Genomic DNA, 72,089 nt, shown 5'->3' on the forward strand with positions numbered 1-72,089 from the left:
GTGGAGAACCTCTGAGCCCTGGTTAGCAGGGTTGGTGTCTGTGCGAGTTGTTGGTGATAGTGGGAGCCAAGCGTCAGGCTATAATTTATATAGGTTACACCAGGAGAGAACAGTAGTATATGTGCCTGGGTTACACTAGGAGAGAACAGAAGTATATGCGCCTGGGTTACACCAGGAGAGAACAGTAGAATATGCGCCTGGGTTACACCAGGAGAGAACAGTAGTATATGTGCCTGGGTTACACCAGGAGAGAACAGTAGTATATGTGCCTGGGTTACACCAGGAGAGAGCAGTAGTATATGTGCCTGGGTTACACTAGGAGAGAACAGTAGTATATGTGCCTGGGTTACACCAGGAGAGAACAGTAGTATATGATTGTGCCTGAGTTATACCAGGAGAGAACAGTAGTATATGTGCCTGGGTTACACCAGGAGAGAACAGTAGTATATGCGCCTGGTTTACACCAGGAGAGAACAGTAGTATATGCACCTGGGTTACACCAGTAGAGAACAGTAGTATATGAGCCAGGTTACACAGAGAGAACAGTAGTATATGTGCCTGGGTTACACAAGGACAGAACAGTAGTATATGTGCCTGGGTTACACTAGGAGAGAACAGTAGTATATGTGCCTGGGTTACACTAGGAGAGAACAGTAATATATGTATCTGGGTTACACCAGGAGAGAACAGTATGGATGTGCCTGGGTTACACCAGGAGAGAACAGTATGGATGTGTCTGGGTTACACCAGGAGAGAACAGTATTATATGTGCCTGGGTTACACCAGGAGAGAACAGTAGTATATGTTCCTGGGTTACACCAGGAGAGAACAGTAGTATATGTGCCTGGGTTACACCAGGAGAGAACAGTAGTATATGTGGTGGGTTACACCAGGAGAGAACAGTAGTATATGTGCCTGGGTTACACCAGGAGAGAACAGTAGTATATGTGCCTGGGTTACACTAGGAGAGAACAGTAGTATATGTGCCTGGGTTACACCAGAAGAGAACAGTAGTATATGCGCCTGGGTTACACCAGGAGAGAACAGTAGTATATGTGCCTGGGTTACACCAGGAGAGAACTGTAGTATATGTGCCTGGGTTACACCAGGAGAGAGCAGTAGTATATGTGCCTGGGTTACACTAGGAGAGAACAGTAGTATATGTGCCTGGGTTACACCAGGAGAGAACAGTAGTATATGATTGTGCCTGAGTTACACCAGGAGAGAACAGTAGTATATGCGCCTGGTTTACACCAGGAGAGAACAGTAGTATATGCACCTGGGTTACACCAGTAGAGAATAGTAGTATATGAGCCAGGTTACACAAGAGAGAACAGTAGTATATGTGCCTGGGTTACACAAGGACAGAACAGTAGTATATGTGCCTGGGTTACACAAGGAGAGAACAGTAGTATATGTACCTGGGTTACACCAGGAGAGAACAGTAGTAAATGGAGACTGCCATGACACGCGGAGTGGAGAACCTCTGAGCCCTGGTTAGCATGGTTGGTGACTGTTGCATTGAAGACTGCCATAACACGCGGAGTGAAGTACCTCTGAGCCCTGGTTAGCAGGGCTGGTGTCTGTTACATTGGAGACTGACATGACAGGCGGAGTGGAGAACCTCTGAGCCCTGGATAGCAGGGTTGGTGTCAGTTGTATTGGAGACTGCCATAACACGCGGAGTGGAGAACCTCTGAGCCCTGGTTAGCAGGGTTGGTGTCTGTTGCATTGGAGACTGCCATAACACGCGGAGTGGAGAACCTCAGAGACCTGGTAAGCAGGGTTGGTGTCTGTTGCATTGGAGACTGCCATAACACGCGGAGTGGAGAACCTCTGAGCCCTGGTTAGCAGGGTTGGTGTCTGTGCGAGTTGTTGGTGATAGTGGGAGCCAAGCGTCAGGCTATAATTTGTATAGGTTACACCAGGAGAGAACAGTAGTATAGGTGCCTGGGTTACACCAGGAGAGAACAGTAGTATATGCGCCTGGGTTACACCAGGAGAGAATAGTAGTATATGTGCCTGGGTTACACCAGGAGAGAACAGTAGTTTATGTTCCTGGGGTACACCAGGAGAGAACAGTAGTATATGTGCCTGGGTTACACCAGGAGAGAACTGTAGTATATGTGGTGGGTTACACCAGGAGAGAACAGTAGTATATGTGCCTGGGTTACACCAGGAGAGAACAGTAGTATATGTGCCTGGGTTACACCAGGAGAGAACAGTAGTATATGCGCCTGGGTTACACCAGGAGAGAACAGTAGTATATGTGCCTGGGTTACACCAGGAGAGAACAGTAGTATATGTGCCTGGGTTACACCAGGAGAGAGCAGTAGTATATGTGCCTCGGTTACACTAGGAGAGAACAGTAGTATATGTGCCTGGGTTACACCAGGAGAGAACAGTAGTATATGTGCCCAGGGCCGCAACTAGGGGGGGGGCTGGAGGTGCACGTGCACCGGGTGAGCCGCTGTACCTGGTGCCAGTAACCTCCAGCCCGGCGCTGCTGAGAGGCTCCAAGCCGGACGTCCGCTGGTAATATTTATTACCAGCGGGCACCCGGCTCCTTCTCTGCAGCGACGCGGTGTAGCCGGAGCCGGAGGCTGGAGTTCTCTCTCGAACTCCAGCTTCCGGCTCTCCCCACGGGCACTATGGGGGAGACGTCATGACATCTCCCCCATAGTTCCAAGGAGCAGTCGGCGGACCGGACACGACGCTGGATGCAGGAGCGGGGTTCAAGGTAAGTATTTTTTTTTTTAATAAGCTGCACTACAGGGGCATTATTATGGGGGCAGGGGCATTACCACAGGGGCATTACTATGGGGGCATAGGCAATAAGGGGCATTACTAATGGGGCATGAGCACTACAGGGGCATTACTATTGGGGCATGGGCACTACAGGGGCATTACCACAGGGGCATTACTGTGGGGCATGAGCACTACAGGGGCATTACTGTAAGGGCACTACAGGAATATTACTATGGGGCATGGGCAATACAGGGGCATTACTATGAGAGCATGGGCACTACAGGGGCATTACTATGAAAGCATGGGCACTACAGGGGCATTAATATGGGAGCATGGGCACTACAGGGGCATTACTGTATGGTGGGCACTACAGGGGCATTACTATGGGGGTATTAACATATGGGCATTACTATGGGGGAATTACAATATGGGCACTACTGCACGGGGAATTACATGGGGGGCGCCAAATTACTGTCTTGCCCCTGGTGACAAAAATCCTAGTTTCGGCCCTGATGTGCCTGAGTTACACCAGGAGAGAACAGTAGTATATGTGCCTGGGTTACACCAGGAGAGAACAGTAGTATATGCGCCTGGTTTACACCAGGAGAGAACAGTAGTATATGCACCTGGGTTACACCAGTAGAGAACAGTAGTATATGAGCCAGGTTACACAAGAGAGAACAGTAGTATATGTGCCTGGGTTACACAAGGACAGAACAGTAGTATATGTGCCTGGGTTACACAAGGAGAGAACAGTAGTATATGTACCTGGGTTACACCAGGAGAGAACAGTAGTAAATGGAGACTGCCATGACACGCGGAGTGGAGAACCTCTGAGCCCTGGTTAGCATGGTTGGTGACTGTTGCATTGAAGACTGCCATAACACACGGAGTGGAGTACCTCTGAGCCCTGGTTAGCAGGGCAGGTGTCTGTTACATTGTAGACTGACATGACAGGCGGAGTGGAGAACCTCTGAGCCCTGGATAGCAGGGTTGGTGTCAGTTGTATTGGAGACTGCCATAACACGCGGAGTGGAGAACCTCTGAGCCCTGGTTAGCAGGGTTGGTGTCTGTTGCATTGGAGACTGCCATAACACGCGGAGTGGAGAACCTCAGAGACCTGGTAAGCAGGGTTGGTGTCTGTTGCATTGGAGACTGCCATAACACGCAGAGTGGAGAACCTCTGAGCCCTGGTTAGCAGGGTTGGTGTCTGTGCGAGTTGTTGGTGATAGTGGGAGCCAAGCGTCAGGCTATAATTTATATAGGTTACACCAGGAGAGAACAGTAGTATAGGTGCCTGGGTTACACCAGGAGAGAACAGTAGTATATGCGCCTGGATTACACCAGGAGAGAATAGTAGTATATGTGCCTGGGTTACACCAGGAGAGAACAGTAGTATATGTGCTTGGGTTAAACCAGGAGAGAACAGTAGTATATGCACCTAGGTTACACCGGGAGAGAATAGTAGTATATGTTACACCAGGAGAGAACAGTAGTATATGCACCTGAGTTACACCAGGAGGGAACCGTAGTGGGTTTCACCAGAAGAGAACAGTAGTTTATGTATCTGGGTTACACCAGGAGAGAACAGTAGTATATGCGCCTGGAATACAGCAGGAGGGAACAGTAGTATAAGCGCCTGGGTTACACCAGAAGAGAACAGTAGTTTATGTATCTGGGTTACAGCAGGAGAGAACAGTAGTATAAGCGCCTGGAATACAGCAGGAGGGAACAGTAGTATAAGCACCTGGGCTAAACCAGAAGAGTTCAGTAGTATACGTGCCTGGGTTACACCAGGAGAGAACAGTAGTATAGGTGCCTGGGTTACACCAGGAGAGAACAGTAATATATGTGCCTGGGTTACACCAGGAGAGAACAGTAGTATAGGTGCCTGGGTAACACCAGGAGAAAACAGTAGTATATGTGCCTGGGTTACACCAGGAGAGAACAATAGTGGTTTACACTAGGAGGGAACAATATTTTATGTATCTGGGTTACACCGAGAAAGGGAACAGTAGTAAAGGTGCCTGGGTTACATCATGAAAGAACAGTAGTATATGTTACACCAGGAGAGAACAGTAGTATAGGTGCCTGGGTTACACCAGGAGAGAACAGTAGTATATGTATCTGGGTTACATCAGGAGAGAACAGTAGTATATTTGCCTGGGTTACACCAGGAGAGAACAGTAGTATATGCGCCTGGTTACACCAGGAAAGAACAGTAGTGGGTTACACCAGGAGAGAACAGTAGTATATGTACCTAGGTTACACCAGGAGAGAACAGTAGTATATGTGCCTGGGTTACACCAGGAGAGAACAGTAGTATATGTGCCTGGGTTACACCAGGAGAACAGTAGTACTTGTGCCTGGGTTACACCAGGAGAGAACAGTATGGATGTGTCTGGGTTACACCAGGAGAGAACAGTAGTATATGTGCCTGGGTTACAACAGGAGAGAACAGTATTATATGTGCCTGGGTTACACCAGGAGAGAACAGTAGCATATGTGCCTGAGTTACACCAGGAGAGAACAGTAGCATATGTGCCTGAGTTACACCAGGAGAGAACAGTAGCATATGTGCCTGGGTTACACCAGGAGAGAACAGTAGTATATGTGCCTGGGTTACACCTGGAGATAACAGTAGTATATGTGCCTGGGTTACACCAGGAGAGAACAGTAGTATATGTGCCTGGGTTACACCAGAAGAGAACAGTAGTATATGTGCCTGGGTTACACCAGGAGAGAACAGTAGTATATGTGCCTTGTTTACACCAGGAGATGACAGTAGTACTTGTGCCTGGGTTACACCAGGAGAGAACAGTATGGATGTGTCTGGGTTACACCAGGAGAGAACAGTAATAAATGTGCCTGGGTTACACCAGGAGAGAACAGTATTATATGTGCCTGGGTTACACCAGGAGAGAACAGTAGTATGTGTATCTGGGTTACATCAGGAGAGAATAGTATTATATGTGCCTGGGTTTCACCAGGAGAGAACAGTAGTATATGCGCCTGGTTACACCAGGAAAGAACAGTAGTGGGTTACACCAGGAGAGAACAGTAGTATATGTACCTAGGTTACACCAGGAGAGAACAGTAGTATATGTGCCTGGGTTACACCAGGAGAGAACAGTAGTATATGTGCCTGGGTTACACCAGGAGAACAGTAGTACTTGTGCCTGGGTTACACCAGGAGAGAACAGTATGGATGTGTCTGGGTTACAGCAGGAGAGAACAGTAGTATATGTGCCTGGGTTACACCAGGAGAGAACAGTATTATATGTGCCTGGGTTACACCAGGAGAGAACAGTAGCATATGTGCCTAGGTTACACCAGGAGATAACAGTAGTACTTGTGCCTGGGTTACACCAGGAGAACAGTAGTACTTGTGCCTGGGTTACACCAGGAGAGAACAGTATGGATGTGTCTGGGTTACACCAGGAGAGAACAGTAGTATATGTGCCTGGGTTACACCAGGAGAGAACAGTATTATATGTGCCTGGGTTACACCAGGAGAGAACAGTAGCATATGTGCCTGAGTTACACCAGGAGAGAACAGTAGTATATGTACCTGGGTTACACCAGGAGAGAACAGTAGTATATGCGCCTGGGTTACACCAGGAGAGAACAGTAGTATATGCGGCTGGGTTACACCAGGAGAGAACTGTAGTATATGTGCCTGGGATACTCCAGGAGAGAACAGTAGTATATGTGCCTGGGTTACACCAGGAGAGAACAGTAGCATATGTGCCTGGGTTACACCAGGAGAGAACAGTAGTATATGTACCTGGGTTACACCAGGAGAGAACAGTAGTATATGCGCCTCGGTTACACCAGGAGAGAACAGTAGTATATGTGGCTGGGTTACACCAGGAGAGAACAGTAGTATATGTGCCTGGGATACACCAGGAGAGAACAGTAGTATATGTGCCTGGGTTACATCGGGAGAGAACAATAGTTTATGTGCCTAAGTTACACCAGGATAGAACAGTAGTATAGGTTCCTGGGTTACACCAGGAGAGAACAGTAGTATATGGTCCTTGGTTACACCAGGAGAGAACAGTAGTATATGTGCCTGGGTTACACCAGGAGAGAACAATAGTATATGTGCTTGGGTTACACCAGGAGAGAACAGTAGTATATGCACCTGGGTTACACCAGGAGAGAATAGTAGTATATGATACAACAGGAGAGAACAGTAGTATATGCACCTGAGTTACACCAGGAGAGAACCGTAGTATATGTGCCTGGGTTACACCAGAAGAGAACAGTAGTTTATGTATCTGGGTTACACCAGGAGAGAACAGTAGTATATGCGCCTGGAATACAGCAGGAGGGAACAGTAGTATAAGCGCCTGGGTTACACCAGGAGAGAACAGTAGTACATGCGCCTGGGCTAAACCAGAAGAGTTCAGTAGTATACGTGCCTGGGTTACACCAGGGGAGAACAGTAGTATTTCTACCTTGGTTAGACCAGGTGAGAACAGTAGTATATGTACCTGGGTTAGACCAGGAGAGAACAGTAGTATAGGTGCCTGGGTTACACCAGGAGAGAACAGTAATATATGTGCCTGGGTTACACCAGGAGAGAACAGTAGTATAGGTGCCTGGGTAACACCAGGAGAAAACAGGAGTATATGTGCCTGGGTTACACCAGGAGAGAACAATAGTGGTTTAAACTAGGAGAGAACAGTATTTTATGTTTCTGGGTTACACCAGGAGAGAACAGTAGTATAGGTGCCTGGGTTACACCAGGAGAGAACAGTAGTATATGTGCCTGGGTTACACCATGAAAGAACAGTAGTATATGTGCCTGGGTTACACCAGGAGAGAAGAGTAGTATATGTGCCTGGGTTACACCAGGAGAGAACAGTAGTATAGGTGCCTGGGTTACACTAGGAGAGAACAGTAGTATATGTATCTGGGTTACATCAGGAGAGAACAGTAGTATATTTGCCTGGGTTACACCAGGAGAGAACAGTAGTATATGTGCCTGGTTACACCAGGAGAGAACAGTAGTGGGTTACACCAGGAGAGAACAGTAGTATATGTGCCTGGGTTACACCAGGAGAGAACAGTAGTATATATGTACCTGGGTTACACCAGGAGAGAACAGTAGTAAATGTGCCTGGGTTACACCAGGAGAGAACAGTAGTATATGTTACACCAGGAGAGAACAGTAGTATATGCGCCTGGGTTACACCAGGAGAGAACAGTAATGGGTTTCACAAGGAGAGAACAGTAGTATATGTGCCTGGGTTACACCAGGAGAGAACAGTAGTATATGTGCCTGAATTATACTAGGAGAGAACAGTAGTATATGTGTCTGGGTTACACAAGGACAGAACAGTAGTATATGTGCCTGGGTTACACTAGGAGAGAACAGTAGTATATGTACCTGGGTTACACCAGGAGAGAATAGTAGTAAATGTGCCTGGGTTACACCAGGAGAGAACAGTAGTATATGCGCCTGGTTTACACCAGGAGAGAACAGTAGTATATGCACCTGGGTTACACCAGTAGAGAACAGTAGTATATGAGCCAGGTTACACAAGAGAGAACAGTAGTATATGTGCCTGGGTTACACAAGGACAGAACAGTAGTATATGCACCTGGGTTACACCAGGAGAGAACAGTAGTATATGTGCCTGGGTTACACTAGGAGAGAACAGTAGTATATGCGCCTGGGTTACACCAGGAGAGAACAGTAGTATATGCGCCTGGGTTACACCAGGAGAGAACAGTAGTATATGTGCCTGGGTTACACCAGGAGAGAACAGTAGTATATGTGCCTGGGTTACACTAGGAGAGAACAGTAGTATATGTGCCTGGGTTACACCAGGAGAGAACAGTAGTATATGTGCCTGGGTTACACCAGGAGAACAGTAGTACTTGTGCCTGGGTTACACCAGGAGAGAACAGTATGGATGTGTCTGGGTTACACCAGGAGAGAACAGTAGTATATGTGCTTGGGTTACAACAGGAGAGAACAGTATTATATGTGCCTGGGTTACACCAGGAGAGAACAGTAGCATATGTGCCTGAGTTACACCAGGAGAGAACAGTAGCATATGTGCCTGAGTTACACCAGGAGAGAACAGTAGCATATGTGCCTGGGTTACACCAGGAGAGAACAGTAGTATATGTGCCTGGGTTACACCAGGAGATAACAGTAGTATATGTGCCTGGGTTACACCAGGAGAGAACAGTAGTATATGTGCCTGGGTTACACCAGAAGAGAACAGTAGTATATGTGCCTGGGTTACACCAGGAGAGAACAGTAGTATATGTGCCTTGTTTACACCAGGAGATGACAGTAGTACTTGTGCCTGGGTTACACCAGGAGAGAACAGTATGGATGTGTCTGGGTTACACCAGGAGAGAACAGTAATAAATGTGCCTGGGTTACACCAGGAGAGAACAGTATTATATGTGCCTGGGTTACACCAGGAGAGAACAGTAGTATGTGTATCTGGGTTACATCAGGAGAGAACAGTATTATATGTGCCTGGGTTTCACCAGGAGAGAACAGTAGTATATGCGCCTGGTTACACCAGGAAAGAACAGTAGTGGGTTACACCAGGAGAGAACAGTAGTATATGTACCTAGGTTACACCAGGAGAGAACAGTAGTATATGTGCCTGGGTTACACCAGGAGAGAACAGTAGTATATGTGCCTGGGTTACACCAGGAGAACAGTAGTACTTGTGCCTGGGTTACACCAGGAGAGAACAGTATGGATGTGTCTGGGTTACAGCAGGAGAGAACAGTAGTATATGTGCCTGGGTTACACCAGGAGAGAACAGTATTATATGTGCCTGGGTTACACCAGGAGAGAACAGTAGCATATGTGCCTAGGTTACACCAGGAGATAACAGTAGTACTTGTGCCTGGGTTACACCAGGAGAGAACAGTAGTATATGTGCCTGGGTTACACCAGGAGAGAACAGTATTATATGTGCCTGGGTTACACCAGGAGAGAACAGTAGCATATGTGCCTGGGTTACACCAGGAGAGAACAGTAGCATATGTGCCTGGGTTACACCAGGAGAGAACAGTAGTATATGTACCTGGGTTACACCAGGAGAGAACAGTAGTATATGCGCCTCGGTTACACCAGGAGAGAACAGTAGTATATGTGGCTGGGTTACACCAGGAGAGAACAGTAGTATATGTGCCTGGGATACACCAGGAGAGAACAGTAGTATATGTGCCTGGGTTACATCGGGAGAGAACAATAGTTTATGTGCCTAAGTTACACCAGGATAGAACAGTAGTATAGGTTCCTGGGTTACACCAGGAGAGAACAGTAGTATATGGTCCTTGGTTACACCAGGAGAGAACAGTAGTATATGTGCCTGGGTTACACCAGGAGAGAACAATAGTATATGTGCTTGGGTTACACCAGGAGAGAACAGTAGTATATGCACCTGGGTTACACCAGGAGAGAATAGTAGTATATGTTACACCAGGAGAGAACAGTAGTATATGCACCTGAGTTACACCAGGAGAGAACCGTAGTATATGTGCCTGGGTTACACCAGAAGAGAACAGTAGTTTATGTATCTGGGTTACACCAGGAGAGAACAGTAGTATATGCGCCTGGAATACAGCAGGAGGGAACAGTAGTATAAGCGCCTGGGTTACACCAGGAGAGAACAGTAGTACATGCGCCTGGGCTAAACCAGAAGAGTTCAGTAGTATACGTGCCTGGGTTACACCAGGGGAGAACAGTAGTATTTCTACCTTGGTTAGACCAGGTGAGAACAGTAGTATATGTACCTGGGTTAGACCAGGAGAGAACAGTAGTATAGGTGCCTGGGTTACACCAGGAGAGAACAGTAATATATGTGCCTGGGTTACACCAGGAGAGAACAGTAGTATAGGTGCCTGGGTAACACCAGGAGAAAACAGGAGTATATGTGCCTGGGTTACACCAGGAGAGAACAATAGTGGTTTAAACTAGGAGAGAACAGTATTTTATGTTTCTGGGTTACACCAGGAGAGAACAGTAGTATAGGTGCCTGGGTTACACCAGGAGAGAACAGTAGTATATGTGCCTGGGTTACACCATGAAAGAACAGTAGTATATGTGCCTGGGTTACACCAGGAGAGAAGAGTAGTATATGTGCCTGGGTTACACCAGGAGAGAACAGTAGTATAGGTGCCTGGGTTACACTAGGAGAGAACAGTAGTATATGTATCTGGGTTACATAAGGAGAGAACAGTAGTATATTTGCCTGGGTTACACCAGGAGAGAACAGTAGTATATGTGCCTGGTTACACCAGGAGAGAACAGTAGTGGGTTACACCAGGAGAGAACAGTATTATATGTGCCTGGGTTACACCAGGAGAGAACAGTAGTATATATGTACCTGGGTTACACCAGGAGAGAACAGTAGTAAATGTGCCTGGGTTACACCAGGAGAGAACAGTAGTATATGTTACACCAGGAGAGAACAGTAGTATATGCGCCTGGGTTACACCAGGAGAGAACAGTAATGGGTTTCACAAGGAGAGAACAGTAGTATATGTGCCTGGGTTACACCAGGAGAGAACAGTAGTATATGTGCCTGAATTATACTAGGAGAGAACAGTAGTATATGTGTCTGGGTTACACAAGGACAGAACAGTAGTATATGTGCCTGGGTTACACTAGGAGAGAACAGTAGTATATGTACCTGGGTTACACCAGGAGAGAATAGTAGTAAATGTGCCTGGTTTACACCAGGAGAGAACAGTAGTATATGCGCCTGGTTTACACCAGGAGAGAACAGTAGTATATGCACCTGGGTTACACCAGTAGAGAACAGTAGTATATGAGCCAGGTTACACAAGAGAGAACAGTAGTATATGTGCCTGGGTTACACAAGGACAGAACAGTAGTATATGCACCTGGGTTACACCAGGAGAGAACAGTAGTATATGTGCCTGGGTTACACTAGGAGAGAACAGTAGTATATGTGCCTGGGTTACACCAGGAGAGAACAGTAGTATATGCGCCTGGGTTACACCAGGAGAGAACAGTAGTATATGTGCCTGGGTTACACCAGGAGAGAACAGTAGTATATGTGCCTGGGTTACACTAGGAGAGAACAGTAGTATATGTGCCTGGGTTACACCAGGAGAGAACAGTAGTATATGTGCCCAGGGCCGCAACTAGAGGGGGGCTGGAAGTGCACGTGCACCGGGTGAGCCGCTGTACCTGGTGCCAGTGACCTCCAGCCCGGCGCTGCTGAGAGGCTCCAAGCCGGACGTCCGCTGGTAATATTTATTACCAGCGGGCACCCGGCTCCTTCTCTGCAGCGACGCGGTGTAGCCGCAGCCGGAGGCTGGAGTTCTCTCTCGAACTCCAGCTTCCGGCTCTCCCCACGGGCACTATGGGGGAGACGTCATGACATCTCCCCCATAGTTCCAAGGAGCAGTCGGCGGACCGGACGCGACGCTGGATGCAGGAGCGGGGTTCAAGGTAAGTATTTTTTTTTTTAAAAAGCTGCACTACAGGGGCATTACTATGGGGCATGGACAATACAGGGGCATTACTATGAGAGCATGGGCACTACAGGGGCATTACTATGAAAGCATGGGCACTACAGGGTCATTAATATGGGAGCATGGGCACTACAGGGGCATTACTGTATGGTGGGCACTACAGGGGCATTACTATGGGGGTATTAACATATGGGCATTACTATGGGGGCATTACAATATGGGCACTACTGCAGGGGGAATTACATGGGGGGCGCCAAATTACTGTCTTGCCCCTGGTGACAAAAATCCTAGTTTAGGCCCTGATGTGCCTGAGTTACACCAGGAGAGAACAGTAGTATATGTGCCTGGGTTACACCAGGAGAGAACAGTAGTATATGCGCCTGGTTTACACCAGGAGAGAACAGTAGTATATGCACCTGGGTTACACCAGTAGAGAACAGTAGTATATGAGCCAGGTTACACAAGAGAGAACTGTAGTATATGTGCCTGGGTTACACAAGGACAGAACAGTAGTATATGTGCCTGGGTTACACAAGGAGAGAACAGTAGTAAATGGAGACTGCCATGACACGCTGAGTGGAGAACCTCTGAGCCCTGGTTAGCATGGTTGGTGACTGTTGCATTGAAGACTGCCATAACACGCGGAGTGGAGTACCTCTGAGCCCTGGTTAGCAGGGCTGGTGTCTGTTACATTGGAGACTGACATGACAGGCGGAGTGGAGAACCTCTGAGCCCTGGATAGCAGGGTTGGTGTCAGTTGTATTGGAGACTGCCATAACACGCAGAGTGGAGAACCTCTGAGCCCTGGTTAGCAGGGTTGGTGTCTGTTGCATTGGAGACTGCCATAACACGCGGAGTGGAGAACCTCAGAGACCTGGTAAGCAGGGTTGGTGTCTGTTGCATTGGAGACTGCCATAACACGCGGAGTGGAGAACCTCTGAGCCCTGGTTAGCAGGGTTGGTGTCTGTGCGAGTTGTTGGTGATAGTGGGAGCCAAGCCTCAGGCTATAATTTATATAGGTTACACCAGGAGAGAACAGTAGTATAGGTGCCTGGGTTACACCAGGAGAGAACAGTAGTATATGCGCCTGGGTTACACCAGTAGAGAATAGTAGTATATGTGCCTGGGTTACACCAGGAGAGAACAGTAGTATATGTGCTTGGGTTACACCAGGAGAGAACAGTAGTATATGCACCTAGGTTACACCGGGAGAGAATAGTAGTATATGTTACACCAGGAGAGAACAGTAGTATATGCACCTGAGTTACACCAGGAGAGAACCGTAGTGGGTTACACTAGGAGAGAACAGTAGTATATGTGCCTGGGTTACACCAGGAGGGAACAGTAGTATAAGCGCCTGGGTTACACCAGAAGAGAACAGTAGTTTATGTATCTGGGTTACACCAGGAGAGAACAGTAGTATAAGCGCCTGGAATACAGCAGGAGGGAACAGTAGTATAAGCGCCAGGGCTAAACCAGAAGAGTTCAGTAGTATACGTGCCTGGGTTACACAAGGAGAGAATAGTAGTATATCTACCTTGGTTAGACCAGTTGAGAACAGTAGTATATGTACCTGGGTTACACCAGGAGAGAACAGTAGTATAGGTGCCTGGGTTACACCAGGAGAGAACAGTAATATATGTGCCTGGGTTACACCAGGAGAGAACAGTAGTATAGGTGCCTGGGTAACACCGGGAGAAAACAGTAGTATATGTGCCTGGGTTACACCAGGAGAGAACAATAGTGGTTTACACTAGGAGGGAACAGTATTTTATGTATCTGGGTTACACCGAGAAAGGGAACAGTAGTAAAGGTGCCTGGGTTACATCATGAAAGAACAGTAGTATATGTTACACCAGGAGAGAACAGTAGTATAGGTGCCTGGGTTACACCAGGAGAGAACAGTAGTACATGTATCTGGGTTACATGAGGAGAGAACAGTAGTATATTTGCCTGGGTTACACCAGGAGAGAACAGTAGTATATGCGCCTGGTTACACCAGGAAAGAACAGTAGTGGGTTACACCAGGAGAGAACAGTAGTATATGTACCTAGGTTACACCAGGAGAGAACAGTAGTATATGTGCCTGGGTTACACCAGGAGAGAACAGTAGTATATGTGCCTGGGTTACACCAGGAGAACAGTAGTACTTGTGCCTGGGTTACACCAGGAGAGAACAGTATGGATGTGTCTGGGTTACACCAGGAGAGAACAGTAGTATATGTGCCTGGGTTACACCAGGAGAGAACAGTATTATATGTGCCTGGGTTACACCAGGAGAGAACAGTAGCATATGTGCCTGAGTTACACCAGGAGAGAACAGTAGCATATGTGCCTGGATTACACCAGGAGAGAACAGTAGTATATGTACCTGGGTTACACCAGGAGAGAACAGTAGTATATGTTACACCTGGAGAGAACAGTAGTATATGCGCCTGGGTTACACCAGGAGAGAACAGTAATGGGTTTCACAAGGAGAGAACAGTAGTATATGTGCCTGGGTTACACCAGGAGAGAACAGTAGTATATGTGCCTGAATTATTCTATGAGAGAACAGTAGTATATGTGTCTGGGTTACACCATGAGAGAATAGTAGTAAATGTGCCTGGGTTACACCAGGAGAGAACAGTAGTATATGCGCCTGGTTTACACCAGGAGAGAACAGTAGTATATGCACCTGGGTTACACCAGTAGAGAACAGTAGTATATGAGCCAGGTTACACAAGAGAGAACAGTAGTATATGTGCCTGGGTTACACTAGGAGAGAACAGTAGTATATGTATCTGTGTTACATCAGGAGAGAACAGTAGTATATTTGCCTGGGTTACACAAGGAGAGAACAGTAGTATATGTGCCTGGTTACACCAGGAAAGAACAGTAGTGGGTTACACCAGGAGAGAACAGTAGTATATGTACCTAGGTTACACCAGGAGAGAACAGTAGTATATGTGCCTGGGTTACACCAGGAGAGAACAGTAGTATATGTGCCTGGGTTACACCAGGAGAACAGTAGTACTTGTGCCTGGGTTACACCAGTAGAGAACAGTATGGATGTGTCTGGGTTACACCAGGAGAGAACAGTAGTATATGTGCCTGGGTTACACCAGGAGAGAACAGTATTATATGTGCCTGGGTTACACCAGGAGAGAACAGTAGCATATGTGCCTGAGTTACACCAGGAGAGAACAGTAGCATATGTGCCTGGGTTACACCAGGAGAGAACAGTAGTATATGTACCTGGGTTACACCAGGAGATAACAGTTGTATATGTGCCTGGGTTCCACCAGGAGAGAACAGTAGTATATGTGCCTGGGTTACACCAGAAGAGAACAGTAGTATATGTGCCTGGGTTACACCAGGAGAGAACAGTAGTATATGTGCCTAGGTTACACCAGGAGATAACAGTAGTACTTGTGCCTGGGTTACACCACGAGAGAACAGTATGGATGTGACTGGGTTACACCAGGAGAGAACAGTAGTATATGTGCCTGGGTTACACCAGGAGAGAACAGTATTATATGTGCCTGGGTTACACCAGGAGAGAACAGTAGCATATGTGCCTGAGTTACACCAGGAGAGAACAGTAGTATATGTACCTGGGTTACACCAGGAGAGAACAGTAGTATATGCGCCTGGGTTACACCAGGAGAGAACAGTAGTATATGCGGCTGGGTTACACCAGGAGAGAACTGTAGTATATGTGCCTGGGATACACCAGGAGAGAACAGTAGTATATGTGCCTGGGTTACACCAGGAGAGAACAGTAGCATATGTGCCTGGGTTACACCAGGAGAGAACAGTAGTATATGTACCTGGGTTACACCAGGAGAGAACAGTAGTATATGCGCCTGGGTTACACCAGGAGAGAACAGTAGTATATGTGGCTGGGTTACACCAGGAGAGAACAGTAGTATATGTGCCTGGGATACACCAGGAGAGAACAGTAGTATATGTGCCTGGGTTACATCGGGAGAGAACAATAGTTTATGTGCCTAAGTTACACCAGGATAGAACAGTAGTATAGGTTCCTGGGTTACACCAGGAGAGAACAGTAGTATATGCTCCTTGGTTACACCAGGAGAGAACAGTAGTATATGTGCCTGGGTTACACCAGGAGAGAACAATAGTATATGTGCTTGGGTTACACCAGGAGAGAACAGTAGTATATGCACCTGGGTTACACCAGGATAGAATAATAGTATATGTTACACCAGGAGAGAACAGTAGTATATGCACCTGAGTTACACCAGGAGAGAACCGTAGTATATGTGCCTGGGTTACACCAGAAGAGAACAGTAGTTTGTGTATCTGGGTTACACCAGGAGAGAACAGTAGTATATGCGCCTGGAATACAGCAGGAGGGAACAGTAGTATAAGCGCCTGGGTTACACCAGGAGAGAACAGTAGTACATGCGCCTGGGCTAAACCAGAAGAGTTCAGTAGTATACGTGCCTGGGTTACACCAGGGGAGAACAGTAGTATTTCTACCTTGGTTAGACCAGGTGAGAACAGTAGTATATGTACCTGGGTTAGACCAGGAGAGAACAGTAGTATAGGTGCCTGGGTTACACCAGGAGAGAACAGTAATATATGTGCCTGGGTTACACCAGGAGAGAACAGTAGTATAGGTGCCTGGGTAACACCAGGAGAAAACAGGAGTATATGTGCCTGGGTTACACCAGGAGAGAACAATAGTGGTTTAAACTAGGAGAGAACAGTATTTTATGTATCTGGGTTACACCAGGAGAGAACAGTAGTATAGGTGCCTGGGTTACACCAGGAGAGAACAGTAGTATATGTGCCTGGGTTACACCATGAAAGAACAGTAGTATATGTGCCTGGGTTACACCAGGAGAGAAGAGTAGTATATGTGCCTGGGTTACACCAGGAGAGAACAGTAGTATAGGTGCCTGGGTTACACTAGGAGAGAACAGTAGTATATGTATCTGGGTTACATCAGGAGAGAACAGTAGTATATTTGCCTGGGTTACACCAGGAGAGAACAGTAGTATATGTGCCTGGTTACACCAGGAGAGAACAGTAGTGGTTACACCAGGAGAGAACAGTAGTATATGTGGCTGGGTTACACCAGGAGAGAACAGTAGTATATATGTACCTGGGTTACACCAGGAGAGAACAGTAGTAAATGTGCCTGGGTTACACCAGGAGAGAACAGTAGTATATGTTACACCAGGAGAGAACAGTAGTATATGCGCCTGGGTTACACCAGGAGAGAACAGTAATGGGTTTCACAAGGAGAGAACAGTAGTATATGTGCCTGGGTTACACCAGGAGAGAACAGTAGTATATGTGCCTGAATTATACTAGGAGAGAACAGTAGTATATGTGTCTGGGTTACACAAGGACAGAACAGTAGTATATGTGCCTGGGTTACACTAGGAGAGAACAGTAGTATATGTACCTGGGTTACACCAGGAGAGAATAGTAGTAAATGTGCCTGGGTTACACCAGGAGAGAACAGTAGTATATGCGCCTGGTTTACACCAGGAGAGAACAGTAGTATATGCACCTGGGTTACACCAGTAGAGAACAGTAGTATATGAGCCAGGTTACACAAGAGAGAACAGTAGTATATGTGCCTGGGTTACACAAGGACAGAACAGTAGTATATGCACCTGGGTTACACCAGGAGAGAACAGTAGTATATGTGCCTGGGTTACACTAGGAGAGAACAGTAGTATATGTGCCTGGGTTACACCAGGAGAGAACAGTAGTATATGCGCCTGGGTTACACCAGGAGAGAACAGTAGTATATGTGCCTGGGTTACACCAGGAGAGAACAGTAGTATATGTGACTGGGTTACACCAGGAGAGAGCAGTAGTATATGTGCCTGGGTTACACTAGGAGAGAACAGTAGTATATGTGCCTGGGTTACACCAGGAGAGAACAGTAGTATATGTGCCCAGGGCCGCAACTAGAGGGGGGCTGGAGGTGCACGTGCACCGGGTGAGCCGCTGTACCTGGTGCCAGTGACCTCCAGCCCGGCGCTGCTGAGAGGCTCCAAGCCGGACGTCCGCTGGTAATATTTATTACCAGCGGGCACCCGGCTCCTTCTCTGCAGCGACGCGGTGTAGCCGCAGCCGGAGGCTGGAGTTCTCTCTCGAACTCCAGCTTCCGGCTCTCCCCACGGGCACTATGGGGGAGACGTCATGACATCTCCCCCATAGTTCCAAGGAGCAGTCGGCGGACCGGACGCGACGCTGGATGCAGGAGCGGGGTTCAAGGTAAGTATTTTTTTTTTTAAAAAGCTGCACTACAGGGGCATTACTATGGGGCATGGACAATACAGGGGCATTACTATGAGAGCATGGGCACTACAGGGGCATTACTATGAAAGCATGGGCACTACAGGGGCATTAATATGGGAGCATGGGCACTACAGGGGCATTACTGTATGGTGGGCACTACAGGGGCATTACTATGGGGGTATTAACATATGGGCATTACAATATGGGCACTACTGCAGGGGGAATTACATGGGGGGCGCCAAATTACTGTCTTGCCCCTGGTGACAAAAATCCTAGTTTAGGCCCTGATGTGCCTGAGTTACACCAGGAGAGAACAGTAGTATATGTGCCTGGGTTACACCAGGAGAGAACAGTAGTATATGCGCCTGGTTTACACCAGGAGAGAACAGTAGTATATGCACCTGGGTTACACCAGTAGAGAACAGTAGTATATGAGCCAGGTTACACAAGAGAGAACTGTAGTATATGTGCCTGGGTTACACAAGGACAGAACAGTAGTATATGTGCCTGGGTTACACAAGGAGAGAACAGTAGTAAATGGAGACTGCCATGACACGCGGAGTGGAGAACCTCTGAGCCCTGGTTAGCATGGTTGGTGACTGTTGCATTGAAGACTGCCATAACACGCGGAGTGGAGTACCTCTGAGCCCTGGTTAGCAGGGCTGGTGTCTGTTACATTGGAGACTGACATGACAGGCGGAGTGTAGAACCTCTGAGCCCTGGATAGCAGGGTTGGTGTCAGTTGTATTGGAGACTGCCATAACACGCGGAGTGGAGAACCTCTGAGCCCTGGTTAGCAGGGTTGGTGTCTGTTGCATTGGAGACTGCCATAACACGCGGAGTGGAGAACCTCAGAGACCTGGTAAGCAGGGTTGGTGTCTGTTGCATTGGAGACTGCCATAACACGCGGAGTGGAGAACCTCTGAGCCCTGGTTAGCAGGGTTGGTGTCTGTGCGAGTTGTTGGTGATAGTGGGAGCCAAGCCTCAGGCTATAATTTATATAGGTTACACCAGGAGAGAACAGTAGTATAGGTGCCTGGGTTACACCAGGAGAGAACAGTAGTATATGCGCCTGGGTTACACCAGTAGAGAATAGTAGTATATGTGCCTGGGTTACACCAGGAGAGAACAGTAGAATATGTGCTTGGGTTACACCAGGAGAGAACAGTAGTATATGCACCTAGGTTACACCGGGAGAGAATAGTAGTATATGTTACACCAGGAGAGAACAGTAGTATATGCTCCTGAGTTACACCAGGAGAGAACCGTAGTGGGTTACACTAGGAGAGAACAGTAGTATATGTGCCTGGGTTACACCAGGAGGGAACAGTAGTATAAGCGCCTGGGTTACACCAGAAGAGAACAGTAGTTTATGTATCTGGGTTACACCAGGAGAGAACAGTAGTATAAGCGCCTGGAATACAGCAGGAGGGAACAGTAGTATAAGCGCCAGGGCTAAACCAGAAGAGTTCAGTAGTATACGTGCCTGGGTTACACAAGGAGAGAATAGTAGTATATCTACCTTGGTTAGACCAGTTGAGAACAGTAGTATATGTACCTGGGTTACACCAGGAGAGAACAGTAGTATAGGTGCCTGGGTTACACCAGGAGAGAACAGTAATATATGTGCCTGGGTTACACCAGGAGAGAACAGTAGTATAGGTGCCTGGGTAACACCGGGAGAAAACAGTAGTATATGTGCCTGGGTTACACCAGGAGAACAGTAGTACTTGTGCCTGGGTTACACCAGGAGAGAACAGTATGGATGTGTCTGGGTTACACCAGGAGAGAACAGTAGTATAGGTGCCTGGGTAACACCAGGAGAAAACAGTAGTATATGTGCCTGGGTTACACCAGGAGAGAACAATAGTGGTTTACACTAGGAGGGAACAGTATTTTATGTATCTGGGTTACACCGAGAAAGGGAACAGTAGTAAAGGTGCCTGGGTTACATCATGAAAGAACAGTAGTATATGTTACACCAGGAGAGAACAGTAGTATAGGTGCCTGGGTTACACCAGGAGAGAACAGTAGTACATGTATCTGGGTTACATGAGGAGAGAACAGTAGTATATTTGCCTGGGTTACACCAGGAGAGAACAGTAGTATATGCGCCTGGTTACACCAGGAAAGAACAGTAGTGGGTTACACCAGGAGAGAACAGTAGTATATGTACCTAGGTTACACCAGGAGAGAACAGTAGTATATGTGCCTGGGTTACACCAGGAGAGAACAGTAGTATATGTGCCTGGGTTACACCAGGAGAACAGTAGTACTTGTGCCTGGGTTACACCAGGAGAGAACAGTATGGATGTGTCTGGGTTACACCAGGAGAGAACAGTAGTATATGTGCCTGGGTTACACCAGGAGAGAACAGTATTATATGTGCCTGGGTTACACCAGGAGAGAACAGTAGCATATGTGCCTGAGTTACACCAGGAGAGAACAGTAGCATATGTGCCTGGATTACACCAGGAGAGAACAGTAGGATATGTACCTGGGTTACACCAGGAGATAACAGTAGTATATGTGCCTGGGTTACACCAGGAGAGAACAGTAGTATATGTGCCTGGGTTACACCAGAAGAGAACAGTAGTATATGTGCCTGGGTTACACCAGGAGAGAACAGTAGTATATGTGCCTGGGTTACACCAGGAGAGAACAGTAGTATATGTGCCTGGGTTACACCAGGAGAACAGTAGTACTTGTGCCTGGGTTACACCAGGAGAGAACAGTATGGATGTGTCTGGGTTACACCAGGAGAGAACAGTAATATATGTGCCTGGGTTACACCAGGAGAGAACAGTATTATATGTGCCTGGGTTACACCAGGAGAGAACAGTAGTATGTGTATCTGGGATACATCAGGAGAGAACAGTAGTATATTTGCCTGGGTTACACCAGGAGAGAACAGTAGTATATGCACCTGGTTACACCAGGAAAGAACAGTAGTGGGTTACACCAGGAGAGAACAGTAGTATATGTACCTAGGTTACACCAGGAGAGAACAGTAGTATATGTGCCTGGGTTACACCAGGAGAGAACAGTATTATATGTGCCTGGGTTACACCAGGAGAGAACAGTAGCATATGTGCCTGAGTTACACCAGGAGAGAACAGTAGCATATGTGCCTGGGTTACACCAGGAGAGAACAGTAGTATATGTGCCTGGGTTACACCAGGAGAGAACAGTAGTATATGTGCCTGGGTTACACCAGGAGAGAACAGTAGTATATGTGCCTGGGTTACACCAGAAGAGAACAGTAGTATATGTGCCTGGGTTACACCAGGAGAGAATAGTAGTATATGTGCAAGGGTTACACCAGAAGAGAACAGTAGTATATGTGCCTGGGTTACACCAGGAGAGAACAGTAGTGGGTTACACCAGGAGAGAACAGTAGTATATGTGCCTGGGTTACACCAGGAGAGAACAGTAGTATATATGTGCCTGGGTTACACCAGGAGAGAACAGTAGTAAATGTGCCTGGGTTACACCAGGAGAGAACAGTAGTATATGTTACACCAGGAGAGAACAGTAGTATATGCGCCTGGGTTACACCAGGAGAGAACAGTAATGGGTTTCACAAGGAGAGAACAGTAGTATATGTGCCTGGGTTACACCAGGAGAGAACAGTAGTATATGTGCCTGAATTATACTAGGAGAGAACAGTAGTTTATGTGTCTGGGTTACACAAGGACAGAACAGTAGTATATGTGCCTGGGTTACACTAGGAGAGAACAGTAGTATATGTACCTGGGTTACACCAGGAGAGAATAGTAGTAAATGTGCCTGGGTTACACCAGGAGAGAACAGTAGTATATGCGCCTGGTTTACACCAGGAGAGAACAGTAGTATATGCACCTGGGTTACACCAGTAGAGAACAGTAGTATATGAGCCAGGTTACACAAGAGAGAACAGTAGTATATGTGCCTGGGTTACACAAGGACAGAACAGTAGTATATGTGCCTGGGTTACACCAGGAGAGAACAGTATGGATGTGCCTTGGTTACACCAGGAGAGAACAGTAGTATATGTGCCTGGGTTACACCAGGAGAGAACAGTAGTATATGCGCCTGGGTTACACCAGGAGAGAACAGTAGAATATGTGACTGGGTTACACCAGGAGAGAGCAGTAGTATATGTGCCTGGGTTACACTAGGAGAGAACAGTAGTATATGTGCCTGGGTTACACCAGGAGAGAACAGTAGTATATGTGCCCAGGGCCGCAACTAGAGGGGGGCTGGAGGTGCACGTGCACCGGGTGAGCCGCTGTACCTGGTGCGAGTGACCTCCAGCCCGGCGCTGCTGAGAGGCTCCAAGCCGGACGTCCGCTGGTAATATTTATTACCAGCGGGCACCCGGCTCCTTCTCTGCAGCGACGCGGTGTAGCCGCAGCCGGAGGCTGGAGTTCTCTCTCGAACTCCAGCTTCCGGCTCTCCCCACAGGCACTATGGGGGAGACGTCATGACATCTCCCCCATAGTTCCAAGGAGCAGTCGGCGGACCGGACGCTACGCTGGATGCAGGAGCGGGGTTCAAGGTAAGTATTTTTTTTTTTAAAAAGCTGCACTACAGGGGCATTACTATGGGGCATGGACAATACAGGGGCATTACTATGAGAGCATGGGCACTACAGGGGCATTACTATGAAAGCATGGGCACTACAGGGGCATTAATATGGGAGCATGGGCACTACATGGGCATTACTGTATGGTGGGCACTACAGGGGCATTACTGTGGGGGTATTAACATATGGGCATTACTATGGGGGCATTACAATATGGGCACTACTGCAGGGGGAATTACATGGGGGGCGCCAAATTACTGTCTTGCCCCTGGTGACAAAAATCCTAGTTTCGGCCCTGATGTGCCTGAGTTACACCAGGAGAGAACAGTAGTATATGTGCCTGGGTTACACCAGGAGAGAACAGTAGTATATGCGCCTGGTTTACACCAGGAGAGAACAGTAGTATATGCACCTGGGTTACACCAGTAGAGAACAGTAGTATATGAGCCAGGTTACACAAGAGAGAACAGTAGTATATGTGCCTGGGTTACACAAGGACAGAACAGTAGTATATGTGCCTGGGTTACACAAGGAGAGAACAGTAGTAAATGGAGACTGAAATGACACGCGGAGTGGAGAACCTCTGAGCCCTGGTTAGCATGGTTGGTGACTGTTGCATTGAAGACTGCCATAACACGCGGAGTGGAGTACCTCTGAGCCCTGGTTAGCAGGGCTGGTGTCTGTTACATTGGAGACTGACATGACAGGCGGAGTGGAGAACCTCTGAGCCCTGGATAGCAGGGTTGGTGTCAGTTGTATTGGAGACTGCCATAACACGCGGAGTGGAGAACCTCTGAGCCCTGGTTAGCAGGGTTGGTGTCTGTTGCATTGGAGACTGCCATAACACGCGGAGTGGAGAACCTCAGAGACCTGGTAAGCAGGGTTGGTGTCTGTTGCATTGGAGACTGCCATAACACGCGGAGTGGAGAACCTCTGAGCCCTGGTTAGCAGGGTTGGTGTCTGTGCGAGTTGTTGGTGATAGTGGGAGCCAAGCCTCAGGCTATAATTTATATAGGTTACACCAGGAGAGAACAGTAGTATAGGTGCCTGGATAACACCAGGAGAGAACAGTAGTATATGCGCCTGGGTTACACCAGGAGAGAATAGTAGTATATGTGCCTGGGTTACACCAGGAGAGAACAGTAGTATATGTGCTTGGGTTACACCAGGAGAGAACAGTAGTATATGCATCTAGGTTACACCGGGAGAGAATAGTAGTATATGTTACACCAGGAGAGAACAGTAGTATATGCACCTGAGTTACACCAGGAGAGAACCGTAGTGGGTTACACTAGGAGAGAACAGTAGTATATGTGCCTGGGTTACACCAGGAGGGAACAGTAGTATATGTGCCTGGGTTACACCAGGAGAGAACAATAGTGGTTTACACTAGGAGGGAACAGTATTTTATGTATCTGGGTTACACCGAGAAAGGGAACAGTAGTAAAGGTGCCTGGGTTACATCATGAAAGAACAGTAGTATATGTTACACCAGGAGAGAACAGTAGTATAGGTGCCTGGGTTACACCAGGAGAGAACAGTAGTATATGTATCTAGGTTACATGAGGAGAGAACAGTAGTATATTTGCCTGGGTTACACCAGGAGAGAACAGTAGTATATGCGCCTGGTTACACCAGGAAAGAACAGTAGTGGGTTACACCAGGAGAGAACAGTAGTATATGTACCTAGGTTACACCAGGAGAGAACAGTAGTATATGTGCCTGGGTTATCCCAGGAGAGAACAGTAGTATATGTGCCTGGGTTACACCAGGAGAACAGTAGTACTTGTGCCTGGGTTACACCAGGAGAGAACAGTATGGATGTGTCTGGGTTACACCAGGAGAGAACAGTAGTATATGTGCCTGGGTTACACCAGGAGAGAACAGTATTATATGTGCCTGGGTTACACCAGGAGAGAACAGTAGCATATGTGCCTGAGTTACACCAGGAGAGAACAGTAGCATATGTGCCTGGGTTACACCAGGAGAGAACAGTAGTATATGTACCTGGGTTACACCAGGAGATAACAGTAGTATATGTGCCTGGGTTACACCAGGAGAGAACAGTAGTATATGTGCCTGGGTTACACCAGAAGAGAACAGTAGTATATGTGCCTGGGTTACACCAGGAGAGAACAGTAGTATATGTGCCTGGGTTACACCAGGAGATAACAGTAGTATATGTGCCTGGGTTACACCAGGAGAGAACAGTATGGATGTGTCTGGGTTACACCAGGAGAGAACAGTAATATATGTGCCTGGGTTACACCAGGAGAGAACAGTATTATATGTGCCTGGGTTACACCAGGAGAGAACAGTAGTATGTGTATCTGGGTTACATCAGGAGAGAACAGTAGTATATTTGCCTGGGTTACACCAGGAGAGAACAGTAGTATATGCGCCTGGTTACACCAGGAAAGAACAGTAGTGGGTTACACCAGGAGAGAACAGTAGTATATGTACCTAGGTTACACCAGGAGAGAACAGTAGTATATGTGCCTGGGTTACACCAGGAGAGAACAGTAGTATATGTGCCTGGGTTACACCAGGAGAACAGTATTACTTGTGCCTGGGTTACACCAGGAGAGAACAGTATGGATGTGTCTGGGTTACACCAGGAGAGAACAGTAGTATATGTGCCTGGGTTACACCAGGAGAGAATAGTATTATATGTGCCTGGGTTACACCAGGAGAGAACAGTAGCATATGTGCCTGAGTTACACCAGGAGAGAACAGTAGCATATGTGCCTGGGTTACACCAGGAGAGAACAGTAGTATATGTGCCTGGGTTACACCAGGAGAGAACAGTAGTATATGTGCCTGGGTTACACCAGGAGAGAACAGTAGTATATGTGCCTGGGTTACACCAGAAGAGAACAGTAGTATATGTGCCTGGGTTACACCAGGAGAGAACAGTAGTATATGTGCCTGGGTTACACCTGGAGATAACAGTAGTATATGTGCCTGGGTTACACCAGGAGAGAACAGTATGGATGTGTCTGGGTTACACCAGGAGAGAACAGTAATATATGTGCCTGGGTTACACCAGGAGAGAACAGTAGTATATGTGCCTGAGTTACACCAGGAGAGAACAGTATGGATGTGCTTGGGTTACACCAGGAGAGAACAGTAGTATATGTACCTGGGATACACCAGGAGAGAACAGCAGTATATGTGCCTGGGTTACACCAGGAGAGAACAGTAGTATATGTGCCTGGGTTACGCCAGAAGAGAACAGTAGTATATGTGCCTGGGTTACACCAGGAGAGAGCAGTAGTATATGTGCCTGGGTTACACTAGGAGAGAACAGTAGTATATGTGCCTGGGTTACACTAGGAGAGAACAGTAGTATATGTGCCTGGGTTACACTAGGAGAGAACTGTAATATATGTATCTGGGTTACACCAGGAGAGAACAGTAGTATATGTGGTGGGTTACACCAGGAGAGAACAGTAGTATATGTGCCTGGGTTACACCAGGAGATAACAGTAGTACTTGTGCCTGGGTTACACCAGGAGAGAACAGTATGGATGTGTCTGGGTTACACCAGGAGAGAACAGTAATATATGTGCCTGGGTTACGCCAGGAGAGAACAGTATTATATGTGCCTGGGTTACACCAGGAGAGAACAGTAGTATGTGTATCTGGGATACATCAGGAGAGAACAGTAGTATATTTGCCTGGGTTACACCAGGAGAGAACAGTAGTATATGCGCCTGGTTACACCAGGAAAGAACAGTAGTGGGTTACACCAGGAGAGAACAGTAGTATATGTACCTAGGTTACACCAGGAGAGAACAGTAGTATATGTGCCTGGGTTACACCAGGAGAGAACAGTAGTATATGTGCCTGGGTTACACCAGGAGAACAGTATTACTTGTGCCTGGGTTACACCAGGAGAGAACAGTATGGATGTGTCTGGGTTACACCAGGAGAGAACAGTAGTATATGTGCCTGGGTTACACCAGGAGAGAACAGTATTATATGTGCCTGGGTTACACCAGGAGAGAACAGTAGCATATGTGCCTGAGTTACACCAGGAGAGAACAGTAGCATATGTGCCTGGGTTACACCAGGAGAGAACAGTAGTATATGTGCCTGGGTTACACCAGGAGAGAACAGTAGTATATGTGCCTGGGTTACACCAGGAGAGAACAGTAGTATATGTGCCTGGGTTACACCAGAAGAGAACAGTAGTATATGTGCCTGGGTTACACCAGGAGAGAACAGTAGTATATGTGCCTGGGTTACACCAGGAGAGAACAGTAATATATGTGCCTGGGTTACACCAGGAGAGAACAGTAGTATATGTGCCTGGGTTACACCAGGAGAGAACAGTAGTATATGTGCCTGAGTTACACCAGGAGAGAACAGTATGGATGTGCTTGGGTTACACCAGGAGAGAACAGTAGTATATGTACCTGGGATACACCAGGAGAGAACAGTAGTATATGTGTCTGGGTTACACCAGGAGTGAACAGTAGTATATGTGCCTGGGTTACACCAGGAGAGAACAGTAGTATATGTGCCTGGGTTATGCCAGAAGAGAACAGTAGTATATGTGCCTGGGTTACACCAGGAGAGAGCAGTAGTATATGTGCCTGGGATACACCAGGAGAGAACAGTAGTATATGTGCCTGGGTTACACCAGGAGAACAGTATTACTTGTGCCTGGGTTACACCAGGAGAGAACAGTATGGATGTGTCTGGGTTACACCAGGAGAGAACAGTAGTATATGTGCCTGGGTTACACCAGGAGAGAACAGTAGTATATGTGCCTGGGTTACACCAGGAGAACAGTATTACTTGTGCCTGGGTTACACCAGGAGAGAACAGTATGGATGTGTCTGGGTTACACCAGGAGAGAACAGTAGTATATGTGCCTGGGTTACACCAGGAGAGAATAGTATTATATGTGCCTGGGTTACACCAGGAGAGAACAGTAGCATATGTGCCTGAGTTACACCAGGAGAGAACAGTAGCATATGTGCCTGGGTTACACCAGGAGAGAACAGTAGTATATGTGCCTGGGTTACACCAGGAGAGAACAGTAGTATATGTGCCTGGGTTACACCAGGAGAGAACAGTAGTATATGTGCCTGGGTTACACCAGAAGAGAACAGTAGTATATGTGCCTGGGTTACACCAGGAGAGAACAGTAGTATATGTGCCTGGGTTACACCTGGAGATAACAGTAGTATATGTGCCTGGGTTACACCAGGAGAGAACAGTATGGATGTGTCTGGGTTACACCAGGAGAGAACAGTAATATATGTGCCTGGGTTACACCAGGAGAGAACAGTAGTATATGTGCCTGAGTTACACCAGGAGAGAACAGTATGGATGTGCTTGGGTTACACCAGGAGAGAACAGTAGTATATGTACCTGGGATACACCAGGAGAGAACAGCAGTATATGTGCCTGGGTTACACCAGGAGAGAACAGTAGTATATGTGCCTGGGTTACGCCAGAAGAGAACAGTAGTATATGTGCCTGGGTTACACCAGGAGAGAGCAGTAGTATATGTGCCTGGGTTACACTAGGAGAGAACAGTAGTATATGTGCCTGGGTTACACTAGGAGAGAACAGTAGTATATGTGCCTGGGTTACACTAGGAGAGAACTGTAATATATGTATCTGGGTTACACCAGGAGAGAACAGTAGTATATGTGGTGGGTTACACCAGGAGAGAACAGTAGTATATGTGCCTGGGTTACACCAGGAGATAACAGTAGTACTTGTGCCTGGGTTACACCAGGAGAGAACAGTATGGATGTGTCTGGGTTACACCAGGAGAGAACAGTAATATATGTGCCTGGGTTACGCCAGGAGAGAACAGTATTATATGTGCCTGGGTTACACCAGGAGAGAACAGTAGTATGTGTATCTGGGATACATCAGGAGAGAACAGTAGTATATTTGCCTGGGTTACACCAGGAGAGAACAGTAGTATATGCGCCTGGTTACACCAGGAAAGAACAGTAGTGGGTTACACCAGGAGAGAACAGTAGTATATGTACCTAGGTTACACCAGGAGAGAACAGTAGTATATGTGCCTGGGTTACACCAGGAGAGAACAGTAGTATATGTGCCTGGGTTACACCAGGAGAACAGTATTACTTGTGCCTGGGTTACACCAGGAGAGAACAGTATGGATGTGTCTGGGTTACACCAGGAGAGAACAGTAGTATATGTGCCTGGGTTACACCAGGAGAGAACAGTATTATATGTGCCTGGGTTACACCAGGAGAGAACAGTAGCATATGTGCCTGAGTTACACCAGGAGAGAACAGTAGCATATGTGCCTGGGTTACACCAGGAGAGAACAGTAGTATATGTGCCTGGGTTACACCAGGAGAGAACAGTAGTATATGTGCCTGGGTTACACCAGGAGAGAACAGTAGTATATGTGCCTGGGTTACACCAGAAGAGAACAGTAGTATATGTGCCTGGGTTACACCAGGAGAGAACAGTAGTATATGTGCCTGGGTTACACCAGGAGAGAACAGTAATATATGTGCCTGGGTTACACCAGGAGAGAACAGTAGTATATGTGCCTGGGTTACACCAGGAGAGAACAGTAGTATATGTGCCTGAGTTACACCAGGAGAGAACAGTATGGATGTGCTTGGGTTACACCAGGAGAGAACAGTAGTATATGTACCTGGGATACACCAGGAGAGAACAGTAGTATATGTGTCTGGGTTACACCAGGAGTGAACAGTAGTATATGTGCCTGGGTTACACCAGGAGAGAACAGTAGTATATGTGCCTGGGTTACGCCAGAAGAGAACAGTAGTATATGTGCCTGGGTTACACCAGGAGAGAGCAGTAGTATATGTGCCTGGGATACACCAGGAGAGAACAGTAGTATTTGTGCCTGGGTTACACTAGGAGAGAACAGTAGTATATGTGCCTGGGTTACACTAGGAGAGAACAGTAGTATATGTGCCTGGGTTACACTAGGAGAGAACAGTAGTATATGTGCCTGGGTTACACTAGGAGAGAACTGTAATATATGTATCTGGGTTACACCAGGACAGAACAGTATGGATGTGCCTGGGTTACACCAGGAGAGAATAGTAGTATATGTGCCTGGGTTACACCAGAAGAGAACAGTAGTATATGTGCCTGGGTTACACCAGGAGAGAACAGTAGTGGGTTACACCAGGAGAGAACAGTAGTATATGTGCCTGAGTTACACCAGGAGAGAACAGTAGTATATATGTGCCTGGGTTACACCAGGAGAGAACAGTAGTAAATGTGCCTGGGTTACACCAGGAGAGAACAGTAGTATATGTTACACCAGAAGAGAACAGTAGTATATGCGCCTGGGTTACACCAGGAGAGAACAGTAATGGGTTTCACAAGGAGAGAACAGTAGTATATGTGCCTGGGTTACACCAGGAGAGAACAGTAGTATATGTGCCTGAATTATACTAGGAGAGAACAGTAGTATATGTGTCTGGGTTACACAAGGACAGAACAGTAGTATATGTGCCTGGGTTACACTAGGAGAGAACAGTAGTATATGTACCTGGGTTACACCAGGAGAGAACAGTAGTATAAGCGCCTGGAATACAGCAGGAGGGAACAGTAGTATAAGCGCCTGGGCTAAACCAGAAGAGTTCAGTAGTATACGTGCCTGGGTTACACCAGGAGAGAACAGTAGTATATGTGCCTGGGTTATGCCAGAAGAGAACAGTAGTATATGTGCCTGGGTTACACCAGGAGAGAGCAGTAGTATATGTGCCTGGGATACACCAGGAGAGAACAGTAGTATTTGTGCCTGGGTTACACTAGGAGAGAACAGTAGTATATGTGCCTGGGTTACACTAGGAGAGAACAGTAGTATATGTGCCTGGGTTACACTAGGAGAGAACAGTAGTATATGTGCCTGGGTTACACTAGGAGAGAACTGTAATATATGTATCTGGGTTACACCAGGAGAGAACAGTATGGATGTGCCTGGGTTACACCAGGAGAGAATAGTAGTATATGTGCCTGGGTTACACCAGAAGAGAACAGTAGTATATGTGCCTGGGTTACACCAGGAGAGAACAGTAGTGGGTTACACCAGGAGAGAACAGTAGTATATGTGCCTGGGTTACACCAGGAGAGAACAGTAGTATATATGTGCCTGGGTTACACCAGGAGAGAACAGTAGTAAATGTGCCTGGGTTACACCAGGAGAGAACAGTAGTATATGTTACACCAGAAGAGAACAGTAGTATATGCGCCTGGGTTACACCAGGAGAGAACAGTAATGGGTTTCACAAGGAGAGAACAGTAGTATATGTGCCTGGGTTACACCAGGAGAGAACAGTAGTATATGTGCCTGAATTATACTAGGAGAGAACAGTAGTATATGTGTCTGGGTTACACAAGGACAGAACAGTAGTATATGTGCCTGGGTTACACTAGGAGAGAACAGTAGTATATGTACCTGGGTTACACCAGGAGAGAATAGTAGTAAATGTGCCTGGGTTACACCAGGAGAGAACAGTAGTATATGCGCCTGGTTTACACCAGGAGAGAACAGTAGTATATGCACCTGGGTTACACCAGTAGAGAACAGTAGTATATGAGCCAGGTTACACAAGAGAGAACAGTAGTATATGTGCCTGGGTTACACAAGGACAGAACAGTAGTATATGTGCCTGGGTTACACTAGGAGAGAACAGTAGTATATGTGCCTGGGTTACACTAGGAGAGAACAGTAATATATGTATCTGGGTTAAACCAGGAGAGAACAGTATGGATGTGCCTTGGTTACACCAGGAGAGAACAGTAGTATATGTGCCTGGGTTACACCAGGAGAGAACAGTAGTATATGCGCCTGGGTTACACCAGGAGAGAACAGTAGAATATGTGACTGGGTTACACCAGGAGAGAGCAGTAGTATATGTGCCTGGGTTACACTAGGAGAGAACAGTAGTATATGTGCCTGGGTTACACCAGGAGAGAACAGTAGTATATGTGCCCAGGGCCGCAACTAGAGGGGGGCTGGAGGTGCACGTGCACCGGGTGAGCCGCTGTACCTGGTGCCAGTGACCTCCAGCCCGGCGCTGCTGAGAGGCTCCAAGCCGGACGTCCGCTGGTAATATTTATTACCAGCGGGCACCCGGCTCCTTCTCTGCAGCGACGCGGTGTAGCCGCAGCCGGAGGCTGGAGTTCTCTCTCGAACTCCAGCTTCCGGCTCTCCCCACAGGCACTATGGGGGAGACGTCATGACATCTCCCCCATAGTTCCAAGGAGCAGTCGGCGGACCGGACGCGACGCTGGATGCAGGAGCGGGGTTCAAGGTAAGTATTTTTTTTTTTAAAAAGCTGCACTACAGGGGCATTACTATGGGGCATGGACAATACAGGGGCATTACTATGAGAGCATGGGCACTACAGGGGCATTACTATGAAAGCATGGGCACTACAGGGGCATTAATATGGGAGCATGGGCACTACAGGGGCATTACTGTATGGTGGGCACTACAGGGGCATTACTGTGGGGGTATTAACATATGGGCATTACTATGGGGGCATTACAATATGGGCACTACTGCAGGGGGAATTACATGGGGGGCGCCAAATTACTGTCTTGCCCCTGGTGACAAAAATCCTAGTTTCGGCCCTGATGTGCCTGAGTTACACCAGGAGAGAACAGTAGTATATGTGCCTGGGTTACACCAGGAGAGAACAGTAGTATATGCGCCTGGTTTACACCAGGAGAGAACAGTAGTATATGCACCTGGGTTACACCAGTAGAGAACAGTAGTATATGAGCCAGGTTACACAAGAGAGAACAGTAGTATATGTGCCTGGGTTACACAAGGAGAGAACAGTAGTAAATGAAGACTGCCATAACACGCGGAGTGGAGTACCTCTGAGCCCTGGTTAGCAGGGCTGGTGTCTGTTACATTGGAGACTGACATGACAGGCGGAGTGGAGAACCTCTGAGCCCTGGATAACAGGGTTGGTGTCAGTTGTATTGGAGACTGCCATAACACGCGGAGTGGAGAACCTCTGAGCCCTGGTTAGCAGGGTTGGTGTCTGTTGCATTGGAGACTGCCATAACACGCGGAGTGGAGAACCTCAGAGACCTGGTAAGCAGGGTTGGTGTCTGTTGCATTGGAGACTGCCATAACACGCGGAGTGGAGAACCTCTGAGCCCTGGTTAGCAGGGTTGGTGTCTGTGCGAGTTGTTGGTGATAGTGGGAGCCAAGCCTCAGGCTATAATTTATATAGGTTACACCAGGAGAGAACAGTAGTATAGGTGCCTGGGTTACACCAGGAGAGAACAGTAGTATATGCGCCTGGATTACACCAGGAGAGAATAGTAGTATATGTGCTTGGGTTACACCAGGAGAGAACAGTAGTATATGCACCTAGGTTACACCGGGAGAGAATAGTAGTATATGTTACACCAGGAGAGAACAGTAGTATATGCACCTGAGTTACACCAGGAGAGAACCGTAGTGGGTTACACTAGGAGAGAACAGTAGTATATGTGCCTGGGTTACACCAGGAGGGAACAGTAGTATAAGCGCCTGGGTTACACCAGAAGAGAACAGTAGTTTATGTATCTGGGTTACACCAGGAGAGAACAGTAGTATAAGCGCCTGGAATACAGCAGGAGGGAACAGTAGTATAAGCGCCTGGGCTAAACCAGAAGAGTTCAGTAGTATACGTGCCTGGGTTACACAAGGAGAGAACAGTAGTATATCTACCTTGGTTAGACCAGTTGAGAACAGTAGTATATGTACCTGGGTTACACCAGGAGAGAACAGTAGTATAGGTGCCTGGGTTACACCCGGAGAGAACAGTAATATATGTGCCTGGGTTACACCAGGAGAGAATAGTATTATATGTGCCTGGGTTACACCAGGAGAGAACAGTAGCATATGTGCCTGAGTTACACCAGGAGAGAACAGTAGCATATGTGCCTGGGTTACACCAGGAGAGAACAGTAGTATATGTGCCTGAGTTTCACCAGGAGAGAACAGTAGCATATGTGCCTGGGTTACACCAGGAGAGAACAGTAGTATATGTGCCTGGGTTACACCAGGAGAGAACAGTAGTATATGTGCCTGGGTTACACCAGAAGAGAACAGTAGTATATGTGCCTGGGTTACACCAGAAGAGAACAGTAGTATATGTGCCTGGGTTACACCAGGAGAGAACAGTAGTATATGTGCCTGGGTTACACCTGGAGATAACAGTAGTATATGTGCCTGGGTTACACCAGGAGAGAACAGTATGGATGTGTCTGGGTTACACCTGGAGAGAACAGTAATATATGTGCCTGGGTTACACCAGGAGAGAACAGTAGTATATGTGCCTGGGTTACACCAGGAGAGAACAGTAGTATATGTGCCTGAGTTACACCAGGAGAGAACAGTATGGATGTGCTTGGGTTACACCAGGAGAGAACAGTAGTATATGTACCTGGGATACACCAGGAGAGAACAGTAGTATATGTGCCTGGGTTACACCAGGAGAGAACAGTAGTATATGTGCCTGGGTTACGCCAGAAGAGAACAGTAGTATATGTGCCTGGGTTACACCAGGAGAGAGCAGTAGTATATGTGCCTGGGATACACCAGGAGAGAACAGTAGTATTTGTGCCTGGGTTACACTAGGAGAGAACAGTAGTATATGTGCCTGGGTTACACTAGGAGAGAACAGTAGTATATGTGCCTGGGTTACACTAGGAGAGAACAGTAGTATATGTGCCTGGGTTACACTAGGAGAGAACTGTAATATATGTATCTGGGTTACACCAGGAGAGAACAGTATGGATGTGCCTGGGTTACACCAGGAGAGAACAGTATGGATGTGTCTGGGTTACACCAGGAGAGAACAATAGTATAAGCGCCTGGAATACAGCAGGAGGGAACAGTAGTATAAGCGCCTGGGCTAAACCAGAAGAGTTCAGTAGTATACGTGCCTGGGTTACACAAGGAGAGAACAGTAGTATATCTACCTTGGTTAGACCAGTTGAGAACAGTAGTATATGTACCTGGGTTACACCAGGAGAGAACAGTAGTATAGGTGCCTGGGTTACACCAGGAGAGAACAGTAATATATGTGCCTGGGTTACACCAGGATAGAACAGTAGTATAGGTGCCTGGGTAACACCGGGAGAAAACAGTAGTATATGTGCCTGGGTTACACCAGGAGAGAACAATAGTGGTTTACACTAGGAGGGAACAGTATTTTATGTATCTGGGTTACACCGAGAAAGGGAACAGTAGTAAAGGTGCCTGGGTTACATCATGAAAGAACAGTAGTATATGTTACACCAGGAGAGAACAGTAGTATAGGTGCCTGGGTTACACCAGGAGAGAACAGTAGTATATGTATCTAGGTTACATGAGGAGAGAACAGTAGTATATTTGCCTGGGTTACACCAGGAGAGAACAGTAGTATATGCGCCTGGTTACACCAGGAAAGAACAGTAGTGGGTTACACCAGGAGAGAACAGTAGTATATGTACCTAGGTTACACCAGGAGAGAACAGTAGTATATGTGCCTGGGTTACACCAGGAGATAACAGTAGTATATGTGCCTGGGTTACACCAGAAGAGAACAGTAGTATATGTGCCTGGGTTACACCAGGAGAGAACAGTAATATATGTGCCTGGGTTACACCAGGAGAGAAAAGTATGGATGTGTCTGGGTTACACCAGGAGAGAACAGTAATATATGTGCCTGGGTTACACCAGGAGAGAACAGTATTATATGTGCCTGGGTTACACCAGGAGAGAACAGTAGTATGTGTATCTGGGTTACATCAGGAGAGAACAGTAGTATATTTGCCTGGGTTACACCAGGAGAGAACAGTAGTATATGCGCCTGGTTACACCAGGAAAGAACAGTAGTGGGTTACACCAGGAGAGAACAGTAGTATATGTACCTAGGTTACACCAGGAGAGAACAGTAGTATATGTGCCTGGGTTACACCAGGAGAGAACAGTAGTATATGTGCCTGGGTTACACCAGGAGAACAGTATTACTTGTGCCTGGGTTACACCAGGAGAGAACAGTATGGATGTGTCTGGGTTACACCAGGAGAGAACAGTAGTATATGTGCCTGGGTTACACCAGGAGAGAATAGTATTATATGTGCCTGGGTTACACCAGGAGAGAACAGTAGCATATGTGCCTGAGTTACACCAGGAGAGAACAGTAGCATATGTGCCTGGGTTACACCAGGAGAGAACAGTAGTATATGTGCCTGGGTTACACCAGGAGAGAACAGTAGTATATGTGCCTGGGTTACACCAGGAGGGAACAGTAGTATATGTGCCTGGGTTACACCAGAAGAGAACAGTAGTATATGTGCCTGGGTTACACCAGGAGAGAACAGTAGTATATGTGCCTGGGTTACACCTGGAGATAACAGTAGTATATGTGCCTGGGTTACACCAGGAGAGAACAGTATGGATGTGTCTGGGTTACACCAGGAGAGAACAGTAATATATGTGCCTTGGTTACACCAGGAGAGAACAGTAGTATATGTGCCTGAGTTACACCAGGAGAGAACAGTAGTATATGTGCCTGAGTTACACCAGGAGAGAACAGTATGGATGTGCTTGGGTTACACCAGGAGAGAACAGTAGTATATGTACCTGGGATACACCAGGAGAGAACAGTAGTATATGTGCCTGGGTTACACCAGGAGAGAACAGTAGTATATGTGCCTGGGTTACGCCAGAAGAGAACAGTAGTATATGTGCCTGGGTTACACCAGGAGAGAGCAGTAGTATATGTGCCTGGGATACACCTGGAGAGAACAGTAGTATTTGTGCCTGGGTTACACTAGGAGAGAACAGTAGTATATGTGCCTGGGTTACACTAGGAGAGAACAGTAGTATATGTGCCTGGGTTACACTAGGAGAGAACAGTAGTATATGTGCCTGGGTTACACTAGGAGAGAACTGTAATATATGTATCTGGGTTACACCAGGAGAGAACAGTATGGATGTGCCTGGGTTACACCAGGAGAGAACAGTATGGATGTGTCTGGGTTACACCAGGAGAGAACAGTAGTATATGTGCCTGGGTTACACCAGGAGAGAACAGTAGTTTATGTGTCTGGGTTACACCAGGAGAGAACAGTAGTATATGTGCCTGGGTTACACCAGGAGAGAACAGTAGTACATGCGCCTGGGTTACACCGGGAGAGAACAGTAGTATATGCGCCTGGGTTTCACCAGGAGAGAACAGTAGTATATGTGCCTGGGTTACACCAGGAGAGAACAGTAGTATATGTGTCTGGGTTACACCAGGAGAGAACAGTAGTATATGTGGTGGGTTACACCAGGAGAGAACAGTAGTATATGTGCCTGGGTTACACCAGGAGAGAACAGTAGTATATGCGGCTGGGTTACACCAGGAGAGAACAGTAGTATATGTGCCTGGGTTACACCAGGAGAGAACAGTAGTATATGTGCCTGGGTTACACCAGGAGAGAGCAGTAGTATATGCGCCTGGGTTACACCAGGAGAGAACAGTAGTATATGCGGCTGGGTTACACCAGGAGAGAACAGTAGTATATGTGCCTGGGTTACACCAGGAGAGAACAGTAGTATATGTGCTTGGGTTACACCAGGAGAGAGCAGTAGTATATGCGCCTGGGTTACACCAGGAGAGAACAGTAGTATATGCGCCTTGGTTACACCAGGAGAGAACAGTAGTATATGTGCCCGGGTTACACCAGGAGAGAACAGTAGTATATGTGCCCGGGTTACACCAGGAGAGAACAATAGTATATGTGCCTGGTTTACACCAGGAGAGAACAGTAGTATATGCGCCTGGGTTACACCAGGAGAGAACAGTAGTATATGTGCCTGGGTTACACCAAGAGAGAACAGTAGTATATGTGCCTGGGTTACACCAGGAGAGAACAGTAGTATATGTGCCTGGGTTAGACCAGGAGAGAACAGTAGTATATGCGCCTGGGTTACACCAGGAGAGAACAGTAGTATATGTGCCTGGGTTACACCGGGAGAGAACTGTAGTATATGTGCCTGGGTTACACCAGGAGAGAGCAGTAGTATATGTGCCTGGGTTACACCAGGAGAGAACAGTAGTATATGCGCCTGGGTTACACCAGGAGAGAACAGTAGTATATGTGCCTGGGTTACACCAAGAGAGAACAGTAGTATATGTGCCTGGGTTACACCAGGAGAGAACAATAGTATATGTGCCTGGTTTACACCAGGAGAGAACAGTAGTATATGCCCCTGGGTTACACCAGGAGAGAACAGTAGTATATGTGCCTGGGTTACACCAAGAGAGAACAGTAGTATATGTGCCTGGGTTACACCAAGAGAGAACAGTAGTATATGTGCCTGGTTTACACCAGGAGAGAACAGTAGTATATGCGCCTGGGTTACACCAGGAGAGAGCAGTAGTATATGTGCCTGGTTTACACCAGGAGAAAACAGTAGTATATGTGTCTAGATTTGTGCTGGGAGATGTGGCTTGATAGTGGTAATAGAAAATGCTAAAGTTACTGTAAACAAATTAAACACAATATAACTTGTCTATATCTGGACAGTGCTAAAACTAATAAAGTTGTGTTTACCATGTAAAAGGCAATTTAAACAAGATGCTAATACAAAATTAAGTTCAAATCAATACAAACATTTGTTTTCTTCCCCGACTTTAGGATGATATGACCAAAAATGTGCAGAATGTCGACAGCCTCTTGAAACCTCGGATCCCCACCATCTAGTATTATAAAATAGAAAAGTACCTAGCAATCAGTGCTAGGTGATTGCTAGTGTTATCTTGTCTTTCTACTGCACGCCACACCATTGTCTGCCTTCTCTGTTTGTTTACCTTGGCTCAGTGATTTTTACTCTTCATTCTCTGCCATACAATTATCTTCACATTGTGTTCTGCTTCCTAAATAAAGCATCATCACCATTTGTGTGTTACTCCCTCCCTGTTGCCATACTTGTGTACCTGCTCCTGCCATGGAATCCATGAACACTATTTGGATGAGTTTACACCTGGCTCATGTAACCCCTAGTTGCCATAGTGATTTATGCATAGTTTGCATGCGCAGTATAAAAACACAATTTGTGATGAAAATAAGTTTAAATTTCTTTTGCGTCCTTACTATTCAGTAGTGTGATCTTGATAATAGTCGCCGAGAAGCTGTTCAATAGATTCATTTGAGATTTTATTTACTGCATACTCCTCCGAAGAGGTTTTCAGCCACTCATTTGCTGGTACTCTAGTAAGTGGGTTGATGTCAAAATCTTTTAAAGTGACTAATGATACAAGACATAACAAGCTTGTCTGTGGGTAACGCTGAACAGAAATTGGCACTTTTTGCTGATAATGATTTGTTTTATATCTCTCATCCTCATTTCACGTTGTTGTCACTAGTAAGAACATTTCACATTTCATAGTTTAAAACTGTGTACTAATAGGGCAGAAACCAAATATCCAAATGCTTCCATATACTGTAGAGACACTTGTTTTTCAGTGGCTGATATAAGAACTTAAGGTGCGTATCCACTACACGAGAACGACTGTACAATTACCAGGGGCGCCAAGAGGTGGGGGGGAGTGGGTACAAATTACCCGGGCTTGCTGGAGGCGCCCGACGGGGACCCGGGTCCGGCACTGCCCCCCCTCCCTTCTACATGCACACGCTGCTGTGTGCTGGGCTGCAGTGGGAGACTGCTAGCAGCTGCCAAGCAGCACCTGGACCAGTCTCCTATGCCAATGGGGGAAGTGATCACACTGATCGCGCCCTCATTGGCTGTGCGCCGGGCTGAGGGGCTCACAGCGCCCCCCTCCCAGCGCGCAACCCCGGGCTAAAATGTTTTTTTTTTCAGTTTTTTTTTTTCCCTAAGGGGGCGTGACCACACCGCCCACGATTAGGTCACGCCCTCTGTCACCCCGCCCGGCGCGGCTCTCACAATTACAACATTGTAATCGTTCAATCATTCATCATCCTGAGAAGTTGGATAATGTGCCCACACTGAACGATATGTCGTTTAGTGCAGGCACCCTTCCTCATCCCCAAACATGCACAACCTGTCGATATTGTATATGTTTAGGCGATGACAAATGGCGACAACGACCAGCGGGAGCGTTTATCGTTGATCGGCATATTCACTGCACAATTAATGAACGATTGAATGATAACGATGTCGGAATCGTTCAATCGCTCATTTTTCTTATGCATACTATAACCAAGCCTGTTTCTTCCCTTCCTTTGGTATTTAACTGAGCTTCATGCCTATGGCCAGTTATCTCCTTTTAAAATCAATTCTGACAAAATTGAGTTCTTCCTCTGCACATTGACCTGCAAGCGCTTCTCCAACTCCAGTGTGATTTTCACTGGTGCTCTGGTTCCATGAAGCACCTAGTTGTACAGCTCACCAAGTCTTATGACCAGCAGTTCATAGCGAACTTTGCTCTCCTTTTGAAGAAAATTCAATAAGGTATTGGGGCCTGGGGATGTCACTTTATTTCATGGATTGGTTGCATTAATGCTAATTAATGCCGTCAAGATGAATGTCAACCCGAGGTTCCTTTATCTCTGTCAGATACTGCCAGTCTGTGTTCCATCCCTTTATATGACTAATCTCTAACGTTTGGTCTCTCGATTTATATGGTCAGATAAGAGGAACGGGGTTCGGGGTTGAGTTATCTGTGGTCATTCCATCGATGGTGTCTAGGCCTTCCTATTTACAAAAATACTACTTTGCAGCTCATTTCACTCAAGCGGTCCTGGCACATGTAAATTTTCATCATTGGGCGTGGGTTGACCTTGAAGCCAACATTGTAGGCCTTCTCTCTCCGTACTTGCTCATACTGGTTGCAGCCCAGATACAGGCCTCCTTCTTCCTGCCTCTTTCCAATACTCCACTTTTCTCTAGCAATACGGGATTACTGCAGTAGGGAATTTGGGCTCATCCAGAGTTGTCTGCCAATGACTCCATTATGGAACAATCTTGGGTTTCCTTCTGGAGTTGACCCCAAACCCTTTATCTATTGGACTAGACACAATATAAAGTTTCTTCCAGTATCTACAACTCCGCCACCATTATAATTCTGTGTTAGGTTTACAATGCCCCCGTCAAGCACATCTCTCGAAACCTATTGCCTCAACAGATGTGAATCCAAAAGCCTCACATTGTCTTTTATGGTCTTCTGCTTGCCCACAATCAACACCCCAGGGACCCTCACACGCTTGCTTGGGAAAGGGATATTGGGGTAGCTATGGAACTGGAGGAATGGAATCAAATTTGTGAACTCGTCGCTAAAATTAAAGAGAATACTTAGAATCACGTATATTAATGATAGCTAATACCTACCCAACGTCAAGTCATATTTCCTCAGGCTTCTGATAAATGTTGGCTGTGTTGTGGAGAAGAGGGAACCTTTGCTCATATATGGTGGCAGTGTCCTAAGATTAGGCCATTTTGGGATGTTTATCAAGTAATTTGCTCCCTTGTGGGTGTTTCGCTGACGCTTTGTCTCTCATTTTTGCATCTACCAAGGCCTCGCCCCAATGTGGAAAGTCTCTCTCATGCACTTATTAGACTCATTCTCAACGCAGCCAATTGTTCCATTGCTGCCATCTGGAAGACAGCAGATCCCCCACTTCCTCTGGACTACTCCGTTTGGCATGTTTATCACATCGAGCACATCACCACTTGTCTTCATGAACTTCTCCACAAATATTTTGGAAATTGGACACCTTGGATCTCCTACTACGAAGCCCACACACAACACTCAGTAGACTCCCTCCAGCTGTCCATCCCATCCTTTAAAAACACAAGCTATCCTCCTACTTCCTCCCCTTTCTTCTCCTCCTTCCTTCTATTTTTTTCTATCTATGCTTAATACCCCCTAGTCATTCCCATTACTCCTCTGTCGTTAATTATTTTCAATTGCCTCCATATCCACTTACTTGATGATGGGATCAGTGGGCCTGATTCAGACCCGCACAGCGCTCGCAAGCGGGTCGATGGTCCCCCACTGTGCATGCGCACGCCAGAGCCGGCGTCACTACGGGTCTTGCACCAAAGAGGGCAGCTGTCGATTGTGATTGACAGCTTGCCCCGTTTTGGAGGTGGGCCGGGGGGGTGGCTGGCCAAACGGAAGCGTTCCCGAAGGAACGCCTGCCGTTTGGGAGGCGGCCCCACTGACATCACGAGTGATGTCATTGGGTGAGCTTCCGGCTCTATTAGAGCCAAAAGCTCACTGGGGCTTGCGGGAACGAGATCCTACCACAAGGGTCTTGTCGCAAGCCCCGATGGTCGCGATGGTCACGACCTTCGCGACCATCACCTGGTCGGTCGCTAAAGCTGTTGGTGGTCACCCACAGCTTAGCGAGCGGCCAGGAAGCCGTCTTTAAAAAAAAAACAGAGAAGCCCTGATTCAGAGCGAGCACTCTCAAAGTGCGTCCGGCTCTGAATCAGGTCCAGTGTAACATGTTTGTTACAATTTCATGGAAAATTCTCATAAAATTCTATAAAAAAAAGTACAGTATGAATTCACTTCTATGTGTTTTATATCAGTTAGAAACTTCTGTTCCATTAAAGTGTCAGTGTCTTCTTCTAGGTGTTTATGGCTGGGAGGGGGCGGTGTGTTGCTGCTGTTGGGGGGGGAGGGAAGAGGCCAAGATCGGCTGATGGAGATTTCCTAGCCTCTTTACTGTATCTGCGGCAGCCGGCTTGCGTGAACCCGTGGGTCACTCAGCCGGCCAATGTTATTGCAGATTATCCGATGCTGCATCTTTGGACGCAGCATCGGATAATCTGTCCTTGCAGCCTCCTGCTGCTTTACCATAACTGCTTGCGTGCAGCTTTGTATTTCTGTCCTGTGCTGAATGAGGCCCCATGTCCGCTATGCTGCCAGGAGTCGCTTCCCAGCAGTGTTGCGGACACGAAGTAGTGTGCTGCGATCTTGCCGGTCAGTGTAGAGTCCAGTGACATACTGATGTGTCCTCTTGCATTCCTGCCTGTCAAACGCGCACACGCATCGCGTCATGCGATTTGCCAAGACTGCGTGCATCACGATACGGCATGCCACAGCTGCATTCGCACCATGCAGTCCTATGGATCGTTGGTGCAAATGCAGCACGCGTACCCGCAAGCGGGCGCACGACTCGCACCATATGTGGCACTTTTTGCCGCACAAGCAGCAAAGATGCAAGTGGACATATATGTAGTCGCTACGTGAGGCCGTGGCAATGGGGCCCCCATAATTTAATTGCCCCGGGGCTCCAACAAGCCTCAATCCGGCCCTGGAACACACCCATGACACTTCCGTGATGCTCCCAAGAGCTGGAAGGGTTCCGTGCAATCGCATTTTAGCTGCCCAGTAACAGCCTAGAAACGCTCTTTACAAGGATGGTGTGGTCCGTCAACAGATGGATCCCGTCTGTACGCACTAGCAATCTACACCTGTGTGCGGATACCTTATATAGTGCATGCGCAGTACGCTGAAATCTGTGAGATCCGAGCGCATTGCGTGTGATTCAGAACCAGCCCCTACATCCGCTGTCTTGAATTGGGTACTTTGCAGGAGCTATTTACTTACAATCTAAATAAATGCCTGATTCAGAGGTGATTCAGAGCAGTTGCAGCCACGGTTGTGATTTTTGGCGGAGCCGCAACAGCGGTAATATGCAAATGCTAGTTTCACCCGTTTCCTTGTGTACTAGCGTGCCATGACAGTGCCAGACCCGAGATGCCCACTCTCAAAGCCCGAGGACAGCGCAACTCCGTCTGGTGTTTCAAACACTCCACCATTAGCGCATCGTCGCGTTCACCAAGGACACTTTGACCGTTCTCTGCCTGGCGCAGTGTCTCCTTCTGAAATTGCTGTAAACATGGCGTCTGTGACTGCAGCTGCGTTCGCTGACAAGCCTGTGACACATTCATAACACGCCCGTGAGACTGTCTTTTTTTGCGTTCACTGAAGCCCACCTCCCGGTGGCCCGTGTCTGTGCGCAGGACATCCATCCAACAGCAGCAATCATTTGCATTTTTTCATGCTTAACTTTGGAACTTTCAGCGTAACGGGTTTATGGATAAGAGGCCCCAAAACCTGTATAATATTTCCATTACCTTGGTAGCTGTAAAGTTCCTTTTAGCACTGCACAACCGAGAGACGAATACATTCATGTCAGTTTCACTGCAAAAAGCACAATCAACAATTAAAAGCATATTTGTCAGCAAAGAGCAGAGCAGTCACCAGATGTAAGAATCCTGCTGAAAAGAGCAGTTAGTCTGGTTCGGAATGGAATGTACACAGTAATGCAACGCTCTGCGATTATCTGCGTACGCCGACCAACACTTCCCAGTGCCAGGGCAGCTTCACTCTGATATTTTATTTTAAAAGGAAAAACATACACCTGCTGCATGGGGACAACTTAAAACATGCTCAGATAACACATATAGGACCTCATTCAGAGCCGGTCGCACAGAGCGTGCGGTCGGTCTGAATGAGGGGAGGACGTCTTGAATTTTCAAGACGTCCTCCTTTGCGGTGGTAAGGCTTATGACCGCCTAAGGTGATGGTCGCGATGGTCAAGACCATCGCGACCATCGGGGCTTACGACGAGACCCTAGGGAAGGGTCTCCCTTGTCGTAAGCCCCGGAGAGCTTTCAGCTCTGTCTGAGCCGGAAGCTCTCCACTGACATCACTAGTGATGTCAGTGGGCCCGCCCCCAAACGGTAGGCGTTCCCATGGGAACGCCCCCGTTTGGGCTGCCACCCCCCCGGCCCGCCTTCCAAACGGGGCGAGCTGTCAATCAACATCGACAGCTCGCCCCCTTTGGATCTAGACCCGCTACGACCGGCGCTGTCGGTCGTAGCGGGTCTCACGCATGCTCTGTGGGGGGCCATCGACCCGGTCCGAGCGCTAACGACCGGGTCTGAATGACCCCCATATTACATATGATCAAAGACATGATAAACCCACTGCATCGGTCATGGATCTGCCAGAGGTAGCGTGTGATGGGACCGATGAGGCGGAGAGAGCAGCTTTGTGAGGGCGGCTGATCAAATACGGCGCTTTTTAAATTATTTTGTTGCTTTTATTTTTTGTAACAATAAAATGTTAATTTTTTTTTTTTTAAAGATAACATGAACGACACTGTGCGGGAGAGAGAAAGACCGAAGAAATTCAGATAATCTCGCTTTGAATTAGAGGTTTTACCCGGTTATATTCGGATCTCAAAAACGTCATCCTATTGGCTATCCGGCTCTCACGTGTTTTGGATCGCCAATAGGATAAATCCGAACTAATCTGAACTTGCACTAATTTGGGGAAATAAAACCTAGTAATAATAACTGAACGGAACAGGATTGAAATACCGACGGCTCAGCATCCGCTGGTCCAAATCCCGGCAGTGAGAAATCCCGATGGGTATTGGTAAGTACCCTAACCCTCCCCTCTCCCTCCCATCCCTAACCCTCCTTTAGGGGTGCCTAACCCTAACCTCCCCCCAGGGTTGCCTAAACCTAATCCCCCCCCCCCCCCGCCCTAGTGCCTATCCCTAACCACCCTTCCCCTAGCCTAACCCTAACCTTCCCCGGGGTGGGGGGGCATAATCCTAAATCCCCTTGGGGGTCCCTAAACATAACCCCCCATCCCCGAGTTAAGTGTTATACTTACCCGTCAGCAGACGATAGGGATGGCGGGGGTCGGTCCTCCGGTGTCGGGATTAAGATAGGCGTCAGCATTTCGACGCCTATCTTAAGTCCCTTGACGGGCAAGTGCAGTCGGGAATTATAACGGCGGCATTGCGTCCGCCGGTCTATTCACTACAACCCAAAATGTACCACTCATCTCTACTTTGAATATAATTATTTTGGGGATTTAACTACCCTTCTTTCTGTTACGGTATATATCATTGTTGTAAAAATATTACAAGGCAGGGCACCTGTCTTCATGTTAGCTTCACCAGTCCAGGGGCGTATCTATAATGGGTGCAGGGTGTGCAGGGGGGCCCCGCACCGCACACCCTGTACCCATAGTAACACTTACCTTTCCGGAGTCCCACGTCGGCGCGGGGGTCTGGCACTGTAAAAACGACTGGAAAATGGCCGCCGTGGCCATTTTCCCGGTGACCTGCGCATACTCTATAGACTCTGGGCGCACTCTAGTGCCCAGAGTCTATAACTCCGGTGATGGCCGTGCACAGCTCAGTGCGCTGCCAGCCGCCGGACAGAGAGCAGGGGGCCCGTGTCGGAGACTGCACACGGGCCCCCTCCTCCCTAGAAACGCCCCTGCACCAATCGTATAGTAGGTTCTTATGAAATGCGTTTGCTGCCCGCTTAGAGGTATTGTTGATCTTTCTTAAGCTTACATAGAATTAGCTGTGTACGGTTTTAACGCTTAGGCTACAGTACTACAGATGTGTTCACATACATCTATCCTTTTGCGCCATATGGCGTGAGGTGCCTGGTGCCACTTAGATGCTCCATCATCGGTAGTGATTCCCGGAATTTTTCCCTGAATTTAGCGTCTTATTTGCATCGTAGCTACATACAGAGTCACTTATAATGTCTGGGCACTTAGTATTTATATCTCAAAGGAATTTATATAAAGTTGGGGATTAAGCAGAAGGACGCGCGGCACGATGCATGGTGCAGCTCACCCGTATCGACTCACCAACTTTTGCCTTTTTACCCAGGTTAGTGTCTGAGTCGCACATCGCAGCTGTGCGCAGTGCCAGCGCCAGTATGGCATACGTTCAGGAAGCCGGCGGACGGAATGCCGACCGCCGGCTTCAAGTCATTGTTATCCCGACAAGGGACGAATGACAGGCGTCTAAAACTAGACGCCTGTCATTTGATCGACGTAGGGAGACCGGCGCCCGGCATCCCGATCGAGCGGATGCCGGGTGCCGTAGCGTACAGCCGCGGGGGGGAGGGTTAGGTTTAGGCTCCGGGGGGGGGGCTTAGGGTTAGGCACCACCCGGGAGGTTAGGGTTAGGCTAGGGGGAGGGAGAGTTAGGGTTAGGCACCCCCAGGGGGAGGTTAGTGTTAGGCACCCCCCCCGGGGGACTTAGGTTTAGGCGGCGGGGAAGGGGGGGTTAGGTTTAGGCACTTAGAGGGGGAGATTAGGGTTAGACATAGGGGGGGAAGGTTAGGGTTAGGTACCCTACAGGAGAGTTAGGGTTAGGGGGTAGATTAGGTTAGTGAATACTTACCTATGGACGATCGGGATTTCTTCCTCTGTCGGGATTTGAACCGCCAGCCAGGGGTCCAGCGGTAATGCATACCGATTCCGTATTCTGGGTACCCGGGCACTGTAACTTTGTAGCACTAGTGATGCAATTAAAAAGCATATTTTGTGAAAGAAGCATAAGTTTGTAACGAGATGTATAATGTGATTTAGTTACAGTCAGTAGCGCACCGAACGGGCCTCTATAGTGTGCTTTGCAGATGTGTGTATGAGGACACAGCTGTATATATATAATATATACTAGGGGTGTGCACCGGCCACTTTTCGTGTTTTGTGTTTTGGTTTTGGATCTGGATCTTTCTTTGTGTTTTGGATCTGGATTGGTTTTGCCAAAACCACCCTTCCATGTTTTGGGTTCTGGGTTTTGTGTTTTGTATCTGTATTTTTTTTATAAAAAGCATAAAAACAGCTAAAATCACAGAATTTGTGGGTTTTTCTACTCCTATGCTATTATTAACCTCAATAACCTTAATTTCCACTCATTTCCATTCTATTCTGAACACCTCACAATGGTGTTTTTATGTCCAAAAGGTTGCACCGAGGTAGCTGGATGACTATGCTAAGAGATACAAGTGGGCGGCACAAACACGTGGTCCATCTAGGCGTGATACTGCAGTGGCAGACAGGATGGCAGTTTGAAAAACTAGGCCCCAAACAGTACATAATGCAAAGAAAAAAAAAGAGGTGCAAGATGGAATTGTCCTTGGGAATGTTGTATAAACAGGACATGCACAATTTGACAAAACAATCATTTCAGCGCCAGGGTCTGCCACACGACTGTGGCTGAAATTATTGGTTCGTTTGGGCCCCACAAAACAAGCTGGCAATTAATCTGTCCCTGAACAACCTGGCTCTACAGAGGCAAGATGTCGTCCTCATCCTCCTCATCCACCGATTCCTCACCCTCTTCAGTGTTGTGTACATCCTCATCCTCACAGAGAATTAATTTGTCCCTGCTGGAATCCACCACCACAGGTCCCTCTGTACGTTCTGGAGGCTGGTCTCCCTGGAAGAGTTGATAATTCATTTTTATGAACATCATCTTCTCTACATTTTGTGGAAGCAACCTTCTACGCCTTTCACTGACAAGGTTCCCGGCTGCACTAAACACTCTTTCGGAGTACACACTGGAGGGGGGGCAACTCAGGTAAAATAGAGCCAGTTTGTACAGGGGCCTCCAAATTGCCTCTTTTTCCTGCCAGTACAGGTATGGACTGTCTGACATGCCTACTTGGATGCTGTCACCGATGTAATCCTCCACCATTCTGTCAATGGTGACAGTATCATATGCAGTGACAGTAGACATGTCAGAAATTGTTGCCAGGTCCTTCAGTCCGGACCAGATGTCCAAACTTGGTCCTGCCTGCCCTGCATCACCGCCAGCGGGTGGCTTAAGATACCTAAGTTTTTTCCTGGCAGCCCCAGTTGCGGGAGAAAATGAAGAAGGAGCTGTTGACATGTCACGTTCTGCTTCAGCTGACAGTGTTTTCACCAGCAGGTCTTTGCACCTCTGCAGGCTTGTGTCAGCCGGAAAGAGAGACACCACATAGGCTTTAAACCTAGGATCGAGCACGGTGGCCAAAATGTAGTGGTCTGATTTCAACAGATTGACCACCCTGGAATCCTGGCAAAGCGAATGAAGGGCTTCATCCACAAGTCCCACATGCCGAGCGAAATCGCTCTGTCTTAGCTCCTCCTTCACTTTCTCCAGCTGCTTCTGCAAAAGCCTGATGAGGGGAATGCCTGACTCAAGCTGGCAGTGTCTGAACTGACTTCACGTGTGGCAAGTTCGAAGGGCTGAGAACCTTGCACAACACGGAAATCATTCTCCACTGTGCTTGAGTCAGGTGCATACCCCCTCCTTTGCCTATGTCATAGGTGGTTGTATAGGCTTGAATGGCCTTTTGCTGCTCCTCCATCTTCTAAAGCATATAGAGGGTTGAGTTCCACCGCATCGCAAGCTCTTGCTTCAGGTGATGGCGGGGCAGGTTCAAGAGTGTTTGCTGCCGCTCCAGTCTTCGGCACGCAGTCGCTGAATGGCGAAAGTGGCCAGAAATTTTTCGGGCCACCCAAAGCGTCTCCTGCACGCCCCTGTCGCTTTTCAGAAAATTCTGCACCACCAAGTTTATTGTGTGAGCAAAACATGGGACGTGCTGGAATATGCCCAGATGTAATGCCCGCACAATATTGGTGGCATTGTCAGATATCACAAATCCCCAGGAGAGTCTAAGTGGGGTAAGCCACTAGGTGATGATTTCCCTCAGTTTCTCTAAGAGGTTGTCGGCGGTGTGCCTCTTACTGAAACTGGTGATACACAGCGTAGCCTGCCTTGGAACGAGCTGGCGTTTCTGAGATGCTGCTACTGGTGACGCTGCTGCTGTTGCTGTGTAAGGTGATACATCTACCCAGTGGGCTGTCACAGTCATATAGTCCTTAGTCTGCCCTGTTCCACTTGTCCACATGTTCGTGGTTAAGTGGACATTGGGTACAACGGCATTTTTCAGGACACTGAGGACACTTTTTCTGACGTTTCTGTACAGTCTCGGTATCGCCTGCCTAGTGAAGTGGAATCTAGACGGGATTTGGAACCGGGGACACACTACCTCCATCAATTGTCTAAATCCCACTCCACTAATAGCGGGTACCAGACGCACGTCTAACACCAACATAGCAGTCAAGGCCTCAGTTATACATTTTGCTTCAGGATGACTGCTGTCGTACTTCATCCTCCTCGCTAAGGACTGTTGGAGGGTCAATTGTTTAGTAAAAGTAGTGGTGTTCCTACTTCCTCTCTGGGATGATGAACAACTCCCTGCAGCAACAGCAGCAGCAGTAGACGTAGCAATGCAGGATCCTCCGGAGGAATCCCGGATAGGAGAGTCAGTCATGCCATGGCCTGCAGGACTACTTCTGATCCTGACTAAGGATGAAATTGACGAGGAGGGAGTTGACGGTGTGGTTTGCAGGCGCTTGGATACAACAGAACAAAGGGATTTAGGTGTCCCTGGACTGCTTACGGTCTTAGCCAAAGTTTCTGAACTTGACAGTAACTTTTTATGAACGCGCTGCAGGTGACGTATAAGGGAGGATGTTCCTAGGTGGTTAACGCCCCTACCCCTACTTATTTGACCTTTACATATGTTACATATGGCAAGACAGTTGTTGTCCGGATTTGAATAGAAATATTGCCAGACCAAAGAGGTGGAATGTTTGGTCCTCTGCCCAGGCATGACCGTGATGGGCTTTTTCATCCCACGGACAACAACTGTCTCCCCCGTAGCCTGATTTAAACAAACCACATCACCATCAGAATCCTCCTCGCCAACTTCCTCCTCAGCGCCAGCTACACCAGTATCCTCATCCTGTTGTACTTCAACAGTGACATCTTCAATTTGCATATCAGCAAGTGGACTGTGGGTGCTCCTTTCAGCACTTGCAGGGGGCGTGCAAATGGTGGAAAGAGCCACCTCTTCCCGTCCAGTGCTGGGAAGGTCAGGCATCGCAACCGCCACCACACTTGGACTCTCCTTGGGGATTTGTGATATCTTCTTAGAACGCATAGTTCTTCGCTGTGCTTTTGCCAGCTTAACTCGTTTGATTTTTTTAGCGGGAGGAGGGCTTCCATCGTCATGTGGAGCTGAACCACTAGTCATGAACATAAGAAAGACCTTATCCGTTCCCTGCCGTGTCGTAAATGGCATATTGGCAAGTTTATGTTTCTCCTCAGATGATTTAAATGTTTTTTTAAGGTCATTTTCCTGAACTTTGTCATTTGGGATTGTATGTGCTCTCTACTATGACATTGGGCATCGGCCTTGGCAGACGACGTTGATGGCATGTTATTGTCTATGTCATGACTAGTGGCAGCAGCTTCAGCACTAGGAGGAAGTGGTTCTTGATCTTTCCCTATTTTATTTTTATCGGAGAAAGTTTGGTCCTCCATTTATGTTATATTGATATATACGTGCGGCTAAGGTGCACACAAACACAGAAAATAATTTTTTATTTTTGTTGGAGACTGGTGCACTTTGTGGGTTACATCACCCTTTAAGAAATGAGCCAGCTGGCTCTTTACTTATGGGACACAGGCGCACGCTTGGCGCTGCTCCTTTGTTGATGCACGTGCATCCCCCCACACAATTCACAAAGACAGAAAAAAAAGAAGAATTTTTTATTTTGTTTGGAGTGCACTTTGGGGGTTACAGCACCCTTTAACAGTTAAGCCATCCAGCCCTTCACTTATGACACAGGCGCACGCTTGGCGCTACTTTGTTGTTGCACGTTCGGCTACTGCGCACACAATTCACAAACACAAAAAAATATTTTTTATTTTGTTTGTAGTGCACTTTGGGGGTTACAGCACCCTTTAATGGTCAAGCCAGCCGGCCCTTTACTTATGACACAGGCGCACGCTTGGCGCTGCTTTGTTGATGCACGTGCGGCTCCTGCGCACACAATTCACAAACACAAAAAAAATGTTTTATTTTGTTTGCAGTGCACTTTGGGGGTTACAGCACCCTTTAACGGTCAAGCCAGCCGGCCCTTCACTTATGACACAGGCGCACGCTTGGAGCTACTTTGTTGATGCACGTGCAGCTACTGCGTACACAATTCACAAACACAAAAAAAAAATATATATATTTTTTTTTTGGAGTGCACTTTGGGGGTTACAGCACCCTTTAACGGACAAGCCAGTCGGCCCTTTACTTATGGGACACAGGCGCACGCTTGGTACCGCTCCTTTGTTGATACACGTGCAGCCACAGTGCACGCAATTCACAAACACAGAAAATATTTTTTTATTTTGTTTGGAGTGCACTTTGGGGGTTACAGCACCCTTTAACAGATGAGCCAGCCGGCCCTTTACTTATGACACAGGTGCACGCTTGAAGCTACTTTGTTGATGCACGTGCGGCTACTGCGCACACAATTCACAAACACAAAAAATAATTTTTTATTTTGTTTGGAGTGCACTTTGGGGGTTACAGCACCCTTTAATGGTCAAGCCAGCCGGCCCTTCATTTATGACACAGGCGCACGCTTGATGCTACTTTGTTGATGCACGTTCGGCTACTGTGCACACAATTCACAAACACAAAAAAATATATATTTTTATTTTTTTTGGAGTGCACTTTGGGGGTTACAGCACCCTTTAATGGACAAGCCAGCCGGCCCTTTACTTATGGGACACAGGCGCACGCTTGGCGCTACTTTGTTGATGCACGTGCGGCTACTGCGCACACAATTCACAAACACAAAAAATTATTTTTTATTTTGTTTGGAGTGCACTTTGGGCATTACAGCACCCTTTAATGGTCAAGCCAGCTGGCCCTTTACTTATGACACAGGCGCACGCTTGGCGCTACTTTGTTGATGCACGTGCGGCTCCTGCGCACACAATTCACAAACACAAAAAAATTTTTTTATTTTGTTTGCAGTGCACTTTGGGGGTTACAGCACCCTTTAATGGTCAAGCCAGCCGGCCCTTCACTTATGACACAGGCGGACGCTTGGCGCTACTTTGTTGATGCACGTGCAGCTACTGCGTACACAATTCACAAACACAAAAAAAATATATATATTTTTTTTTGGAGTGCACTTTGGGGGTTATAGCACCCTTTAACGGACAAGCCAGTCGGCCCTTTACTTATGGGACACAGGCGCACGCTTGGTGCTGCTCCTTTGTTGATGCACGTGCAGCCACAGTGCACGCAATTCACAAACACAGAAAATATTTTTTTATTTTGTTTGGAGTGCACTTTGGGGGTTACAGCACCCTTTAACAGATGAGCCAGCTGGCCCTTTACTTATGACACAGGCGCACGCTTGAAGCTACTTTGTTGATGCACGTGCGGCTACTGCGCACACAATTCATAAACACAAAAAATTGTTTTTTATTTTGTTTGGAGTGCACTTTGGGCGTTACAGCACCCTTTAATGGTCAAGCCAGCCAGCCCTTTACTTATGACACAGGCGCACGCTTGGCGCTACTTTGTTGATGCATGTGCGGCTCCTGCGCACACAATTCACAAACACAAAATTTTTTTTTTATTTTGTTTGCAGTGCACTTTGGGGGTTACAGCACCCTTTAACGGTCAAGCCAGCCGGCCCTTCACTTATGACACAGGCGGACGCTTGGCGCTACTTGATGCACGTGCAGCTACTGCGTACACAATTCACAAACACAAAAAAAATATATATATATTTTTTTTTTGGAGTGCACTTTGGGGGTTACAGCACCCTTTAACAGACAAGCCTGTCGGCCCTTTACTTATGGGACACAGGCGCACGCTTGGTGCTGCTCCTTTGTTGATGCACGTGCAGCCACAGTGCACGCAATTCACAAACACAGAAAATATTTTTTTTATTTTGTTTGGAGTGCACTTTGGGGGTTACAGCACCCTTTAACAGATGAGCCAGCCGGCCCTTTACTTATGACACAGGCGCACGCTTGAAGCTATTTTGTTGATGCACGTGCGGCTACTGCGCACACAATTCACAAACACAAAATTTTTTTTTAATTTTGTTTGCAGTGCACTTTGGGGGTTACAGCACCCTTTAATGGTCAAGCCAGCCGGCCCTTCACTTATGACACAGGCGCACACTTGATGCTACTTTGTTGATGCACGTTCGGCTACTGTGCACACAATTCACAAACACAGAAAATTATATATTTTTATTTTTTTTGGAGTGCACTTTGGGGGTTACAGCACCCTTTAACGGACAAGCCAGCTGGCCCTTTACTTATGGGACACAGGCGCACGCTTGGCGCTACTTTGTTGATGCACGTGCGGCTACTGCGCACACAATTCACAAACACTAAAAAATATATATTTTTATTTTTTTTGGAGTGCACTTTGGGGGTTACAGCACCCTTTAACGGACAAGCCAGCCGGCCCTTTACTTATGGGACACAGGCGCACGCTTGGCGCTACTTTGTTGATGCACCTGCGGCTCCTGCGCACACAATTCACAAACACAAAAAATTATTTTTTATTTTGTTTGGAGTGCACTTTGGGCATTACAGCACCCTTTAATGGTCAAGCCAGCCGGCCCTTTACTTATGACACAGGCGCACGCTTGGCGCTACTTTGTTGATGTACGTGCGGCTCCTGCGCACACAATTCACAAACACAAAAACATTTTTTTATTTTGTTTGCAGTGCACTTTGGGGGTTACAGCACCCTTTAATGGTCAAGCCAGCCGGCCCTTCACTTATGACACAGGTGCACGCTTGATGCTACTTTGTTGATGCACGTTCGGCTACTGTGCACACAATTCACAAACACAAAAAATTATATATTTTTATTTTTTTTGGAGTGCACTTTGGGGGTTACAGCACCCTTTAATGGACAAGCCAGCCGGCCCTTTACTTATGGGACACAGGCGCACGCTTGGCGCTACTTTGTTGATGCACGTGCGGCTACTGCGCACACAATTCACAAACACTAAAAAATATATATTTTTATTTTTTTGGAGTGCACTTTGGGGGTTACAGCACCCTTTAACGGACAAGCCAGCCGGCCCTTTACTTATGGGACACAGGCGCACGCTTGGCGCTACTTTGTTGATGGACGTGTGGCTACTGCGCACACAATTCACAAACACAAAAAATTATTTTTTATTTTGTTTGGAGTGCACTTTGGGCGTTACAGCACCCTTTAATGGTCAAGCCAGCCGGCCCTTTACTTATGACACAGGCGCACGCTTAGCGCTACTTTGTTGATGCATGTGCGGCTCCTGTGCACAAAATTCACAAACACAAAAAAAATTTTTTATTTTGTTTGCAGTGCACTTTGGGGGTTACAGCACCCTTTAACGGTCAAGCCAGCCGGCCCTTCACTTACGACACAGGCGGACGCTTGGCGCTACTTTGTTGATGCACGTGCAGCTACTGCGTACACAATTCACAAACACAAAAAAAATATATATATATTTTTTTTTTGGAGTGCACTTTGGGGGTTACAGCACCCTTTAACAGACAAGCCAGTCGGCCCTTTACTTATGGGACACAGGCGCACGCTTGGTGCTGCTCCTTTGTTGATGCACGTGCAGCCACAGTGCACGCAATTCACAAACACAGAAAATATTTTTTTATTTTGTTTGGAGTGCACTTTGGGGGTTACAGCACCCTTTAACAGATGAGCCAGCCGGCCCTTTACTTATGACACAGGCGCACGCTTGAAGCTACTTTGTTGATGCACGTTCGGCTACTGCGCACACAATTCACAAACACAAAAAATTCTTTTTTATTTTGTTTGGAGTGCACTTTGGGGGTTACAGCACCCTTTAATGGTCAAGCCAGCCGGCCCTTCACTTATGACACAGGCGCACGCTTGATGCTACTTTGTTGATGCACGTTCGGCTACTGTGCACACAATTCACAAACACAAAAAAATATATATTTTTATTTTTATTGGAGTACACTTTGGGGGTTACAGCACCCTTTAACGGACAAGCCAGCCGGCCCTTTACTTATGACACAGGCGCACGCTTGGTGCTACTTTGTTGATGCACGTGCGGCTACTGCGTACACAATTCACAAACACAAAAAAAATATATATATATTTTTTTTTGGAGTGCACTTTGGGGGTTACAGCACCCTTTAATGGACAAGCAAGTCGTCCCTTTACTTATGGGACACAGGCGCACGCTTGGTGCTGCTCCTTTGTTGATGCACGTGCAGCCACAGTGCACGCAATTCACAAACACAGAAAATATTTTTTTATTTTGTTTGGAGTGCACTTTGGGGGTTACAGCACCCTTTAACAGATGAGCCAGCCGGCCCTTTACTTATGACACAGGCGCACGCTTGAAGCTACTTTGTTGATGCACGTGCGGCTACTGCGCACACAATTCACAAACACAAAAAAATATGTATTTTAATTTTTTTTGGAGTGCACTTTGGGGGTTACAGCACCCTTTAACGGACAATCCAGCCGGCCCTTTACTTATGGGACACAGGCGCACGCTTGGCGCTACTTTGTTGATGCACGTTCGGCTACTGCGCACACAATTCACAAACACAAAAAATTATTTTTTATTTTGTTTGGAGTGCACTTTGGGGGTTACAGCACCCTTTAACGGTCAAGCCAGCCGGCTCTTCACTTATGACACCGGCGCACGCTTGAAGCTACTTTGTTGATGCACGAGCAGCTACTGCGCACACAATTCACAAACACAAAAAAAAAAATAATAATTTTTTTTGGAGTGCACTTTGGGGGAGCACCCCTGATGCACAGGTCACCCCCTGGACAACACTACAGCACCCCTCTAGGACTACAGCCTTTATGGGACACTGCACAACACAGTCCAGCCAGCCCCTATAGACTTTGGAGTGGACACAGCCCCTATGGACAACTGACTGCACAACACAGCCCAGCCAGCCCCTATGGACAACAGCAGCACAACACAGCCCAGTCAGCCCCTATAGACTTTGGAGTGGACACAGCCCCTATGACTGCAACTGACTGCACAACACAGCCCAGCCAGCCCCTATGACAGCAGCACAACACAGCCCAGCCAGCCCCTATGGACATCAGCAGCACAACACAGCCCTGCCAGCCCCTATGGACTGAATGGTCACAGCCCCTATGGACAACAGCAGCACTACACAGCCCAGCCAGCCCTAGCTCCCACCCTCCCTCTTCACTGTCCACAGCTGGAGTGAGAAATGGCGCCGACGCGGGGACCTTTTATAGAATCCAAAACCCGCGAGATCCGGAAGGCGGGATGATGACGTTTTGCCTCGATTTCAGTTCCGAGTCAGGCGGGAAAAGTCGAGCCTGACTCTGATACGACTCAGATCGGGGGGGCTCGGGGGGGTTCGGATTTCAGAAATCCGAACCCGCTCATCCCTATTATATACCATATCAAATTTCTAAAACACCTTTAATGTGCAATCTCTATGGAACCCTGTGAATACGTTCACTATATTTATCAAACAAGCATTCATTGCCATCTCAGAAACATACACACGCTGCAATTAGTGACAGAGATAAGTGAAATTGTGGTAACATTTTGCATCAATCAAGCTTCACGGTGGATCGGAGGTGCGAAATTTTTGTCACAATGTTCAATTTTCAACTCGGCTTCTCGCGGTGCCAATTCCACTCTGTATTTGGATATTCACATATCAAAGGAGTTTATAGTGTCAGGGGACCATGTTTGCGGCATTGCAGGGGGGCGTTGTTACGCCTTCTCTGCACCCCCAGGCCCCTACAGAGGTAACTGGGGTAATCTGCCTTGCCCCTACTTCCCAACGCTCCTCTGCCAGGAAATTGTGCAGCAAATTGGCCGCCAAACGCAGAATGAGGCAAATGTTTCACTGAACACTTCAGAAAATATCTGCTGAGGTAAACGATTGCGCTATGCTGTATCTGAGCGAGGAATTTCTTTCGCCGTCATTCCGATGGCGGACATCCACTGTTTTCTTTTGTATCTTGCGATGCACGGACAGCCATTTAAATGCTGCTAATGGCTGCAAAAGAGATTTCTCTGAATGCTACAAATGGATAGATGACTACGCCGCCGAGGTGTCCGTTATATACAATACTTTCCTGTTTAATTGATTGGGATGTATCCTCGCCAGTCTGATGCCGCCATATGCTGAGCCAGTTAGAATACGCCCGGTGTACAGTTTTGTTCTTGGATGGGAAGAGAGTGGTGACAGAAGGTAGAACTCATAGAGTGTGAGTTACGCTGCCAACCAACAGGCAACAATCCTGTAATACATGCCACGGGTTCCCATCCAGATAATTTAATTAGAGGACTTATCTGTGCTTCTTTTCCAAGGGCATTTAGGGTTTTCGTATTCAGAAGTCTGATAAGAAAAAAAATGCAGGCGATTTACCGGTGGTTAGGACAGCGCAGGTGGAGCACAATCGCTAGCTACAGACAGCGGCGTCACAAACTAGGACACTTTGTTTAAAGAATGACATTGAACAAATAGCAGTTCTCCCTTTAAGTCACACAGCGCTGGCGTGTTTAGCAGATGCTCATTTGTCTAGTTCTCTTCTATATATTTTTGTAGGCAGCCTCAGTAATGAACGGAAGATGCCAAGACAGAGCAGAATTAGACGATTTCTCCGAATTCTGCCAATGACGGCAGATGATCCAACAGACAAGATTTCCAGCGAGGCAAAATGTCATTCTACGGGCGAGATTTGTATTAAATGCACCATGCACCATACACAGTGATTGTCTACAACGCAGCACAGGACATAGGGAACATATGACGGGTGTGTGTGTGTGTCCTTCCTCCCTACGTCTTCAAATAACTGAGGACCTCATTCAGAGTCGGTCGTTGCGGCCGCACGGTCGTAAGGTAAAAGGGGCCGGATATGCAAATGAAGTGCTCGCAAGTTGCGTTGTTAAGATGAGATCGTTAGCTGGACGAGCGAGGGGAGGATGCGGCCGTAAGACTAAAAATACGCCCCCTTCTCGTTCCCATTACACGTCATCTCCGGGCATATAAGGATTAATCGAGACCATCGGGAACCATCGGAGCTGGTCGTAGAGCTTAAGGTTGACCATATCCTCTCTTAAGCACTACGATCAAGTCAGTGTTAAAACCTCCCATGTCACATGTGCCATGACACTACTTAGTTAATTATGCACTCCCATAAAACGCCGTTTGCATAGTCAGGCACGCCTGCGTTCGGATCTCCACTCCCCCGTTCACAAGCACCTTCCCCTGTTACCACCCACAAACGCCTCATCCTGTCTCTTAAAACTAACGACCTGGCCAAGTTGAAGGAGAGAGAAATTTCTGATCGTAATAGCTAGTTTGCGCACACGCATTGCGAATTTTACGCATGCGCAGTTTAGCTAACATCGGTGGCGTACGACCGTGTGACTGCAACGACCGACTGAATGAGGTCCTGAGTCTCTTGAAAGATTAAGGTTTTAGAGTTTGACACTAGGTCTCGGGGCCTTTTTATTACACATTCATATAAAACGATGGAAAGACGGCACCGGTTTGCAGAAAGTGGACATAATAATAAAAAGACTTGTTGGATAAGGGAATTTGTATTTAATTAAGGGACTGAGTTTTCCTTTAATAAAGCAATGTACAGTAAGGCGCTTTACATGGTCTACTTATCCATTCAGTGCAGGTGGCCGCCATCGCTACTTCACCTCTTGTTACAAATGTGAATTTGGAACCTGGTGCTCTGTGTCATATTTGATCATTGTTTACTTGGCTCTTTTTTTTATCTTTAGATAGTAAAGGTGTACCTGTAATGTAAATGCTATTTTTGTTCTTAAGGTGGTCATGTACGTGCTCGGAATACACACCCACCCACACACCAATGGCCACGTCATCAGAACTAAGTAAGGGGGTTTGAGTTTGTGGCCTCAGTGGTCATTCTACAAATGTGATCAAACTAAAAAAAAAAGAAAAATCAATACTTTGGGTTATTAGCATACATTAGTTAAAAATTATATATTTTACGCTGTAGCAGATTCATAGGTGGACAGTTTAGGAAATCCATCTACAATTACTATATTTTTAATTTCAGGACTTTCTGCGGGCTGCACCCACTATATGGAATGCCTTACCACGCACAATAAGATTTACCTCTAGTCTTCAATCCTTCAAGCGTTCCCTGAAAACTCACCTCTTCAGACAAGCTTATCAGATTCCAGAACCAACCACATAACCTTCATAGCTTCCATGTCTTATCACATCCCCTCTCACAGTCCACACATAACCTCACACATTGTCTTTCTCTCACATACTCCTGACATTTGGCCGACATTTCCGTGTGACTGGATCATGCAGCCAACCAAGAAACTCTACATTCTGGCTGGACCAAATTGCAATATATAGCACCTATCCTTGTGTATCAATGCCTATTTCCCTATAGATTCTAAGCTTGCGAGCAGGGCCCTCTGACCTATATATGTGTCTGTTATTACCCAGTTTTGTTCTATAAATGTTTCTAATTGTAAAGCTCAACGGAATATGCTGCGCTATATAAGAAACTGTTAGTAAATAAAATAAATACATTTCAAAGTCTTTTTGACAGATGGTGCAGCATTTATTTCCTCTCATTATCTGTTGATGATATCACCCTCTCTTCAGTCCCACAAATCCGCTGCCCAGAAGTTATCATTGACGCCTTTGTCTCTTTCAAACCCCGGATTCACGGCATCTCCCATTCATACCTCTTCCACCTTCACATTATCTCCAAGGTCAGACCCTTTCTCACCCTGCACTAAGATCCTCATCCACTCACTGGTCATCTCTTGGCTAGACTACTGTAACCTCCTCCATTCTGGCCTTCCGCACTTCTGCCTCTCTCCACTCCAATCCATCCATAATGCTCAGCTGTCCAACCAAACTGTGGGGTCTATTTCAAACACAGCCTGTAAAGTGACATTTAAGAGCTGATTGGTTGGTACTTTGGACCTCATTCAGAGTCGGTCGAAGCGGCCGCACGGTCGTACGCCACCGATGTTCGCTATACTGCACATGCGTAAAGTTCGCAATGTGCGTGCGCAAACTAGCCGCTACGATCAGAAATTTCTCTCTCCTTGAACACAGCCAGGTCGGTAGTTTGAGTGACAGAATGAGGCATTTGTGGGTGGTAACAGGGGAAGGTGCTTGAAAAACGGGGGAGTGGAGATCCGAACGCAGGCCTGTTATGCCTAATTATGCGAACAGCATTTTATGGGAGTGCATACGGTTTATGGGAGTGCATAATTAACAAAGTAGTGTCATGGCACATGTGACATGGGAGGTTTTTACACTGACATGATCGTAGTGCTTAAGAGAGGGTATGGTCAACCTTAAGCTCTACGACCAGTTCCGATGGTTCCCGATGGTCTCGATTAATCCTTATATGCCCGGAGATGACGTGCAATGCGTACGAGAAGGGGGCATATTTTTTTGAATTCCGGCCACTTCCTCCCCTTGGTCGGCCAACTACCGATCCGAACTTAGGGACGCAACTTGCGAGGGAATCATTTGCATATCCGGCCCCTTTTCCCGTACGACCGTGCGGCCCGCTTCGACCGACTCTGAATGAGGTCCTTTATCTCTCTCTTTACAAGTCTTAGTACATAGACCCCTGTATCTGCTTCTTCTCCCTCATCAAACATAGAGGAATTGTTGCAAAAACTACTGTGCTATTTTTTTGAAGGATATTTAAAAGATGCCATTTTATTGGACCCTTCAGCAAAATGAATTAATGCAGATTTGCGGTATATCTACAGTATGGCTGATGGAAAACGTGAGTTATCAGAATAATAAAAGCAGTATGTTAATATATCCTCTGCAGCTGCTGAAAAACTTGGAGATATAAGGATACTAAAAACACCCCTGATGAAGTCAAAATATTGACGAAACGCTTTGGGTATTTTGTGATTAGAAATGATTTTCAGCAGAAAGCTGAATTACTGTTGATGTAAGAACAGAGGGCCTAATTCAGACCTGGGATGATTTTTCGCAATCTGCGCATGCGTATGAGTCGCAATGCACGTGCGCGAACCAGTCATTGCGATGGGTAAGTGCTCGCCCGTAGCCCACAGTCGGGCCGCTATTTTGAGTGACAGAATGTGCCGTTTGTGGGTGGTAACAGGGGAAAGTGCTTGAAAACGGAGGTGTGGATGTGCGAACGCAGGCGTGCCCGACCGTCAGAACGGCGTTTAATGGGTGTGCATAATTAGAAAAGTAGCGTCATTACACACGTGACTGGGATGTATTTTAGCCAGAACTGCTCGCAATGTTGTGGTGGGAAAAGGCTACCACAAGGCCTGCGAGCAGCTCCGATGGTTCTCGATGTTCCCGATTAATCCTACAACTGCCGGAGATGACGTGTGTTGCGAGTGGCAAAGGGGCGTCTTTATACAGCTGCGAGCGCATAGTGCGGCCGCTCGCTGTTACTTAGTGGACGGCTTTACGCGATGCAGTGCGAGCACATGATTTAAATAGCCGGCCCCTTTTAGCCAGCGAGAGGTCGCAAATAGCGCCCGGGTCTGAATCAGGACCAGAGTTTTAAACTTTTTTTAATAACATTTTTTTTATTGGTTTTACAAAGACTGAAAGTCTGATTACTATTTGACGGGTGATCTTGGGGTGAGAGTTCTATTTCAGAAGAAGAACCATCTGCTTACCCAGAAACCTACACCTTATGAAAGGAGATATAAATGTTTTTGAAAAAGTGGGGAGCACCACTGGACAATTTTTATAATAAGCGCTCCCAGGGACCTATTTTATAAATGTGTTTTCAGACATTTGGGTTCTTTTGACCAACAAAGGACCATCCCTAGGGAAGCTGCTAATCTGTCTATTGTGTACTATATACTATTGTGTAAATATTGTCACATATATAAATATAGCTCAAACATAGAACATTTGTGCGTATACCCTGTGTTGGCCCCGGTTATGTCCTGCTTTGGGTTATACAGTTCCTGGGTGCACTTTGCGCCTGATTCAGAGATGTGGACATGATGCCGATATTAATGCATTATTGGCTGTTTGCGCAATGCGTCGAGGTTGCGCTGCACAAGCACCTAGGTACCTTTGCGATGCCGCTCACACTGAAGATGTCATCGCAAAATGATTGACATTCAGGCATAATTTGGGGGCGATTACAGGGAGTCACTGTGACAACGCGGGCGTGTGGTGACCATTATCAGAGCGTGTCTCAGCCTACAACCATCGAGCCCGTATGCAGATAAAGTGGTACCGACGTCTCAGTTCAGACGGCCATTCTGCGCGACGTAGGGCTACTCAGGTGGCCGATTATCGAATGATCTGTGATGGCGGCTGGGCATGTGTACACGGTTGCTTGGTTTTGCGATGGTACCGGTGGGCGTCTCAATTCATATCCCGGCCTCTGCGCCATTTGCCTATTTTTGCACAGCAGCTGCGATCGTATTAGTGTATGTATCTGGGTCAGATGAGGAGATTTGCGCTTCATCTGCGATGCGACCGAGATACAAAGTTGAACGAAAAAGATGGTGCGCCACTCTTCTCATAGCGGCCCAGCTGCACCTGAGGTTTAGCGCCGTATGTCGTAAAGGTGCCCAGGAATTGAGGACACAATCTGTATGTATAAATGAGGGTAACTTTGCACCCAGCTCTACCCCAAGCACACAGGAGAAATCAGAGGGATCTCTGCATAGCCTGCCATTGCTTCTACACACCCTCAGAATATTGTGCCTGCGCCAATGCCCAGTTACGCAGGTGGAGATGCATTGGTGTTGCGCACAAGTATGTATTGCCGGCACTCACTCATAGCTGCGTATGCTCAGCTACACATCACCCACAACGCTAACAATCGCGAAACCCATCTGCAAGATCAGCCCCTGTATGTCTACTGTACATGTTATGAGCTCCAGGTGGGAACTGCTTGTAGGCAACTTATCCTCCGGTCACTTCCGACGCTGGGAGAGGTGAAGCCCCCGTTTCTATCACTGGATTACAGGGTAAGATATTTGCAGGGGTAGTAATCACTGGGTAGCTGGCGGAACTTGGAATAACAATGAGAATAGATCATTGATGTTTGTGGACTAGGGGCCTGATTCAGAGGCGCTCGCTATTTGCGAGCACTCGCTCTGAATCAGGGCGGATTTTGAAAGAAAAAATCCACCTCCAGGCCGCTCGCATAGCTGGGGTGACCACCCACAGCTTTTGCGAGCGGCCTGGCGATGGTCGTGATTATCGCGACCATCGGACTTGCGACGAGACCCTTGTGGTGCAGTTCTCACTCGTTCCGGGGCTCGCGCACTGGCTGACCATCGACCTGTTTGTGAGCGCTAAGCGCTCGCGAGCGGGTCTGAATCAGGCCCTAGGTACATTACTTGTCCAGTTTAACTTTATATCATAAGGAGTTTATTTACTAAAATGACAGTTTTTAGAAGTGGAGACGGTGCCCATAGCAGCCAATCAGATTCTACTTAACATTTAACTAGCACCTTCTAGAAGATAATAGCTGGAATCTGATTGGTTGCTATGGGCAACATCTCCACTTCTAAAAACTCTCACTTTAGTGAATTTACTGTATACTATATTGTATAATGTACAATCTGGATGGTATTTCCTGCTCGCAACGCAAAGTGTTGCTTAAGTTGAGTGAACTCCAAGCTCAGAATGGCGAAAATTAGTCAAAATCATTAAAAAATAAATACTTTAATCTTTGAAAAATGCAAATTTTTTCAATGTGGTCTTTAATGTTTTTTATTTTTAGTTGTTTTTGAGCTTTTTTTTAATGAAAAACAGAAAAATTTTAGTACGGTAAATGCTGAGAAAGGTAAAACATTACTTCTATGCCCTGACAGTCGGATGGCAGTCAGGATGCCGACGGTCCAAAATCCAAATGCGGACTGTCGGCATCCCGACTGTCTAATCCCGGCAGGGGTCTAATGACAGACGTCGAAATCCGGACGCCTGTCATTTTACCTACGCCGGGAACCCGACGCCGGGCATACTGAGCTAAGGTAAGCCGGGCGGCGGGCGCAGACAGCCGCAGGGTGGTAGGGTTAGGGTAGGGGCTCCCGGGGGAGACGTAGGGTTAGGCACCCCCTGGGAGGGTTAGGGTTAGGCTAGGGGAAGTGGGGTTTAGGGTAAGGCATCCCCTCGGGAGACTTAGGTTTAGGCTGCAGGAAAGGGGGGTGTTAGGTTTAGGAACTTACAGGGATGGATTAGAGTTAGGCACTTGGGGAGGGGGGGGGTTTAGGGTTAGGCACCCCTAAGGGAGGGTTAGGGCTAGGGGGGGGTTAGGTTAGCAAATACAGAAAATACTTACCTCTCGGGATCTTCACTGCCGGTCTACTGCTGTCGGGATTAGACATGCGTCCGGCGGTATTCCGTACCAATTCCTTGTAGGAACCTACACGATGCATCAAATAAGCCAAGATAGACGGGACACATTGGGCTACTTTTATGTCTCATTTTCACCATGACCTTATGATTGTAAATATCTAGTTACAGTAGTGGGTTATCTTAGTCTTCTTCATCCCAGGATACAGCACAGACAGGTCCGATAGCAGCAAGAGAGATGTGAAGCTCACACAGACATAGGAATGGGCACAGGACCGTCTCTCTGATGAAATAAATACTCATTTTTTTTATTTTAAATGTATTTATTGATTTTGCAAACAAGGACAAAGAGATGCCACACAAAGCAGCGTAAAACACGGAACAGCATGTACAAACACTTAAATTAAATTACAAAGAGAATATAAATTACAAAGAGAATATAAATTACAAAGAGAATACAATCGGTACAATCAGTAAAGAGGTCATAGCATTGCATTGTATGTATCACAGTGCATATAACGTAGAGTGGAAGAGCCAGTTACTGGCATTTCATTAGCGAAATAACCGACCATAAACATTCAAGGACAGGAAAATAAAACACAATGTTAATAGTAAGTCAGACATAAAGGGGGAGAAAGGGAGGGGAGTCTACAGTGCATGCACGGGTCTCCAGAAACATGGCGGCCGCACACTATTCATAGACGCACGGTCATGCAATCGCAAATGTATTCTCTCACTGATCGCAGTTGCTAAAATAGGCTAATCCCCTCCAAAGCACAGCTGAGCATAGGGAACAGCCAGATCGGCAGGACAGGGGGGGGGGGGACGTGGCTGGGAAAAGGGAGAGTGACTTGGCGGATGATGAACATTTGTGGGCGTGTTGGGGGCGGGGCCACTCAATCGCTTAATTTTTGTCCCGCCCCTGCTACACAATGCCGATAATACAGGCATTGTGGAGCAGGGGGCGGGGCCAAAATGCAAAATGACACGATTGAGTGTGAATCGCGTCGCCGGCCACCTCCGCTGTGGGGGTTTAACTATTAAACGCGGGGGGGGGGGTGTTGGGGGGATCAGCGGCTGCCGGGAGGCTTTCCTGCCTTTCCGGGGGGCCGGGAGGCTCCCAGCCAAATCGGGAGGGTAGGCAAGCCTGCCACTGCTTCCATCTCATATCCATACGACGACGTGCTATAGGGTAAACATCGGCAACATCAAAGCACATTGGGCAGCCATGCTGCAAACGCGGAAAGTCTGACCAGCCGCAACCACTTCAGCTCTCCTGACACCAATCCAGTCGTATCCGTTCGCCTCCACTGGCCCTTCCTGTGTACAAGAACTCAATAATTAACAGCGACAGCGGCAGCGCTAGGGATAACGCGACAGCTGCTTATCAGCGCACAGCTGTCCCAGCACCGGCGCTATGCTGAACGGCTCCAGTACTTTTGTATGTGAAGCGAGTTGGATACTTAGGCCCAGATTTTTCAACGCGCGATATTGTTATCACTAGTCGTTACTAATCTTAAATGGCGCTCCAATCAATCAGCTCCTAACTCTCATGTGTCTGAAAAATGACAGTTAGGAGCTGATTGGTTGGAGCACCATTAAAGATTAGTAACAAGTGATAATGAGAATATCACTCATTGATAAATCTGGGCCTTAATTAATGGGGCGGGGGCAGGGGGGTATTGATAATAAATAGGATCCTTAAAATAAAAAGTAGCGTTAATGGCCCTTCACTTCCCTTAGTTTTATAGTAAATATTTGAGTGCTCAATGTGCAGTCATGTGGGAGAGAGAAGGTGAGTGTGTGGGATCAGCAGGGTGTAGGTATATAGGTGATATTGGTATTATTATTAAGCACATACTTACCTACATTGCTGGGCAGCTTTCCGGGAGCAGCAGGAATGGACCTGCTGCTCTCCTCTTCGGGGGGCGGGGCCAGACGATAGACGGCATTAGGCCCCGCCCCCTTTACAGAAACCCCTGTGATTCGTGGGTCCGTGAGGAGGGGCGGGGCTAAATGACGCAATTTGCCTAATTTAGCCCCGCCCCTTCCCGACGGACCCGATCATTTCAGGTAAAATCTCCCCATCCTGCCCACTTCACTAGGAAGTGGGCGGGATGCGGGAGATATACCTACTCAACCGGGATCGCGGGGGGTTACCCGAAAAATCGGGAGCCTCCCGCGATTCCCGGGAGAGTAGGCATATATGATTAAGCATAGTGCCAGTAACGCCCAGCACCTTCCTAATACACTTTGGATACCATGAGTCTCAATAATTACTGCGCCCCTGTGCGTGCACACCGTGGGATGCATGCTCTGTGCGACTTTCTAGTGACTGAGGGGTCTTTTCACTAAGCAGTGTTAGGAGACAGAGTGAAAAGTGATAAGAAAGTGATAAGGTGCCAGCCAATCAGCTCCCAACTGTCATCTCACAGGCTGTGTTTGAAAAATGACAGTTGTGAGCCGATTGGCTAGCACCTTATCACTTTCTTATCACTTTTCACTCTGTCACCTAACACTGCTTAGTAAATAGACCCCTTAGACACTTGCACAGTTGAAAAACATCGACCCTTTGTGCGAATATTGCGTGTTACTCAGAGAATCAAGCCCTAGGTGAGAATCTGGGTAAATAGCTGTATTTTCAGCATCAGAAATGAATGCCAATGACTCTAATATCAATTGGCCTAGTTAATAAATGCCTTAATTGCTGAAAGTAAACAAGAAATATCACAACTTATTATTTTTTTATGTAAAGCATTATATATCTTGATAGTAAAAATCTCCTTCTAAGGAAGCATTTAACGCTGTGAGAAAAGTGAAGGTAAGAAAGGATTTGATTTATGCAACAACAGAATCTGAGCACTGACAACATTAGGGAACAATCAGAGAATTGGAATTGTGTGTATGTGCAGGAGGAGCGCAGTAACCTTTCATATACTGACACCTAGTGGCCAGAACTGCACATTCATGCTCTATATTTTTATACTCAGAAACTGGTCTGTATAGCACAGATGTCCCAGGTAATATAAATTGTTTATGACACTGGGAATAAATTGACACGTCGACATGCCCACTGTCGACATTCAAACCATTTGACACGTCGACCCCCCCCCCCCCGTCCAAGTTAACATTCTGGTGTCAACATTTTGTACAACGCTCCTGTCTGTTGTGTGTATTCATGTCACCATTCTACTTTGTTCAAGTGCATCTGTGCAGACCCTTGTAACTTTGTGGGTTTCCAAGAAAGATATGCACAGTTGTGTTTTGGTTTTTTATTCATTTAAAATTGTTAGTAACAGGTAAAATAATTTTTGCTCAGTTTTATATCATTAACATTATTTTATAATTAGTTGCAATAGTCTAATGACCACAACTGTCAACGTTTTCACCAATGTTGGTCAAAAGCTGTTACAATTAGTGACAGACACAATGGCACAAACACACAGCAGTTTAATACAATATACGACATCTATCAAACACACAGGTAGATCACCGTCATACAGCTGAGTGACTAAGGCATAACAGCGGTAGACTGTTCATTTAAAAAAAAAAAAAGATGAATCAACAAGATGACCGTAGTGCAGTATTAAAATTATTTGAAAAAGGCTATTGACATATTTTAGTTTCGATTAGGTTATACAGTGAAATGCATGATGGGGCAGAGGGATAACAGCGCCAGAGTGCTCATTTTAAAAACAAGATACTGTATGGTAACAAGATGGCCAAAACCTATTAAATTTGGTCTAGATGTAGAGTGAAAAGGACATACACAGTTTAACAAAGCAAGCACTGCAGTGACAGGGGAATGGGTATGAAATACCGCCGGCCGCATTGCCGGCAGTTCGATTCCCGTCAGCGGCAGCCCAACATGAGCAGAGTTCGGAGCAGCGGAAGCCCGACAGCGCTGGAAATCCCGATCGTGGATAGGTGAGTATCTACTAACCTAACCTAACCCCCCTAACCCTAACCCTCCTTAGGGGTGCCTAACCCTAACTTCCCCCCCAAGTGCCTAACCCTAATCCCCCCTCTAAGTGCCTAACCCTAACCACCCCCGTCCCCGCTACATAAACCTAAGTCCCCCGGGAGGGTGCCTAACCCTATGTCCCCCCCAGGGTTGCTTAACCCTAAATCTCCCTCCCCCTAGCCTAACCCTAACCCTCCCGGGGGGGTGCCTGACCCTAAGTCCCCCCCGGGAGCCCTAAACCTAACCCTCCCCCCCCGCAGCTGTCCGCTCGTGGCACCCGGCATCACTACGATCGGGATGCTGGGCGCCGGTCTCCCGGTGTCGGGGAAATGCGGGCGTATACATTTTAGACACCCGGCATTTCACCCTTGCCGGGATAAGACTGTCGGGAAGCCGGCTGCCGGTATTTTGGCAGTCGGCTTCCCGATTGCATACCGTGACAGGGACCAGCACTTTTGTAGCAGACATGTTTGTTGGGCGCCAAAAATATGCCATTTTGGTTGGTGCCATTATTTGTTTGGGTGTAGAATAGATAGGGATTTTAGCAAGTTACTAGTGGCCTTTACGCTAACAGTGGTCATCTTCCTCAATGTTGGCAATGTCATCCTCTGCATCATCATCGCTGATGTCAAGATCATCATCACACAATATAATTTCTCCCTCACTAGAGTCCAGTGTTATAGTTTATAAATTGTAGCCACAACATTCCTCATACAATTTGGATGTCATTGTGATGAACAGCCGTTTTTCTACATTTTTAGGAAGCGGCCACTGGCAATGATCCCTCACAATGTTCCTGGCTGTGCTTTCAGAGTACACCCTGGAGAGTGGGAATTCCGCTTAAGTGCACCATATTAGTTAGTTTGTATAAAGGGCTCCAAACTGCCTTTTTTCCCTTCTAGAGATGAAAAAGCCTCATCTGAGATGATCATTTCTACACCAGCATTAATGTAATCCTCCAACATTCTACTAATACAAAGTGTATCAGGCTGAAACGTGGTAGAGTTGTTATTCTATTTGGGTGTTTGTTTTAGCTCTGAGCAGATGTCAGAATCATCTTTCACCTTAATGCACTGTGTTGGCACATCATCAGTGGGACTCTTAGAAAAGGTAATTATGTTTCTGGCAGGAGAATCTGAAGCAGGGGACGTGTCACCTGTAACGTGTGCTGATGACTTTCTCACATGGAGCTGTTTGTGTCTCTTCAGATCTCTGTCACTCGTAAAGAAAGAAATGACATAAGACTTACACCTGGGATCAAGGTTTGCCAAAATGTAATGATCCACTTCCAGGATGCTGAAAGACCTTGGGTCCGGTTGATAGGAATATTGAACGTGGTCTACTGTACAAGGCCACGTATTTAGCACTGATTTGACACATTCCTCCTTCAGCTTCTCTTCTCTTCAGCTGCTGTTCCAGAAGTCTGACAAGGGGCATGACTCGGGCTGGCATTGTCTGAACTTAAGTCATGTGTTAGTAGCTTGCAGAAAACCAAAAAGGATCATCCAGTGTAGGGTTGCTATATTTCAAAAATATTAATACAGGACACATTCATTCTCCCAGATGAAATGCAGCAGAACTCGCCAGCATCCTGCCAGCTCAGTCAACCTGCACCACACCCTGTTACAAAAACCCAATAATATGGGAATTATATTGCCATTTAAAGTAGAGATTAGCGGTTTGATTTTTCAGAAAACAGAATACACCCCAATTTAGGGGTTCCAAGTGAATCAGAGTCCTGGTTCAGGTCTTCTCACCAAGAACAGATCTCAGAACGAGGCAAAACGTAATTTTCCCGAAAATGTAGGATCTTGCGTGTTTTGGATTGCGTATAACAGTCTCGCTCTCGTGATCAGATGCCATTTCACACAGGAGAGTGTAGCAAAAGGGTGTGGGCTTAGTTGGTCTTAAAAAAATACCATTAGGACACCATTGGGGGGATAGAGAGTTGCAGTAGTAGGTCGGATGGGTGACTGGCTGCAGGTATCTTTGTCACTGTGTATGTGTGTTTGTCAGACATAGTAGCACCTACAATCTAGTGCTGCAAAGCACGGTCTGTAATGTTTTTGTTTTGTGTATGTGTGTTATCCAAGAGTACATACTGTATCAAACCATGAGATAGGGAGAGAAGGGAGCTGGGTACACACTGACAGATACATTGGCCGATCAACTGATCGGCCAATGTATCTGCTGCCCGTCGGGCAGTGTGTACCCGCAATATGTCGGTGAACGCCGGCATTCACCGACATATCGCATTGCCTGTGCTGCACAGCCGATGGACAAATATGTCTGCAGACACACACAGCGGCAGCCGCGAGGAGAGGGGTGGGACATGCCCCCACCCGCCGGGACACGCCGCCAACATGCCCCCAGGTCACTGGGACCTGCGGGCAGACACAGATGATGGATGTTCAGTGTGTACGAACAACCATCATCTGCAGATATATCTGTATAGTGCAGGGGTTCCCAACCACGGTCCTCAAGGCACACTAACAGTCCAGGTTTTAAGGATAGCCATACTTGAGCTCAGGCAACTTAGTTAGTACCTCAGTTATTTTGATTAAGCCATCTGTGCTTTAGAATGGATATCACCAAAACCAGGACTGTTAGTGTGCCTTGAGGACTGAGGTCGGGAATCACTGGTATAGTGTGTACCCACCATTAGTCCAGCACAGTGGAGAATACTATTGGTTTTATGCAAGATACTGAAACCATTTGAAATGGTAACTAATTAAGTGAATTCAGACACTGAGTTATACTTTTAATTGAACTACTGGAAAAGCAGCTATAGAAGCTGAAGGAGAGGATGAAACTAAGCAATTTTGCTAAGCATGTTGGACTTGTGTTACAAGTCCAGTCCAGGACTTGTCTCCTGCCAGTATTCCTCCTGCTCCTGACCATGCTTCTAGGTTGCCAGTTGCTAGGAGACCCAGACGTCAGAGGATTTCACATGTTTCCATCTAGTGTTGCCTGATTGGCAGCTGATCCTATTTGAACTTCCTAGACTGTCGCCGCCCTGTCGGCTATAGAGTTTTCATGTGGAAC

The sequence above is a fragment of the Taudactylus pleione genome, unplaced genomic scaffold, assembly GCF_031769625.1.
Source record: "Taudactylus pleione unplaced genomic scaffold, aTauple2 ptg001095l, whole genome shotgun sequence".
Taxonomy (NCBI): Eukaryota; Metazoa; Chordata; class Amphibia; order Anura; family Myobatrachidae; genus Taudactylus; species Taudactylus pleione.